The sequence below is a fragment of the Leopardus geoffroyi genome, chromosome A2 (genome assembly GCF_018350155.1).
Source record: "Leopardus geoffroyi isolate Oge1 chromosome A2, O.geoffroyi_Oge1_pat1.0, whole genome shotgun sequence".
In the NCBI taxonomy this organism is placed as follows: Eukaryota; Metazoa; Chordata; class Mammalia; order Carnivora; family Felidae; genus Leopardus; species Leopardus geoffroyi.
In genome coordinates, this window is record NC_059331.1 from 77,481,269 (window position 1) to 77,553,357 (window position 72,089).

General features: G+C 41.5%; 1 protein-coding gene and 1 long non-coding RNA gene across 5 annotated transcripts; one reads left to right on the forward strand and one right to left on the reverse strand.

The window, feature by feature from the left end:
- Positions 1-3,436: 3,436 nt before the first annotated feature.
- On the reverse strand, positions 3,437-56,293 carry SLC26A4 (solute carrier family 26 member 4). 4 transcript variants are annotated; one of them, XM_045494449.1, is made up of 21 exons: positions 55,242-56,293; positions 54,312-54,478; positions 52,191-52,330; positions 43,967-44,077; positions 42,184-42,368; positions 40,994-41,158; positions 32,362-32,514; positions 31,628-31,710; positions 27,024-27,171; positions 25,968-26,081; positions 22,071-22,148; positions 21,834-21,929; positions 20,338-20,444; positions 17,758-17,827; positions 15,893-15,985; positions 14,910-15,005; positions 14,068-14,298; positions 10,127-10,181; positions 8,893-9,038; positions 6,353-6,436; positions 3,437-4,135 (listed from the first exon to the last, which is right to left on the reverse strand). In XM_045494449.1, exons 2-21 carry the CDS (start codon positions 54,473-54,475, stop codon positions 4,112-4,114), a joined length of 2,343 nt encoding a protein of 780 aa, XP_045350405.1. In that variant the 5' UTR covers positions 54,476-54,478; positions 55,242-56,293; the 3' UTR covers positions 3,437-4,111. The 4 variants fall into 4 exon arrangements, with proteins under 4 accessions (XP_045350405.1, XP_045350404.1, XP_045350403.1 ...); XM_045494448.1 differs by lacking the exon at positions 55,242-56,293 and adding an exon at positions 54,941-55,195; XM_045494447.1 differs by lacking the exon at positions 55,242-56,293 and adding an exon at positions 54,593-55,195.
- LOC123606294 lies at positions 22,842-24,286 on the forward strand. The gene is made up of 2 exons (XR_006716218.1): positions 22,842-24,023; positions 24,121-24,286. It is a non-coding gene; the product is annotated as an uncharacterized LOC123606294 (long non-coding RNA).
- Positions 56,294-72,089: the final 15,796 nt, after the last annotated feature.

The following is a 72,089-nucleotide window of genomic DNA, read 5'->3' on the forward strand; positions in this document are numbered from 1 at the left end:
TGTGTGCATGTTCACACACACACACACAAAAATGAACGAGAATATCTATGAGAGCCAAAAAATGATGACACACATGTCCACAAACAGTAGGTTGGATAAATAAGTGGTAGTAAATTCAGACAACAGAACACAGCAGTGAGAATGAATGAATGATTGCTATACGCAGTGACATGGATGAATCGCTCGTAATGTCGAATAGGGGGAGACACAAAAGAGAAGGGGAAAAAAAGAAATCAGCTTGTTTGATTCCTTGTTTGATTTGCTTGAAGTTCAAAAAACAAGTTGTAGAGGCCGCTTTTAGGCAAACAGGTTTGAGCAGTGATAGAATGCAGAGAGGGCCACAGCGACTACCTGGCTGAACAGATAGGACAATCGGGTGACCCACCCGGAAATACCCTTAATTCCTAACTGACCAGTGGGCTACTTACAACCAGGCACAGGTACCAAAAAAGGGAAAGTTCAATAAGTCAGCATACTTTGTCATCTTCCCCCTTTCAAAACACCCCCCACCCACTGCCTCCTTGCAGACAGCCTCCCCACTGCTGTCCTGCCCACCACTCCCTTGTGGTGTATTCCATAAACTTCTATTTCCTTTGGGCTGCCTTGGGTGAATCCTTTCAGTGCTCAGGCCGCAGGCTCCTACCTGATTGTCACCTGACATTTGCGGGCCCCCCATCCAATCGGACAGACACCACACAAGTGTTAGCAGTTAGCCCTTACTTAGGGCAGTTACTGGGAAGGGGCATGAGAGGGTTTCTGGGCTGCTGGTTATGGACCTAGATGGTGATTATACCGGTGTCCTTGCTTTGTGAAAATTCCAAGGGGTACATTATACTTTGTATACTTTGTATACTTTTGATACATATGTTGTAGAAAGTATACTTTGTATACTTTGTATACTTTTGATACATATGTTGTAGAAACGTGAAAAGTTTGCTTAACCTAATCAACATTGCACAAAATAAGATTCACTTGGGTAAGAATTACAAGAATTAACTGAGGTTATTTATAACATTGTTTATTGCATTGGTAAGTCTTTACTAAAAGACACTGCACATAAACAAACAGAACTGGAGCTATAAAGAATACATCAAAATGAGGGGTGATAAAAGTAGTGGCAAACTTAAAAGGTAGCATTTTTATAAGATGTAATCGTTTTGTTCAGAAAGGACACATCAGAGTAGTTTCAAAGGCAACTTTACATTTAATAAAAAATATGTGCAAATATTTCCAAATGTACACAATTTGATTTTTTAATTTGTTATAGACATTCACATACAACACTGGAATCTTATCCTATAGGTTAAAAAAAAAACATAACAAAAGACAACCTTAATTTCAAGTAAAATTGTCATTGACAACACAGATTTAAAAGTATGGTTACTATTCACAACATGCACAGAAAAGACAGCATCCTTGGAGTGTCCTTGGGAAACAAGTCAGCTAGACTGTGGTCTTACGAGTGGGACCCAAGATTTTACAAAACTCTAGCCTTATTGTAAAATTTAAGTTTGGTATGTTCTTCAACTAATGAGCAAAAGGGCAGTGCATATTTCCTCAATCGAACAGAGACATTCATCCATTTTTTGCAAAACTGTTATATTCAATCTTATACGATTTGTCGCTTTTATAGGCAGGTATTGATGTGGAAATGAGATAATATTATAACCCTGTTTAGGCTATTCCCAAAAGAGACATCGTTCTAAATCAGCGGAGGACAGTACAACCCATGAGCGTGAAAGAATATTCAACATCCCAATCCATTGCAACTCACTTGAATTCTAATATGCAGAAGCAGAATGTGTGGGAGTTAGGGGAGATGATGGGGCCACCTTTAGGTAACCAGTGTGGTGTGATCACTGAAAATAATTCTTCCAAAGTAGATAACTTGTTTCTGATTGTATTTAAGAAGATAAACGGGGAGAAGACATACTGCCTTTGAATAGCCAAACACATTTGAGAATTTCACACGTTTTGTGCCAGAGGTACAATGTAACTCTCAACCAGGCAAAACAGCGTCTCAGTTGGGGACCTGAGTATTTCTTTTCCCCTCAAATTTAAGTACAACTTCATTCATTCCAGTGTGAAATGTATGGTAATAGTCCTTGGGACTAAAGCCTATGTATTATATATAATACTAGAAAATTGTTGGCACTCAGAAAAGATTAAAAATAAAAGACGCAAAATGTTCTGGTTTAAAATACGGATTTTTACGAACCTATGTATTTTCTGGATGTCTGGGTGGCTCAGTCAGTTAAGTGTCTGACTCTTGGTTTCGGCTCAGGTCATGATCTCAGGGTTTCGTGAGTTCGAGCCCCACATCGGGCTTTGTGCTGACAGAGCAAAGCCTGCTTGGGATTCTCTCTCTCCCTCTCTCTTTGCCCCTCCCTCACTCGCTCTCACACACTCTCTCTCCCTCTCTCTCAAAAATAAATATATAAACTTTTTTAAAAACTATATATTTTCTATGTATATAGTCCAAACAAGTTTTTTTCTTTTGATATTGAGCTCATTTAGAATGCTCCATCTTTAAAAACTCATTTAAAATTTTTTTTTATATTTATTTATTTTTGAGAGACAGAGTGAGACAAAGTGAGACTGAGGGAGGGGTGGAGAGAGAGGGAGACACAGGATTGGAAACAGGCTCCAGGCTCTGAGCTGTCAGCACAGAGCCTGACGTGGGGCTCGAACCCACAGACTGTGAGATCATGACCTGAGCTGAAGTTGGAACGCTCAACTGACTGAGCGACCCAGGCACCCCTTTAAAAACTCATTTTAAACATAGATTTATAATCAGGCTGTTCACTTTTTATTTATTTATTTTTGTTTGTGTTTGGAAAAGTGGTCAGAATTCTGTTAAAGATCACTTGCTGTACATCTTGCTAAAATTTTAGAGAAAAATATCAACTCAGCCTTATAAATGTATCAAAATTAGGGTTTTTTTTGTTCAAAATAACACAATTTTTGCATTAGATTTTAAGTAGAACATACCTCTATAGACCTGTACACAGTGATCATTTCTATAAACTCAGGTAAATTAAAGCTGCATGTTTAAGCTAGAGATAATCTGTCATTCATTGTATTTGATCTTAACTGTGATCCATGATTATTATCATTTCAAATACGATTTCTACAAGCCACAATAATCTCATTGCTTCACTCCTCTGAATCAGTGTTTCTAAAATAGATCAGCCTGTTTCTGAAACTTTTATTATTATTTTTTTTAATGTTTATTTATTCTTGAGACAGAGACAGAGCGTGAGCGGGGTAGGGGCAGAGAGAGAGGGAGACACAGAATCCAAAGCAGGCTCCAGGCTCCGGGCTGTCAGCACAGAGCCCGACACGGGGCTCGAACCCACAAACCGTGAGATCATGACCTGAGCCGAAGTCAGATGCTTAGCTGACTGAGCCACCAGGCACCCCTAAAATAGATCAGCCTGTTTCTGAACCTTTTAGGTGACCCTTTTTTTTTTTTTTTTTTTAATCTGGTCACATATAATAACACTGATTATTGAGTACTAAATTTGCGTTTTAAAAACTTTGTTGATGTATTCACTAAAAGTGGTTTTTGAAGACCTTTATTGACGAATGCATTAATGATTAAACTTCTTCATTTATTCAGTGCCACCATACACTGTGATCGATGCAGCTCATGGGAATCGAGGTCAGTCAGAAATTGATTTTTTCTTACGATACTCCTTCCCGACTCACCTGCCCACAGAGACTGTTGGGGCACACTTACCCCGACTAAACAGGGGTACACCAGTCCCCCACTAGAGCACTGTTAGCAAATCTGATATGAAGGAACAGCAGCATAACATCAGCAGGTCCTGGACATTGCTAAATCACCTGGATAATCTTCACCGTTTTGCGCATTGTAGAGGTAAGCTATTTACTTTATAAATCAAGCCTTAAAAATAAATCTTAGTCGTTCTCTTTCATTGGCTAAGAAGTTAAAAAAAAAAAAAGATTAAAAAAAAATCGAATGGAAAGAGAATGAGTGTCTCAAGTCCAAAGAAATAGTCCATGCAGAAAATGTTTGCATAGAATTACATTGGTGGGTAAATTCTGCCTTGCAGTCCCGGCTTACAGCAACCTCCTGAGCCCACTTTCAGGAAGCAAGGCTACGCATAGCCTGTGGAAACAAAGGGGAAATGAAACGTTCATACGAATGAATTCTCCTTTGGTCTACATTATCTCTGTGTTTTACAAACAGGATTTCATAGTTTGGGTTACTCACGTCTACTCATCCTAGGTGTGCATGGGGTAAAAACTTAATTTTGTACCTCATTACTCTCCACTTGGATTTGTTTAGAAACTGTAAGTACAGTTTATTGAGCACTTACTATGTACAAGAGACTAGTATTCCTTTGCATGCATCCTTTAATTTGTACAACTCTGTTGTACTGTTTCTATTTCACATGAAGGAACTAAAATGAAGACACGGCAAGTAATTTTCCCTGGGCTACACAGCTGGTGAGTAGCAGATTTGGGACTAGCACACAAATCTGTCTCGTTCTAAAGCTAATACTTTTTAAACCACTCCACTGCACTCCTTTGCTAGCTACAGGTACCCTACTGAATGATCCTCTAATCCATTACCTGAATAAAGATGCCGTTAGTTTATAGGGCAATCCAAAAAAACTTCTGTAATGTGGCAACTTCCTAACTTCCAATTTTGATGAGTGTTTACTCCACTAAGTCAACCTTATAACCATAATCACAAACTGCTAAAGCCGGAAGTACTTCTAAGCTCAAGAATGACATCCCCAGGCACCTGGGTGGCTCAGTCAGTTAAGCATCTGACTTGATTTCAGCCAAGGTCTTGATCTCAGGGTCATGAGTTCAAGCCCCATGTTGGGCTAAGAATGACATTCTTAGACTCGCTAAGCTGATGGACGAAGGAGGTAGGACCTCTGATTTTCACCCTAGCAATGTATTTTCTCCACAAAAATCTCCGCCTGTCCTCCACACTACCTGATTTTACCATAGGGGTTCGAATGTTGAGAACAACATGTTTATCAAGATCTGGAATAAGGCAGAGAAGGCAAGCTGATCATATTTGCATATGACGCCAGTAGGATGGAGAGATCGTATGCAGGTGAGGAGTTCAGAATTCGAAACTGTATCCACAAACTAGAACCAACAAGATGTAGTCTGGCAAAAATATGTGTAACCCTGCTTTAGGGTCAAAACTCAATTATATAAATATAAATGGGGAGCCTAGCTGGGCCATAGTTTGTGTAAAATGCCCAAGTTTGTTGTTGGCCCCTTGCTCGATAGTAGCCAAGATTTTGATGTGGCTGCAATGAAAATAAACACATTTTAAAGTCACAGTAATAGACATATCTTGACAAGATCAAGGTAGATTGTGGTTGCATAATCTCCATGCTGACCTGACTCCATCTGGGATCTTATGTCCCCTTTTTGACTAGAGAAGCATTGACAAATTTTGTGTCTGAGGAATAAAGGGAACTGGAGGAATCTAGCCTGAAGTAGAGTCTGATGGAACATGAGAGCTACCGTCAAATATGTTAAGGGCTGTTCAGTGGGAGGGTTTGTGTTGCTACAGAAGGCAGATCTCAGTCCACTGGGTAGTTACTAAAGAAAGGCTGCATCTAGTTTTGTAAGCAAAACTAACACTTGGAGACATCCAACCATGTAACAAACTCCCTTGAAAAGCTACCAGTTGCCAATATCTGGAAATGTGCACACAAAAGCTAAGTCAACATCCTTGGGGATGGACTAGGAGAGATCTCTGCACAGGGCTAGTATGTGGATGTCTTGATATTCCAAGACATCTTTCAACCTTAAAGTTTCTATGCTCTTCCTTTGTGGGCCCCATCTTACTTAATGGTGGAACCATAGAGTTCAGTCAGATACTATGCTTCGGTCAAGGTTCTTAGGAAGAGTCTGATGTCCCAAGAGCATGAGAAATACATGGCATCAGTCTTGAATGGAGTGTCCTGTTTACCATTATCGGTCAGACAAAGAAAGGGTCCTGTGCCTCACATACTTCTCTTGAAGCTTATGAAACTCCCTGGCCTTAGGTAGGAAAGGAAGAGGATGTATGGGAAGGCTTAGGTAGAAAATCAGGACCAGTGTGCTGGCTGCTTCTAGTCACTGATCATGCCTACATACCTGGGGCAAAGGGTCCCTAAGTACTTAATGCCCCCAAGGGATAATTCTTGTTTTCCACCATTTTCCCCTTTCTATGAAGCCATCCTTCTGGTATTTTTTCTTAATTATTTCCCCTGAATTGTTTTAATCAGACATAGTCACTATTTGTGTTATTCTGTTGATTCAAGATTTAATCCAAATTATTTTCTTTGAAAGAAACTAATGACCATACCTCATCCTGGACATCAAGTTCTTCTTCAATCAGCTCTGCTTCCATTAATTCAAGAGGATCTTTACAGTCTTGGATGAGCGTAATCTTGACCAAGAGAACAGAGAATATTTATTGGAACGATAATGACATCAGCCCACCCGCCCACCTGATACCCCACAGAAAATTATCTGAGGCTTTGCTGGTGTTTCTCATCTATGATCTACATACTGCAAAATCCTTCACAGCTTTCTTGTTCTTCTGCATTTCCCACCTTAGAATTTTTCCCCATACTATTTTTTCACATTCAAGTGTGAACTGGCACCCTTCTCCACTGTCTCACCTCCTTTTCAGCTCTCTTCTCCAAACTCTGAAGTGTGTACCTCTTAAGAGTCACCTTGTCTGCCTAAATGACTCAGAACTCAGTTGTGTTTTTCTTTCAATGGCTCAGCTGAGAGCACTTAGTACACCCTCGAGTATACAGCGAATGCCCAGCGGAGGGCTTGTGACTGATGACAATGAACAGTCCCCCGCTGAACTGGATGGAGATTTTACTGGAGGTGGAAGACCAGAGTGTATGGACCCAGTTGGTTTTGGGGGAAAGTTCTGCTTTTTAGCAGTAACGTGCAATTTAACCTTCCACACAGAGGAAACCAATAGCAATTTGGGCTTTGTTTTATGTGTGAAGAAGGATATTTCTAAAGCAACTCCAAATGCATACCCAGACAAGAGTGATGTTTCAAAGTGCTTTTCAGCTACTTTCCACCTCAGACATAAATAACCCAATTCTCTTTGCTCGTGCAGAAATGCATCAGGGACTTGTTGTCCCCTGTTGCGGATGGTCATGACATAATGGAAAAGTTAGAGGCTGGGTGTAACCACAAGTTGAGGCTATCCTGGGATAATCCCTGTGATGGTTAAGTAAAGGGACAGGGAGAGGGTCATATCACTGCATCCGCAATCTCCATAATATGCAAGTTACACTTCCTGAAGGAAAGGAAAGTACCACAGGCAAGAGTTATCATCATTTGCTAGACATCTACCACATATGGGACTTTGTGCTAGACACTGAAGTCACATAGAAGTAGAAGGTTCCAGGTATAATGGGTCACCAGTAGCGCTCATCCTCCTATCCAGTGACCTGGTAGGTGTATGATAGAAGCACTCATTTATATGCAGTCTAACATTTGTTCAGGGTCAAAAAACCCATCTCAGCCACTCTCAATGCCTCCCTGATGGCAGACAAGATGGAGTCTAGCCCTGGGAGGGGCATGCTTGGTTAGTGGTTTCTGTGATACTCCTGGCCTGAGAGCTTGAATCAGAAGTAGGGTATAAACAAATAACAAAATAACCATTTTCAGGCTGAGAAAGAATTTGACACCTCAGGTCTAGATACTTTTAAGTGAGGTGCTTTTTTTGCTTTGTTTTGTTTGTTTGTTTTTTAGATGTTTTGGATGATCCTGCTTTGGTTTTGTTACCTGTGAGTTAGAGGATTTTAAGTTAGAAAGTAGAGGAAAGTTTATGACTTTTCTAAGATGAGCATCTTTCACGTAGCTTGCTTTCATTTTCTTCTTTTTTTTTGTTTTTTTTGAGATTTGTGATTTTACTACCTTTTTTTTTTTTTTTTTTTTTGTATGTAAGATCCATACCTTGGTATTTAGTGCTAATATCCACCCCCCACCCCCCAGCATTAAGAGGCCTCTCCACTAACAAGAGCTACAAAGAATAATGCACTGTTGTTTTCTAAGCTAGTTTTACTTCAAACATTAACTTCCAATATACAATAAAAACTTGCTCATCTGAATTTTAGAAAAGAAGGAAGCAATTAAAAATATAGTACATTGTGTCACTGGAATAATTACTATTGTTGTTATTTTATAAGTGTTTGTTTTAATTTTTCAAATTCACTGTCAGAGGGTCCATGAGAGAAGACGTTCTTGGGCCAGGCCCAGTGACTCAGCCCAGTGACCCAGCCCGGAATGCTTGGCTGTCCGGGGTATGTGTCAGGATAGTTGACAAAATAAGGAAGCTCATGGGAAACCAGGGTCTATTCTATTTTCTGGGAAATTATTAACTCTGGGCTGACTCATGACTTTTCTTTTTTTCTTTTTCAAAGATCACTTATGACCTAAAGGATTCTATTTAAAGACATTTATCACTGAGGTTTTCCAGATGGCTGAAAATTTAAATTATATATACAATTGTGCATTTGTATACCCATATCACAGAAAATTCAAGATTCGCCATCTATATTCTAAAAAGGCATTATTACGGTGAATGCCTACTTTTATTAGTAAGCTCACACGTTGTAAAATAAGAATGCACCAGGTACTACCAGGTGCTTTCCTATAAACTATTTTATTTAGTCATCCTATTAACCCCGTGAGGTAAATGTTTTTACTCCCATTTTACTGATGAAAAAACTGAGGCCCTGAGAAATCAGGCAGATGGCCCCAAATCCTACTAGACTGTGATGCAAGTGTAGATTTGTGAAAATCTTTTGCTCTTTACAGAAATCATGGTAGTTTAGGAAAGATACTTATGTAGAAAGCTTAAATGTTTACCGTTTCTAAAATGGAATCTTGAACCTCTTGGGATTTAACCTGGTTCTGTAGATGGAGGACAGCATCATGGACCGTCAAAAAGAATATGTCCTTTCTAATGTTATCGTTAAAGAAACCACATTTCTCCAGTTTTTCTATCACATGATCTTCAAAAGAAAGAGATGATGTTCAGTCTCTAGCAAAACACATGTTCGTAACATCAACCAATACTAAATTTTGTCAGCCCCTCCTTTTCATTTTGTTCCCCTCATTTTCAAAATGTGACCCTGCTCTAAATGACTGAGTTTCTTTTCCAGAAGCACAGGGAATGGTTATGCCATAACTGGTTGTGGTAGACAGCCTCGGCTCACAAGCACGTGGTTTTGCTAGGGTACCCGTCCTGCCATGATGAGCCTGGCTGTTAATGACTCACAGCTGTGCCTTTCTCTGAAGAACTTTCCTTGGTCACTGGTTTACACCCCAACCTTGGGTGGCCTACAGCCTTTTACTGACTGATATGAGGGTAAAAAGGCTGGCCTCCTTACCTCAAGGAGGGGTAAACTTCTGATGATTTTCCTGCTTTGTGTTCCTTTCAAACTCAGGCTAAGGTAGACTTCTAAAACAATGTCTTTGTCCAGCCTCTTCCCCTGCCCTATGCTGCCTCCAGCAGTCCTGCATGAATTTCTCATGTATACTCTCAATAAGTCACTTGCCCAAGAATCTTTATCTCAGGGCCTATTTCTAGAGAACTCAGTCTGAGCACTAGCATTTTCCTATACACATACACTCGTACATAGAGAGACACAGACTCAGACCCTAGAGGAGCCTCTGCTTCTAAAGAACCTAAGTCATCCCCATGGTAAATTTTCTCCATTGGCCCTATACTGTTATCAGGACATACATTTCCACGGATTACCAGCTCTACTGCACAGATTGGAAGTAATATTTTTCCAGGTTTCAAAAAGGCCCTCCGAGTGATTGCATAATGGGTAGAGTTTTTGTTTGTGGCACTGAAAAATTTTGGAAATTGATAGCTGTAATGGCTGTGCGACATTGTGACTGTACTTAGTGCCACTGACTTAATTGTCCACATGAGCATGACCAAAATGGCAAATTTTATGCTATACATCTTTTACCACAATAAAAAATAGTTTGAAAAAAAGGCTCTTTGGACATCATGGACCCACACTCCCAAGGTAGAAGAAAGGGCTCAGCAGAAAGTCTTATAGGTAGATATGTTTGTGCATGCATTTACCTTGAAGCGATGCAAAGTACACTTTTACATCAATTCTTTGAAATTCTTTGACAATCTAAAAATTTAAAAAAGAATTTGTAACAGTGAGTGACTTCATCTGCCCATAATTCAGTAGCATTCAATTACTCACTCAGGAGAAACTTGAACACTTCCATGGTTAATCAGGACTTTAAGGAAAGTTGATTACTGGAGGAAAGTTCATTATTGGAAAACCACAGAAGTTTTCAACCTACAGTGATGGTATGATTAGGGATGAAAAGACCATCTCAAGAGGTGGTAAATCCAGTGCACAACAGCACAGGGCTCAACAGCACAGAGGCAATTAAAGAATGTTTGCGGAAGAAAGGAAAGAGGGGCATACAGGAGGCTTCCTAACATAGTCCCTGCTGATTAGAGACAAGAGCATACATTTGTATCTTGCAATGGAAGATACAGGCATATGGATATGTGGCCACCGGATTCTAAATGTAAAACTGACCTAAAAAGGTCTCTGTATTTTGACCGTATCAATGTGAATATCCTGATTGTGATTTCTGTTCTATGGCATTGCAAGATGTTCCCAGGGGGAGAAACTGGATAAGGGTTTCATAGGATCTCTCTGCATTATTTCTTAAAACTCCATGTGAATCCACAATTATCTCAAAATAAAAAATTTAATTAAAAAACTCAAGATACAGCCAAAGGCAATATTGAGAAATAAGAACAAAGCTGGAGGTATCATAATCCAGGATTTTGAGATATGCTACGAATCTGTAGTAATCAAAACAGTATGGTACAGGCACAAAAATAGGCATATAGATGAATGGAACAAGATAGAGAGCCCAGAAATAACCCCACACTTAAATGGTCATTTTTTTAAATGTTTGTTTGTTTTTGAGAGAGAGAGAGAGAGAGAGCAAGTGGGGGAGGGGCAGAGAGAAGAGGGAGACACAGAATCTGAAACAGGCTCCAGGCTCTGAGCTGTCAGCACAGAGCCCGACACGGGGCTCGAACCCACAGACCGCGAGATCATGACCTGAGCTGAAGTCGGACGCTTAACCAACTCAACCACCCAGGTTACCCACACACTTATGTGGTCAGTTAACCTATGGCAAAAGAGGCAAGAATATACAATGGGGAAGACAGTCTCTTCAACAAATGTTGTTGGGAAAACTGGACAGCTACATGCAAAAGAATGAAACTGGACTCCTACCTTACACCATACACACAGAAAAACTCAAAACCCAGCAACCTACTCAATGGGAGAAGATATTCATAAATAATACACCCAGTAAAGGGTTAATATCCAAAATAGAGAAAGAACTTATACAACTCAATACCCAAAACCCCAAATAATCTGATTAAAAATGGGCAGAGGACCGGAATAGATGTTTTTCCAAAGAAGACCTACAAATGGCCAACAGACACATGAAAAGATGCTCAACATCACTCATCATGGGAAATGCAAATCAAAACCACAATGAGATTTCACCTTCCACCTGTCAGAATGGTTAATATCAAAAAGACAAAAATTAACAAGCATTGGAAAAACTGTGGAGGAAAAGGAACCCTTGTGTACTGTTGACGGTGATATAAATTGGTGCAGGCAGCTACTGTGAAAAACAGTATAGAGGTTCCTAAAAAAATGAAAAATAGAAATAACAAATGATCTGATAATTCCACTACTGGGTATTTACCCAAAGAAAATGAAAACACTAGTTCAAAAAGATATACGCACCCCTCTGTTTATTGAACATTATTTACAATAGCCAAGATATGGAAGCAACCCAAGGGTCCATCAGTAGATGAATGGGTAAAGAAGTGGTGTATACACACACACACACACACACACACACAAGAATATTACTCAGCCATAAAAAAAAATGAGATCTTGCCATTTGCAACAACATAGATGGACAAAGAGACACGTGAAAAGATGCTCAACATCACTCATAATGCTAAGTGAAATAAGTCAGAGAAAGACAAATACCATACGATTTCACTCATACATGGAATTTAAGAAACAAAGCAAATGAGCCAACAAACAAAAAAACCCCAGAGTCTTAAATACAGAGAACAAACTGGTGGGTTGCCAGAGGGGAGAAGGGTGAATAAAGAAAATTAAGAGTACCCTTATTGTGGTGAGCACTGAATAATGTATAGAATTTGTTGAATCATTATATTATTCATCTGAAACTAATGTTATACTGTATGTTAATTATATTTCAGTAAAAATGTAAAAATTAAAAACAAAAAATCAAGACATGAGAACTATGGGCAATAATAAAAGAGAACTTCACATTTTAAGGGAAAAAAAATCAAGACCTCTGTTTGGAGATATAAATAAATAGGCGTGGGTGTGGGAAATATCCTGGCATTAGATAAGTTAGTACTCTCCCCAAAAGTAATTCATTAAACCCTTTGCCCAATACAATCTACAATGGATCTGAACCAAAGACGAGAGTAAAGTGCACAGTAAAGAATAAGATTTATGTTTTCATTTATGTTCTCGAATGAGCATTATAATAGCCAGGTTTTCTAAAAGAACTGGAATAGAACCTGTCAGTGTGTGTGTGTGTGTGTGTGTGTGTGTGTGTGTGTGTGTGTGTTTAGAGAGAGCACAAGCAAGGAAGAGGGACAGTGGGGACAGAAAGAGAATCCCAAGTAGGCTCCACACTCAACATGGAGCCCAATGTGGAGCTTGATCCCACGACCCTGGGAATCACAACCTGAGCCAAAATCAAGACTCAGATGCTCAACTGAGCCACCAGGCGCCCTGCAACTGTCAGCATATTCTTGAACTCTTCTGTCAAGTATAATCACTTTTTCTGCCTAACCTGCCTACTACCCACCCCGTGGAATCATTTCCTGCCCTTGCAGAGGCAGCCAGGAAGCCCCAACTAGGCTAAACCTCAGTTAGGGTTTCATTTCCAAAGTTTTTAAATAGACTTTAAACATTTTTAAATTTTAATTCCAGTGTAGTTAACATATCAGTTCCAGGTGTACAAAATAGGGATTCAGCAGTTCCATATATGCCTCAGTGCTCATCAAGAGAAGTGTACTCTTAATCCCCTTCACCTATTGGGGTCATTTCCATGTTATTACATCTGATTGTCAGTACCTTGACCCTGCTTTTCTCTCCGACCCTCTTACTACAACCTGCAGCTTCACCTAAACTTGACATTTGGAGTCAAGTTGACCCTAATTAGTCTGTTTTGGAGCACTTCACATGGTTGTCTTTATTTTATTTTATTTTTTTAATGTTTGTTTATTTTTGAGAGAGAGAGAGAGACAGAGTGTGAGCGGGGGAAGGGCAGAGAGAGAGGGAGACATGGAATCAGAGGCAGGCTCTAGGCTCTGAGCTGTCAGCACAGAGGCCGACGCGGGGCTCAAACTCATGAACTGTGAGATCATGACCTGAGCTGAAGTTGGTCCCATGACCCAGGAGCCCCCATTTTTTCTTCTTTTAAATATTCCATTTTCTATACTCAAAAAAATAAAACCTAATAAATATTAATATTTGCTGAGATACTTCTAAACATTCTTTACTTATATATACACAGTATATATATATATATATATATATATATATATATATATTATATATTAGCTTTTTTATTAGCTACATATATAATATGTCCATATATATAAACCTATTTAATCTTCATAACAACCCCATGAAGTAGGTACCATCATTACCCCCATATTGCAGATTAAGAAACTGAGGTACGGACAGATTAAGCAACTTGTCCATGGACACACTGTGAGTAAGTGGGAGAGCCGGGGTTCAACCACATGTCTGGCCTCGCAGTCTATGCTTTAAAATACTACACTCTGTTGCAAAAGCATTCCTCTAGAAAAATTACAGATCCGACAATCACCCTTTTGCAAGACCAGGTACCCCGTATCATGGTACTATGGCCAAAGCTCCAAATCTGTCATTCAAAGCACCAAAACCTTACCATTCGCAATGATCTCACTCCAACAACATCCAAGAAAGACACAGCTCCACAATCAAGCACGAGGCTGTGGATTGGCACTTTGGGAACATTCACTTTGACCGGAAGCTCAGAGTTCCAATCCACTTGAATCTCTATTTCCTTGGTTGGGATATCAAGGTCTTCTGGGTCTTCAACATCTTCATCAGGCTCAAAAGCATCATTTGATGAACCCGCATCCCTTATAATGCCATTCTAAACAAAGAAAACACTGCCAACTTAGTTGCCAATGACCAGGGACACCTTGCAATAATGCATCTCAAATTACTTAAAAGTCCTATACACTTTTCCTTGACGAGCAAAACATCAAAGGGATGAACTCTTAAGGAATGAGATTTACCTCAGTCCAAACTGTGATGTTCCCTAAGAAGAAAAATGGAAGAGCAGAGGAGCCAGGAAACTCTTGATTTCTGGAAGATTGTGGAACTTGGCCAAGAGATACATAGGCAGGAGAGTCTGAATAAAAGGTAATAGATCTAAAAGTTTACGAACTTAGCTGCCTTCTGTTGTGAGCATTTTTCTGGCATTGAATTAGCATTTATTTTGTTCCCTTCGGTAAAAATAAGGTTTATTTCCCGATGGGAAAAAGTATCACACTCTGTGTTTCCAGAGAGTTCTGCTGATTTTTTAATTTTCTCCCATTCCCTCTTGCCTACAAGAATAACTGTCGTCCAACATACATTGTCAACTGCCTGAACACATCTGGGTACCAAAGTGAATAAATCTAATTCTCAACTGTCTAACTGCTTTCATTTTCACATGAGAAGGAAAGGGATTTAACAAGAAAAAGAAAGATGTCGCCTCACCTTTGTTGCCCTTAATTGTCCTTTTTTGATGAGTTTCTGTATTGTCCTCAGTGCTTTCAGTCTCTTATTATACACTCTAATGGCATCAAATCCAACCTTTGGAAAGAAATGTCAAGTTACTTAAAACATCTGGTTCCTAATGCTCATTAACGGTAATTGTTATCTGGAAAGGCGATTTCCCAAGTGGTATTATTCCTTGAGACATCCTGCCAGAAAAGAAATTCTGAGGTCTGGTGGGGGTCTCCAGTATCACCCCTACCCCACCTAGCCAGAGACTCAGGGAAGACAGTCTCATATTAAAGGCTCTAAAAGAGCAAAATACAAACAAACAAACAAACAAACAAACAAAGGAAAAAAAAAAACCACACAGAATAACCTCTTTAGCTTTAAGTCTGTGTTAACAAATTTCCTTGACATCACAGAGCCCTTTTGCTATTGCAAAATCTATGACCATTCCCTTGAACCAGTTTGCTCTGGAACTCACTTAAGAAAAACACTGATGTAGGGGCAAACCTCAGCTTCAAAGCTTGGCATGCCATTCTAGGCCAGAATTTCCGGCTTACATATTCCACTTATACTTTCTACCCTTTACTCCAATTGGGCAAACACCCTCCCTGCCCAAATACACGTACTTACCTCTGACTCTCAGCTCACATAGTTTCCAAACACCTGACATAATTTTTCTTATGTGATTAGCCCAACCCACATGGATTTCTCCCGTCTCTGAACTCTTCACATTTACTGTCTAAACTACTGTTTTGGTCTTCCATAGTTATTGCTACCTGGATTTTAACGTATGGTATTTCTGGGTTCTTTCCTATTGCCAAACAGATTGTAAGTTACTTGGATGTTATAATTCTTAAAGCCCCATACAAAGGGAATAGGGTGTAGGGTCTTGTCCAGTTTGAGGCAATAAATACCCGTAGAATGAATGAAGTCTCAAAGGAGGTTAGAAACCAAATTTCTAGGGATAAAATACTCACTGTGGACTTGATACATTTTTTAAAACCATCAACGTTGCCGTAAAAAATAGGACTGGAAAATCTAAGAATCTTCACTCCTTCAGGTTCTTCAATCTGGCATTAAGAAAACAAAATGTGTGAAGTTAAATAATTTCAGCCTTCAAATATTTAATTAAATTTCTGGCTTTTCGGCTAGGAGCCAAGTTACAATTACTCAGAGGGGCTGGACGACAGCACTCGCTTCTCCCTGAACAGGGGCTGTCTCCACTTAGGAGGCAATAGGTTATTCAAACTACTGAAACTTTACAGTCCCATAGAAGATCAAGTTGGGAAGGGCCTTCGTAAGCAATTATTCAACACTCTGATTTTCAGATGGAGAAACTGAGGCTGAGAATGAGGACGTGATTTCCCTCAGGTTCATACCACGGAACCCCAATTTGTTCTTTGGCTAACATTCTTAAAAAAAAAAAAAAAAAAAAAAAGGAGTGTTGGGGGCACCAAGGTGGCTCAGTGGGTTAAGCATCTGACTCTTGATTTCAGCTTAGGTCATGATCTCACTGTTTGTGAGTTCGAGCCCTGCATCAGGCTCTGTGCCAGGGAGCCTGCTTGGGACTCTCTCTCTCTCTCTCTCTCTCTCTCTCTTTCCCTCTCTTTTTGCCCCTCCCCCTCTCGCTCACTCTCTCAAAATAAATATATAAACTTAGAAAAAAAGAAGGAACAAGAAAAAAGGTAGTAAACTGAGGGGATGTGCAAGAATGGAGGCCAACAATGTCGGTTGCTTGTTCTCACCCTGACACATGGTGGCCAGACCAAAAGTAGAGCTTGCGAAACCCTAGACTTTCCTAGTCTTTAGGAATCATAGCAATTTCAGTCCGAGCCCCTGAGGTGAGAAAACAGGTGTTGGGAGGCTGAGTGATGTGGACAGAGTCTCCCCAAAGTGGAGCCTGGAACTGCAAACCCCCAAACTCAGCCCATGATTCCCTGAGCCAAAAGATTCTCTACCATCATTGTTTAGCTCTTGGCAGTGCCGAGAAAGATGTGGAAATAAATTAAGTAGCAGCTAATGGAATTCCAGATTCTGTGTCCAACATTTTTTTACGCTAAATTGGTTTTTTTCTTGATTTTCTTTCTCTGCTTTTTCATCGCCGTTTCCCCTGGTGACCGCTAAGCTACTTCAAGGAACACAAACCTATAAGTGGGATGTGTCTTTTCTTTATGTTTTCACTTCCAATATTATATGTCATTTCTTCCAATTCCAAGATTGGAGCAAAATGTCTAATCAGAGAGCTTAAAAGTCTTGTGTTAGCATTAAATGAAGATAATCTTACAGGGATTTCAGATGATTTCATGGGGGGTAAGGATTACATAGCAGAGAAATAGAATTTTGATGCAACTTCTGGAAGTAATCAAACTGCTTATTTTTTAAAATTCCTTTTACAATGGTTTTACATTAAAAGGACATTCAGGGGTGCCTGGGTGGCTCAGTCAGTTAAGCGTCCAACTTCAGCTCAGGCCATGATCTCATGGGTTCGTGAGTTTGAGTCCCACATCGGGCTTTCTGCTGTCAGCACAAAGCTGGCTTCAGATCCTCTGTCCCCCTGTCCCCATCCCCCGCCCCTTCCCATGCTCTCTCTCAAAAATAAATAAACATTAAAAAGCAAACAAACATTCAAACTAGCATGGACACAATTCATACAAACCATGGATATCAGAGAGCACATTAGGTCAAAGTTTTCATGACACCCCCAGTGAACTTCTAAACTTTCCTGGAAGAAGCCTCCCCCTTTAGCTATCTTGTACCTAACACACTGAAAGAGAAATACGCTACCCCCTGAAAATCCAGGCTAGCAACCCAAGGGCAGCAACTGTCTCACAAAGGCACTTACATTTTTGTAATTCTTGGTACTTTTGTAAATGTCTGTGCTAGGAATGCTTCCAAGGCTGTTCCATGAGGGACTAAAAGAAGAAAAATTAGATCAGGATTTTGTGGAACAGGCATACTTTGGAATAAAAAATGACAAGACATCACAGATACGAAAGAGCCCATCATTCTCGGCTCTTTATTGCATTGTGTGTCCTTGTTACAGATCACATCTTCCTGCAGCTAATTCTGAAATGAACAGCTGGTGTTTGCGTGGGCCCTTGGAGAAGGAGGATTTTCCTGAGGGCTGAGAGAAGTCATGAACATCCCACTCCCCTATGTACAACACTTTAGAGGCCAAGCAAAGAGCTTTCACACATGTTAAGTTTTATCTAGGAGCCGCCAAACTTCTGGAAGGTCAGCAGTACTGTCCTCATTTTTATGGTTGAGTAAGCTGAGGTTCAGATAAGGCCAAAAAGGCCCCGGAGGTAAGGTTAGGTTAGGTTATCTTTAACCCAGGGGTCCTCAGTGCCTGGCACAGTGCCTGGAACTTACTTGGGAGTTAGAACAACTGTCTGATGAAATATGGCGAGTCTGCGGTGATCAGATAAGTCTCAATTTCTAGAAATGGGAGCCTGGGAGAGCCAGCAGTACATCCTTCCCATCAACCAGACTGTTCACTTCCTGTTCCTGGTACCATCAAAAACTTCCGTGATTCTTCAGGTGTGACTAGGGACAGGTGCTAAACATAATTCCTGAAGAAAGAGTGTCTGTTTGTGTGCCCTCTGGATCAGCCATATAATTACTGGAAATGAAATACTGCGGAGGATACAATTTTTGGTTGGCGAAAAGCCTAGTTACGAAATCAGTGGCCAAAACGTACCACTGCTTTCTCCTCAGCTTACTGGGCTGTGCCAAATTTTCACAGTGTTCATAAGCTATAGAGCCTCTCTCTACAAACCTTTCTCTCCCAACCACACCCACGCAAGGCAAAGCACACACTGTGGCATACAGACCATGAGAAGAAACATCTTCCAAGGACAGGTTCTGAGTTACTTTCCAGCAGCAAATTGGGTACTTTGGGAGCTCGTGAACTCTCCTGGGCCCTTGGGGAACCAGTTAAGAGTGCTGAGGTGGTGAACATAAGCTTTGGGGAAGACTCCAACGTGCCAGAGTAGGGAAGAAGTAAGAGAAGGAGAATTGGCTAGTGGAACAACAAGGGTGGGCTTATGCTAAGCTGAAGGTGTCTCAGCTGATGTTTTTCCAGATTCTTTTAACCTTCATGGTCCAAGCACAGGCAGAGAAGAGGCCAGAACTCTGGGAAGATCACAGAAGTTTTGAGGAGGAAACCAGGCTCTGTTTGCCTCTCTGTTCAGACAATTTCATAAACACAGGAGAGCACATACCAAAAGCCTCTTAAGAGTCAAAACAAAGGGTGCCTGGGTGGCTCAGTCGGTTAAGTGTCCAACTTCGGCTCAGGTCATGATCTCATGGCTCGAGAGTTTGAGCCCCACATCGGACCCTATGCTGACAGCTCAGAGCCTGGAGCCTGCTTTGGGTTCTCTGTCTCCCTCTTTCTCTCTTTGCCCCTCCCCAACTTGTGCGTTCTCTCTCTCTCTCTCTCTCTCTCTCAAAAATAAACATTAAAAAAAAAAAGAGTCAAAACAAAACCAACAAAAAACCATACACCTTCCGGCTCTCTCACAGATTGTTTTCCATGACATCAAGCCATGTCTTTGCTCTTTTCACTCGGTATATGACCTAATTACGTCTATTTCATATAATCATGTGGTTTCTTGGGTACGTTTTCTTTGGCAGATCTGAATGAATTCGGGCTACAGTCAATGCTTTTAAAATCTCCTGTTCTGAGTTATTAGCTTCAGGAGAAAATGAGCTGTAATACACTTAGTGGCTATCTTGTCCCAGGCCGGCATGTGCCCCACAGACTGCATCTCATTTGCAGAAGGAACCACAGAGCCACGTCAGTCCTTACTGAGTCACGCATCTTTTATTCTTACTGTGACCGGAAGGAGAGGGCAGCAGTAGAGCATGTGACTAAATGCACAGATTTTGGGGTGAGATACATCCGGGTTCAAGCCCTGACTCTGCAACTTACTAGCTGTGTGATCTTGGGGAAGGTTCTTAACCTTTCGGAGCTTTGATATTCTTTTCTGTAGAATGAGAATTAAAAAACCTATTCATGGGATTGTCCCAAAGACTAAATATGATAATGTGTGCCAAGCACTATAGGCTTAATTCATAGAAGCCCTCAATACATAGTAACTATTACGAAAGGGAGTGGTTTCCCTATATTTTATTAAAATGGTATAAGAAATCTCAGGGTGTAGGGAGCCAGGGTGGCTCAGTCAGTTAAGCATCCGACTCTTGGTTTCTGCTCAGGTCATGATCTCACAGTTCGTGACTTTGAGCCCCACATCAGGCTCCGTGCTGTCGGATCGGAGCCTGGGAGCCTCTCTCTCCCTCTCTCTCTGGCCCTCCCCCGCTTGTACTCTTTCTCAAATAAATAAACTTAAAAAAAAAAAAAAAGAGAAATCTCAGGGCATGTTGTCTTCTTTTTGGGAAATCTGGGTCTCACATTACTCACAATTGAACTCTCAGGACCACAGTCAGTAATCCAAACATGAGCCCAGCTAGTAAACCGAGGTCCAGCCCCAGAATGATGGACGCTATGCACGTAAACACCCAGATAACCTAGGACAAAACAGAAACGGAAAGAACCTCGTTAATCTGTCAGGGACCATCAGGTGAGACACTACCTGTAAAAACAAGATCAATTGTCCATGAACAAATTCCGCTTTTTAAAAATATTCTCACTTCATTTCATGTTTCAATGGAAGTAGAAACTGATGTTTCCAACAAAGACCAATTGTCCCATTTCAATGTTTTATTTTTAATTTAAGTTTTGAATAGGGAATGTATTAACGTGGTTCAAAATGGAAGTAATATTAAAAAGGCGTACAGTAGAAAACCTTGCTTCCGACCCTCTCCCCTCTTCACCCGTCCAACACCCTCACTTGTGTTCACATTTCCATCTGTCTGTGTGCATGTACATGTGCACACTTTTCACCAGTAGCTTTGCAAGTACAAGCAAATATGACTGCATAGCATTATTTTATGTTCCCACATTTCTTAAAGATTTTATTTATTTTTTTAATTTTTAGAAAATGTTTATTTATTTATTTTGAGAGAGAGAGAGAGAGAGAGCACAAACAGGGTAGGGGCAGAGAGAGAGGGAGAGAACCCCAAGCAGGCTCAGTGCTGTCAAGGCAGAGCCCAGCGTGGGGCTGTATCCCACAAACCATTGAGATCATGACCTGAGCCGAAATCAAGAGTCGGAGGCTCAGGGTGCCTGGGTGGCTCAGTTGGTTAAGCATCCATCTTCAGCTCAGGTCATGATCTCACGGTCTGGGAGTTCAAGTTCTGTGTCAGGCTCTGTGCTAACAGCTCAGAGCCTGGAGCCTGTCAGATTCTGTGTCTCCTTCTCCCTCCCTCTGTTTCTCTCTCTCTGCCCCAACCCCATTTGGGCTCTCTCTCTCTCTAAAAAATAAATAAACATTAAAAAAAAGAGTTGGAGGTTCAACCGACTGAGCCACCCAGGCACCCAGTTAGTTTCTGGCTTTTATGGTTCCTCAGAACAGTTCTGAAGGTTACTTTGGTCAGAGTTAAACTCAATAAGGGTTTTGTATTTTGGTTTTTCTTTGTTTGAGTTTCGTTTGTCCTTCTATATTACAGAGGGGTTTATTTTTATTTTTTTAATTTATTTTTATTTTTTCATTTTTATTATTTTTTTTTTAGAAAGCTCATTTCTTTTTATTATTTTTTGTAATGTGTTTATTTGGTCTGGTGTTTAATGTGTTTATGTGGGATTCTTCCTAGATGGAAATACATCTTCCCAGGGATACAGGACCTTCCCAAAGCTTGATTCACCTGGCAGGCTTTGGCTTATCCATCCGATTCTAATTTCCGCTCTGGGAGTCCCAAGGCGCAGGTGAGATTGAGGAGAGAAGGGGACATAGTGATGCGGCAGGAAGCACATAAGAAACAAACATTTCAGACAAAAATGGGCAGCCAGTGACTTACGGCATCGATCTTATTCTGTCTCCACAGACGAGGAATGTCACACACCTGCATAAACATCCCTTTCAGGTTGGCGATTACAACAGCTGCCAAGACCGACTGTCAAGAGGGACAGGGAAGGCTGTGTTATTCAGGGGAATGGTCTTCCATGTGAGGATCTGTAAATCTCCTGTTACTTCTCTGGTGACAGAGCAGTGAAGAGAAATTATGCAATCGGGCTGTTGGGAAGCAGGGTTATACCTTCTGCAAGGGTTCCAGCAGCTTCCCCAGGGCAACAATGGCGACCATCACAATCCCAGCCGAGATGATGCCGGCAATCTGAAAGACACACACCTCCCATGAACGGGGTCCATCCCTCTCCCTCGTGTCTTCCAGCTTGCTGGATGTGTGCAGGAGAGCCTGGCCGTGGGTGCACCTCCCTGCCTCCCCCCTTCTGCTCAGTACCGTTGAGACAGATGAGAATTATTTCTTACAACTCTACACAACTGAAGGAAAAACGGGAAACGTATATATGGTAGCTATGGCAGGGAAATTAAAGAAAACGTGAAGCCTGAGCTTGCTAAGGGAAAGCCGGCTGGGCCTGGATGTATTACAGACCTATAGCCTTGGTGTCAGGTGGGGAGGCCACACTTGTAATTATTTGCCTTAGCGGGAAATATGGACCTCTCCCCTGCCGCAACAACAGATCATGAATGTTCTTGGACAATAAATTCCCAAGGCACACATCTAATTCCTCCACATTACTGAAGCAGTAGTCATAATAGCAGTTATTCTGATAACACATCGTACGGACGGCACCGATTTGCACAGAAGTCTCAGAGAAAATAAGTGTACCGGCCCTTCTGCAAATTCAAAATGCTACAGGAGCATAATGAGGAGTGGGACCATACCCCCTGCCTCCTCCAACAGTCCCGGGACTGGGCGCAGGCTCAAGAGTTTTGCCCCCCAGCAGCCCGAGTGATGACGGGACAACAGCAGGGGTTAAAGGACCTTCAGAAACGTTACCTTCGCTGGCAAAACAAAGCTCTCCTAAGATCCGTAAATAGTTAGGAGAGAGGCTGAGGGGGTGGGGCTATTCTCTGGTTTGGTTAGCTGACCAATGAACTCTCTGCTGAGACAGCTGGCACCTGGCCGAGGTGAAGACCAGAAGCTCTGAAACAAAGGAGAAAAGGAGACAGGGCACCAGAAGCAAAGCCACGAGAGAAGAAGCAACAGGGAAGATTGTACCGGGCGCAGGGGGCCGCCTGGTACTGGAGGTGTGAGCTGAAAGAGACAGATAAAGCCAACATACGTAGGAGATCTGAAAACCACAGGAAATTTCATAGCCGCCGTCTTTCCACCTGGCAGACTGATCATTCAGGTTCCCACCGTGGTTACCTCAGCCTGAGGCAACACCATGCAAATGATGGGCTGTGCACATCTGGATGCTTTGTACATTCAGAGCCCTCTGTTAGGCTCTTTGCTGCCCGTTAGCACCACGGCTCCAGGATGCCCATGCCTTGGTGGTTTTCCCTCACCTCTCTAAGCGTAGCAGCTGATGTCCTCCCTTCTTCCCTCCCTTCCTTCCTTTCTTCCATACAATCGCTTAGCCAACATTGTTGTCTATCATGAGCCACTTGCACCTTACCGTGGATGTAGGGCTCTGTGAATTGCTAAAGGAAAGGGAGATCTGGGGACAGAGATGACAGCCCATGTCGAGGGGAATGCCCACCCACTCGCCAAATATATGCAACACTAAGCCGCCAATTATGGGGACCGGGACGAATTTTGGTAGCTATATTAAAATCTGCGAGGGGTCCATTACATGCACTCACTCTATCAGGCTGGTTTGTGGGAGGTGCTGTACATTTTATATCTATGAGCACATTCAGTCGCTAGAAAATTAATTATTCTGTTACAAGTGAGAAGGTAATCGGAGCTGAGGGAAGTTTGCAATCAGAATTACTTTTTAGTGAGTCAGTAGGAGTCCGATGGGGGTGAAAGAAACAACAGGTTGCAATGTTCAGCTCTTCTACAATCTGAGGATGTGCTGCAGACAGTTAACGGTCACTAACCCTCATTATTCCATTCGTTCATTCAGGAAGTATTCGCCGGGGTGTTTCTTCTGCGTCAGGGCACAGTATATGCATCACAGGTACCAAGATGCTTTTCCTATCGTGAGGAGTTAATGACGGGAACACTAAGCGTTTACAGGTATGTGCCAGCACCTTACAAACGTGGCATGTGTTTGTTTTTTAAATCCTCACAACATCCCTATGAGGGGGATATGATTAATCCTCCCATTTTATAGATGCTGAAAACTGAGGTCCCAGCATCAGAGAAAACATGAGAAGCCACACAACGAGGGAAGAGCTGCCAGTGTGTGTGTTTGTGAGTCCCTGGATTGTAGTCCAGGCTATTAGACTTTTAACCCTGAACTTAGTATACATTTCAGTAATTAAAGAGCAAGTCACGTCTGTGCTTGCTTCGTTCTTCACTACTGAAATCCTGGCATCCTTCATTTCTAAATATAATACCTGCCAGTGTGTGACGGCAGGTGTCAGCTTACCAGAACACCATTACCCCCAGACCTCTGCCAAGGCATCACTTTACACGGGCATTCTTCCTGGGGTGGCTGGCCCGTGCCTCCTCGGAGGCTGGAGGGCAACAGCAGGAGAGTGGACCTCACCACTTGGGGACCTGCCCGCACCCGCATGCTGCCACGGGAGTCTGTCAATGCCCCGGCTCAGGTGAAAGCCGCAGGGACCCGCGTGCTGACAGCCGCCTGAACACGGGGGCAGCTCTGGAGTCCCCTCCGGCCTCTTCCCTGGGGACCTCAGAGCACGGCTCTGCCTCTTGGCAAGGGCTGCGCTGTCTTACCTGCTCCCTCAGAGCGAGAAGTGTTCGCATCCCCAAGCCCCCGAAAAAGGATATTCAATTATTAAAAGCAAAATTTTAGGGGCACCCGGGTGGCTAAGTCGGTTGAGCGTCCGACTTCGACTCAGGTTGACCTCACAGCTCATGAGTTCGAGCCCCACCTCCAGCTCACTACTGTCAGCACAGAGCCCACTTCAGATCCTCTCTTTGCCCTCCCCCACTTACACTCTCTCAAATATAAATAAACATTTTTTTTTTAAAGCAAAATTCTGAAAATTAAAATTAAATTTTGTTCCGCTGGAGCCAAGAAACTGGTAGAGGCTCATTCTTCCAAATCCGGCACAGAGATCCATTATAAATGGAAAGGGAGCATCATGTGTGCCTGGGGGGGACAAAGCTCCCCCTGGGCCACCGCAGGGAGTCACTAGTTTTCTCAGCCCATCTCTTTTATAAAACCCTGTCTGAAGACCGTTAAGGGTACTGCCTTTGGATTTGTTGTTCTCCTTTATAGCCTCATTACACTTTTTACTCTTAAATAATAGCTGTGTGTGGGGAGGGGAAAGCCCTCCAGGCATGGCAGAAACACCACCCCTGAGCCTGTCCCATGCCCCCATCCACCTATTTGGGCCTCTCTGACCCCATTTCCTGCTAGAAAAGAGAGCCTTTGAGAACGGCTCCTGAGCTTTCTGGCCTGTGGAAGGCAGGGTTATTCAGGGATTTGGGGTCACTTTGTGAAGGCGACAACTTAAACCCACGTTCTGAACTTCAGGAACACAGGTTGTACTCCAGAAGAAATGCCGAAATGTTATGACAACAATACTCTTGGCCAACAAACTTGTTCTGTGGGCCCAAAGGCCTCTGGAGGAAGTTCCTGATCCTTGTAAAGGAAATGTAGACAGACACTTTTGATTTTCCTGAAAATATAATACCTCCTAAGCCATGACGTGCTTTCACTAGGCCTTCTTTATCCCCAGATAACAAATAGATAAAAATCAGTATTTTTCATTACTGATTCCTTGTCAGTTGTTTTTGTCCCTGGACAAGCAGGTAAGTATAGCTCTCTGCCAGCTGAGCAGTGACACAAAGAGATTAATTTGAGAATTTGTGCTTTAGGGAACCATAAATGTGAAGAAGATTTGGGCGGGGAGCCGGATCAAGGAGGCACAAACCTATGTATCCAAGGTAATCCCCTTGCTGACTTCTCCTGCCAGCCTTCCTGAGAGCCACTTCCCCGGCTCATCCCTTGCAGGAGACACAAGCCACCACGCCGCTGTTCCATACCTGTGTCTTTCCCCCTGTGCTCTCCTGGACAGCGGTGCGGGACAAGGCGGTGGTGGCCACAAAACAAGAGAAGAATCCCGAGAAGATGTTGCTGATCCCAAAGGCAATGAATTCCTAAGGCAGAGACCGGGTGGCAGTGATGCGAACACATACAATCTTTGCAAGACCCTCGCCAACCGTGTAAGGAAGAATAATAAGAAAGCAAACTCCCCAGACCACCCTGTCTGGTAGCCCCAATTTAATCTTTCCCATTAAAAGTGCTTGGAGGTCTTGAAAGGCATTCAGGACTTGGGGCTCCACAGAGTCTAAGAGAGGCCTCACGGCTCTCAATCATTTTTAAGATTGCTAAGGAATAGTCACTGGTTAAAATGCTGACTTCCCTTCCTGGCGAGTGGTGTATCTGTAGCTCTCGCAGAAAACATTGTTCTGTTCGCACATAAAGCGTTTCTTCTGTGGTTGGATGTTTGCTGGGAAGCATATTATGACTAGGATGGCCATGATTCTGCCTGACCACTAATCATTGAGCTGCTGTGACTGCTATGCTGTGTTTTCAAAAACAAACCACACTGACAGATTTGTGAGCAATCTAAAACCGGCTCATTTTGCAACGAACGTAGCATATGCCTACAAAAAAGGTTTGTGTGTATTAATTGCAATGAGCCACCTCAATTTAAGGTGGTCACAACTCCCATCGATGGGGTTTGTTGCATTGTTTTGCCATACTATAGGTGCCATTAAATAAAATATACCAGGGGAGCCCGGACTGCATGAAGAAATCTTAGGCTGACCCAACACGTTAGCTTTGAATGTTATTTATGACCTGACTAAATTAACTCTTAAAGTTCGGGTTACTTCAACTTCTTAAAAAGGAAAGAGATACAACATGCCTGTTTCCAATTAATTTCGAATTCGCATGCTTAAGAGGGAAACCCTAGCTTGATAAGGGCTAGCGAGAGGGACCAATCCCTTCCTTAGCAGACAACAGAATCTACCCTGTTTATGCTTTTTTCTTGTCTTCAGCCCTACAAAAGTGATTCAGCACACGGGGGACCATACCTGGTTCCCGTCGATGGTGTAATCATACTTGATGGCATATACTTTTCCTACAGACACTGCAATAGCATAGGCCACCACGGCGATGGAAAACGATGCAGCCAACATCTCGGAAAACAAGCTCACAGGTGGAAGTACAGGAGGCAAAAACCTAGAGAGTTTTTAAACGAAAACTGCAGTGAGCATTTGACCATAATTCTCTGTTCCTACCTCGCCAGATGCTATATCCACCCAACCCCCGAGTCAGACGCGAAAGGGCTGGATCCTAAGGGCAAAAAGCAGGAGACAAGTAAGTGGTGGCATTGCTTTTACAATTTTTAGTTAGAAGCTGGTGCTGTCTCACTGGCTGACTTCTCTGCCCCTCTTTGAGAGCTTACAAACGCTGCCTTATCCAGACTTCTGACATGAATAAGCCTGTCGTTATGGATCCTATAATATCACACAATCCCATGCCATGCCATTTCACACATTAGTGTTTCCCCTTACGCACTTTTATCTTAAAGGTCTTTGAATTTAAAAGATAGTCTGGCCATAAAATAAGATTTTCTGCATACGAAGAGATGTCAGGTCTATTAAAGAGACAAACAATATAAGATGCTGAAAGAAAGACCTACATAGAAAATCCATATCTTGGGATGCCTGGGTGTCTCAGTCAGTTAAGTGTCCCACTCTTGATTTTGGCTCAGGGAATGATCCCAGGGTTATGGGATTGAGCCCCACATAGATAGGGCTCTGCACTGAGCATGAAGCCTGTTTAAGATTCTCTCCCTCCCTCCGTCCCTCTCTTTTTCTCTCTCTCTCTCTCCCTCTACCCTTCCCCCCTGCTCTCTTAAAAAAAAAAAAAATTAAAGGGGCACTTGGGTAGCTCAGTCAGTTGAGGATCCAACTTTGGCTCAGGTCATGATCTCACAGTTCATGGGTTCAAGCCCTACACCAGGCTCTGTGGTGACAGCTCAGAGCCTGGAGCTTGTTTCAGATTCTGTCTCCCTCTTTCTCTTTGCCCTTCCCTGTTCATGCTGTCTCTCTCTCTCAAAAATAAACATTAAAAAATTTTTTAATTTAAAAAATTAAAAAGAAAAAAAAGATTTTCCATATCTTAAGAGCTATGATATTTAAAATCTTCTTGAGTCCAGAAAAGATTAAATTTATGTAGTTATCAGAATGATCCATCATCACAATGACTAAGACTTCTCAATGACTGTGGGGTTGAATGACTACTGTTTGACAAACTAGAGCTATTCTACAAACCATGTAAAGAAATAAGCTTAGGGGCGCCTGGCTGGCTCAATCCATAGAGCATGTGACTCTTAATCTTAGGATCATGAGTTCAAGCCCCATGTTGGGTGTAAAAGGCTATTTGAAAAGAAGGAAGGTAGGAAGGCAGGAAGGCAGGAAGGCAGGAAGGCGGAAAAGAAGGAAGGAAAGAAAAAACAAAGAAAGAAAGCTATAAGTTTATAATGCTACAGTTGTCCCCAAATCTGAATATTGAGAGAATGACTTTCATGTACCTGTATCTTGATGACTATCCATAGAGTATATATCCAGAAGTCCCTAAGCCAAAAACCTTCAAAACAAACAAACAAACAAACAAAACCCACTAAAACAATCTCCCTCACCTAGCTCACTTATGTCTGAGTTTCCTTTAAAAACATTTTTTTAATGTTTATTTATTTTTGAGAGAGAGACACACAGAGTGTGAGCAGGGGAGGAGCAGAGAGAGCGAGACACAGAATCCGAAGCAGGCACCAGGATCTGAGTGGTCAGCACAGAGCCCAATGCGGAGCTCAAACTCACGAGCTGTGAGATCATGACCTGAGCCGAAGTTGGACACTTAGCTGACTGAGCCACCCAGGTGCCCCCAGAGTTTCCTTTAATAGGGAACTACATTTCCCCCCCTCTAATTAGAGGGAAGTGCTAAAACAGAAATAAGATTGTTATAGAAAACCATAGAAATTTAGAGCTGCTAATATCCTAATATTATCCAAATTAATATCCTAATCCAATATCCTAGAAATTTTTGAATCTACTTCTCTCCTTTTGTTGGTAAGGGAACTGAGGCTCAGAAAAGTGAAATGACTTGCTCAAGGTCATTTAGAAGGGTCCAGGTAATGTTGATTTCCTTTGTACCAAGATCTGTCTGGTTCTCTGCCTCTGTAGGCCTTGTTTCTCCCTACAGGCGAGGTTACTTCCAGACTCCTTTCCTCCCACATCCCATCCTGACCACAGGTAGGCTTGGGAATGGATATTATATGTAGAAATATGGGATGTTCGAAACCCTGATCCAGCCCTTGAGTGACCCGGCATCACACCTCCACTTATCTAGACATAAGCTTGGACCTTACTTTTTAAAACCAGGCTTCTGACTCGTTCCTGAGACCCAACCAACCCTCCTTCAGGTAATTAGGTCTGTTGGGATAACTTTCCAGTCCTGCAAAGAGTTCCGTTTTGATTGCAACCTGATGCCCACTGCCTGCCTGGCTGCCTACTTCTCCAATTCCAGATCCTTCTACCAGGGCCTTGATTCCCCAAGGTCACAATGTTCAGGGACTTGAAATCAAAGAACCCGAATGCTGGCTCCATCACTCTGTAAGTAACTCTCTGACTTTGGGCATATTATTTAAACTTACAAAGTCCCAGTTTCTTTAGCTATCAAATGGGAACTATATACTCTTCTCATAAGGTTATTGGAAGGAGTAAAGGAAGTATGGTATGTGTAAGTAATTAGTACCTACGCACATAGTGAGTACTCAGTAAATGTGGGGAGACCCTAAATCTGCCATTCACCTGCCATGCTTTTGTAGTGCCTTGCAGGATCTTAGCAGTGGCAATTTTCTGCCCCAAGTCACTCACTTGGGGCCCTGGCTGGACATCTTCTACTGACTTCTTGAGTAGTCTTTCCCCTAGCTCCTGCCCCCTTCAGTGGCCCTGTTGGGCTGCAGCAAACTACACCAGGTGGTCTGTGAGAGGAGTCAACATGACTCAACCCAAGGGCCAAGGGGGCTAGAGAGATCCACTTCAGGAGGACAGCGGTGAGGAAAGCCCTGGACAGGGCCAGAAAGGAGGACTGAGGGCAGCAAAAATGAGTTCCTCAAACCTATTCATGGAACATGCATTTATGGCACAGGGCATTTGCTGTGGACCGCCTCTAAGTGTTACATCTTAGGAAGCCTGACAAAAAGGATCCATAAAATATATGTCTTATGTAGTTGTTTTATAACCACTCAAATCATGAAAATACTGTAAGACCGCAAATAACCACATTACATCTTTTATCACAAAATGTCTTCCAGCATCAGGATTCATTACCAAAACATTGGTCATAAGAATCACTTGATGAAACACCTTTGGAAAGTAATTTAAAAAAAAAAAAAAATGGGTGGTGGGGAGCATCTGGGTGGCTCAGTCGATTAAGCGTCCAACTCTTTTTTTTTTTTTAATTTTTTTAACGTTTTTATTTATTTTTGAGACAGAGACAGAGCATGAATGGGGGAGGGTCAGAGAGAGAGGGAGACACAGAATCTGAAACAGGCTCCAGGCTCTGAGCTGTCAGCACAGAGCCCGACGCGGGGCTCGAACTCACGGACCGTGAGATCATGACCCAAGCCGAAGTTGGACGCTTAACCGACTGAGCCACTCAGGAGCCCCAAGTGTCCAACTCTTGATTTCGGCTCAGGTCCTGATCTCGAGATTTGTGAGTTCCAGCCCCACGGATCCTCTGTCCCCCCCTTCTCTGCCCCTCCCCCACTCGTTCTCATTCTCTCTCTCTCTCTCGCTCACTCTTTCTCTCTCTCAAAATAAATAATAAGAAAGGGAAACTAGTACTTGTTGCCTATCTAACAGTAAGACTGGTCATAATTGCTAGAAGTTAGTGTTTCCAATCTAATAAACCTTTGGGCCTCCTTTTTAATGCCATATGATAAAATTACAGCAAAGTGTACTGGGCCATTCAGTGCATCTTCTGAGAGATCTTGTTGGCATAGCAGAATAAGTTTGAGTTAAGAATTCAGCAGTGGTCATTGTCCTTTTTTTATAGGAGCCCCTGCCCCCTGCCCTCTGTCACCCATCTAGACGGTGACAGAAGTGGACAAAGGAACTCTGCTCTTTACTCTTCTAACTCACCGAACTACCAAACATATATAAACCTTCCCTTGAAGATAATGAGTTTTATTCATGGGAACAAGTGACATAATTATTATTTAAGATTGATTAAACTAAATGCAAGAGAAGTTAAGCCAGATGTCCCTTATTCCTTAAACAGATTGTTCTCAGTGTAATAAATGTTACTAACCATGATTCTATTTATATCATATTGCAATTCTACATACGAGCTTAAATCAGGAGTCTGGTGGTAACTGTACATGTCCTGCCATATTTTAAGAAAATGAAGAAAAAGACAGAGGGTATGGGAGCTGCTTTGAAACAAATGGCTTAAACTTTATCGACACACACACTGACAGTTTGCACAACTGGGTGTTTCTTTAAGATCACACACAAAGAAGACTATTGAGGGAGCACCAATGAAATGAGGCTTATAATAAAAGGTTTCCTTTAAATAGAAAATTCTGACTTAATATATTAGTATTGCCTAAGAGGAAGTCCGCACTCACCCCCGTGGGATGGATTTAACAATGCCAGCATTGTAATTTTTTTCCAGGTTGGCTCCATATGAAATGGCTGTAGCAATTATTGTCTGAAAATAAAACAAAAGAGGTTAAAAAAAAACCCTCCATGTTTTAACAACTCCTTTTTTATTTTTATTTTTTGTCTCCTCATTGGGAAGTCTTCCCTGTTGGCTTCTTTCTTTCTTTCCTTCTTTCCTTATTTCTTTCTTTCTTTCTTTCTTTCTTTTATCCAAGTATAATTAACATATGGTGTTATACTAGTTTCAGGTGTACAATATCATGGTTCAACTTTTCTATACTTTACATCGTGCTCGTCAAGATAAGAGTGCTCTTATTTTCCCCTGTATCGATTTTACCCATCCCCCCCCCCTTCTGCCAACCACCAGTTTGTTCTCTGTATTTAAGATTCCAGGGGGTTTTTTTTGTTTGTATTTTTCTTTGTTTGTTCATTTGTTTTGTTTCTTAAATTCCACATAGTATTTGTCTTTCTCTGACTGACTTATTTCACTTAGCTTATACTCTCTAGCTCCATCCATGTTGTTGCAAATGGCAGGATCTCATTCTTTTTTATGGCTCAGTAATATTCCATTGTCATATATACATATATTACTCGATATGTAGATATATAGATATACATACTACAATATCATATATATATTACGACTTCTTTCTTGTCAAACCAATTAATGCTGAATTTTCTAATTACATGTTTTACTTACCACAATTACTTCTATAGGAATAGGGACTGGAATTTTGTGCTTAAATCGATCATTTACTTCCTTAACTGCCATACAGATGATAATGGTGAGTAATCCAGCAATAAAATCAGCAAGATTGGTGTGGCCAATATTTTGAAACATCTCAATCAGAGTCTGTAAAAAGAAAATAATTTTATATTCTTCCCATGTGAAAAATCATATCATCATCGAAAGCACTTAAGAATTTCACATAGGGGCGCCTGGGTGGCGCAGTCGGTTAAGCGTCCGACTTCAGCCAGGTCACGATCTCACGGTCCGTGAGTTCAAGCCCCGCGTCGGGCTCTGGGCTGATGGCTCAGAGCCTGGAGCCTGTTTCCGATTCTGTGTCTCCCTCTCTCTCTGCCCCTCCCCCGTTCATGCTCTGTCTCTCTCTGTCCCAAAAATAAATTAAAACGTTGAAAAAAAAATTAAAAAAAAAAAAAAAAGAATTTCACATAAAATCATAAAAATGTGTTGGCTAACACAGAGACCATTAAAAACAGCCAGTATTTGATATATATGTACCAAGTTATTAGTGATGGTTAATTGGAGTGGTAAAACCATGGGTGATGTCTACCTTTTAATTTTTATCTGCATTTTTTACAATGAGATGTTTTAAAAGAAAAAAATCATTATATGTTGAATTTTATTTGCATAAAAGTTTTAATGTTTATTCACTTATTTAGAGAGAGAGAGAGAGAGAGAGAGAGAGAATCCCAAACAGGCTCCATGCAGGGCTCGAACTTACAAACTGTGAGATCATGACCTGAGCCAAAATCCAGAGTCAGACGCTTAACCAACTGAGCCACCCAGGTACCCCACTTGCAGAAAAGTTTTTAAAGTTTATATCTTAAAGTGGTTTTACAGGGGCTATTAAGTGACCTAATTTCACAATGTTGATGTGGTATTATTGAGATTAAAAACTGATAAACCCAAAAGTCCCAATTAGCCAGTATTTTAGCTAAAACTCTTCCCAAACCTGAATTATATGGGTGGTAATAAAAATACCTGAATACTTCATATGTAGATACATAGGGATTGATCCATTCTTCATGGCAGAGAAAAGCTACTGAATTGATATATAGTTCAAATATAATTTTTTTGGAAATTAATTTGGTACTTAGTTGAAACTTGAACTGAGATGACTTTAAAAACACAACTCGTTCCAAGTGCACAGATAAGCCACCTCAAGAAAAAGCTAGTTAACTCCAAGAAAAAGCTAGTTTTGTTTTGTAAATAGGAGGTTTCTGGGAATCAAGGAAGATTAGCAAGGGAGAATCCCAGGGAAGAACACTAATACCTTTGTTCCGGCAGCTTGAGTTTTATAGAAGGCATGACTTAGGAAGGTATTCTTTAATTCTTTGAGACAAATAATCTCTAAGTGAAGGTTACTTTTTTCAAATGGTCCTTTTATAGGTATATTTTATATGAAAATAAAGGAATGGAGCATCTGATCACTTATAACGTATTTGTTACTTAATTTTATAGGTAAGCTATATTTAAAATAATTATAATGACAATCCAGTAACAATTATGTATAATAAACATTAAGTGATCTAACAGTCATTTTGCTAGCAACTCCAACTCTCTGGAGAACATTCAAGAGTAAGGAAATGAGGAGAGACGCTTTCATGCCGGCAAAATACGTCCACCAAGTCCTTGAACGAGAGTTCAAGCAGGAAGCCCCTTGGACTTTCACTCAGAGTATTTTTGCTCTTGCTTTAAACCCAATACCAACAAATTTACGTTGCCTTCCAGAGTCAGTGAAAATTGCTAGAGGCAGATACACTGATAGCAAATGATGAAGCCAGTGATAGCCTGGTGAAAAAGAGAAAATGGAGGAGTACCACAAGCAGACACAATAACTCAGGAATTTAGGGCATCTGTCCTAGGAGCTAACAGTCCTACATGCCTCAGAGTCATGATGGTATTGCGTCTGGCCCTTCACATCATCAGCTTTCTTTCTTTCTCCTTCTTTTTTTATTCTCAAGTTAGCTAACATACAGTGTAGTCTTGGCTTCAGGAGTAGAACCCAGTGATTCATCACTGACGTATAACACCCAGTGCTCATCCCAACAAGTGCCCTCCTTAATGCCCATCACCCATTCAGCCCATCCCCTCCACCTATCTCCCCTCCAGCAACCCTCTGTTTGTTCTCTGTATTTACAAGTCTCCTATGGTTTTCCTCTTTCTCTGTTTATATCTTATTTTTCCTTCCCTTCCCCTATGATCACCTGTTAAGTTTCTCAAATTCCACATCATCAATTTTCTGATGACAAGCCTCATTAATTCATAAGCTAGATACAATATTTCACTTAACTGTCTACACAATAAAGGTTTACTTTCAACTCAAGAGGGGAAAATTCAAACTTAAAAACAATCAGATAACTACCCCAGTCATAGAAACATTTTCACCTTACAAAAATTATCACTCTTGGATTCCCATTTAATCTATGAGAGTCACTTAGATCTTTGAATAAAAAGCACTTCTAGCGTATTAAAAATGTAATATGAGTCACAAAAAACAAAATCAGTTTATATTATACAATTGCGTTAAACAAGCATATAAACATATGAGTTGCATATATATGAGTTATTTCTTCCAAAAAATTCTTCAATAAAAAGTTTAGTCTACATGGAAATAAAATTCACCCAAATAAACTGAAGTAGTCAGATTGTATTCAAAGACAATAGAAACGAGACTCTAAGAAAGTACTAAAAATTAATTCTAATTTAGATTACTATGGATATACTTATAAATTTGTTTAAAAGGTGGATACACATATAAATCCCTCTTTCAACCTAATATTCTGAATAGTTCAAATCATAATAATAATCATTTCCATGATGGAAAATATTATACTATTTTCCTACCATGCTCAGAGAATTTTAGGACCATTTCACTTAGATAATTTCTTCCTTCTTGGCCTAGCATTACCTTGGGGTATGAAGCCAGAGGAAAAAAAATATATACCTGATATTACATATGAAGAAGTTTGTCAGTTAACTTTTGGTGACAAATTTATTTTTAATTCATCTTTATAAATATAACAAACCCGTCATAATCACCCCCTTGTAGTCAGGTATTTCCTCCTACCAGAAACAACTTTTGCTCATATGTAGATCAACCCTTAGAGCTTCAAGTGTTCTTTCCTTATTATAATGGCTTGATTTTTATAAAATGGAAAAGATTCAGAATAGTGAATCTGCTCAAGCTTAATGGTGGCTTTCAACACCCTCATCATCTGGGCAGAACTTTTCAGTGTGGTCTTTCTCCTCATTAGAGGAATAAAGGAGGAGGTAGGTATCACTTTAGTAAGCAAGCAGAAACTCTTCCTTTGTCTATTGAGACAAGCCATTCAAAGTGAATGGTAGGAAAACATACTGTTTTTTTTTTTATATAGAGTTGTTCAAAGTTTATTTATTTTGAGAGAGAGAGAGAGAGAGAGAGAGAGAGAGAGAGAGAATGTATGCAAGCAGGGGAGGGGCAGAAAGAGAGGGAGAAAGAGAATCCTAAGCAGGCTTTGTGCAGGCTCCGTGCTGTTAGTGCAGAGCCTGAGGCAGGGCTCCATCCCATGAACTGTGAGATCCTGACCTAAGCTGAAATCAAGATTCAGCTGCTCAACTGACTGAGCCACCCAGGAGCCCCAATATACTCATTCTTAAATGTGCTATGTGATTTGCTTACACAATTGAGTAGCTACATAGTGGGATGAGAAGTATTATTAATTCTGAATTCCACCAGCATCCTTTCATTCCCCCTTCTGCATCCTATATTCAGTGTCTCTGGCATTTGCTAGTTAAAGTTTTAGTTTTTCATACTGTCCCAATATTTCCTCCTCCAATTCTTTGAATTAATCACCTTATTTCTTAGGAGGAGTTGGGGAAGGGAAACAATCCAAAGTACAACCTTATAACAAAAGGGATGTTAAGTTACTACATGCCAAGGAAATTATCTTACAACAATCTTCCAAATTTTCCTGGACGGAATCCATGACTACTCTGCATTTGTTGAAGGGTTCTTTCACAAATGATTGCTGCCAGTAATGTCATAAGTGAAATTGTCTGTTCAGGTACTGAGTGGTTCATTCAACTCTTATGCAACCCTTTCCAAATCTGCTGATCCTTGCTTTTCAGAAGAGCAAGCTTAGAGACATGATCACACAGGGAAGATTGAGATATATTCATCCAACTTGACTGGCCTGGAGGAATTCTCTCAAAATTCTATGATATACTCTAACCTGAGACTTCAAGAATAATGTTCAACAGAACATAAGTCACATAATAATCATGTCTGGTTTAAAAACAATTTTTGACCTTATTCTAGTATGTCTTGGTACTTTTGTCCATGTCTCAAAGTGGGGTCATTTGCAACAAGCTTCATCTTAAACGTAGTCCTAGGAAAGACACAAAGAAATGGAAAGACATACCATGTTTGTGGGTCGGAAGAACGAATCCTGTTAAAATGTCTTTACTACCCAAAGCCATATATATACATTTAATGCAATCCCTAACAAAATACCAACACTATTTTTCACAGAACTGGAACAAAACAATCCTAAAATTTGTATGGAACCACAAAAGACGCTGAATAGCCAAGGCAATCTTGAAAAAGAAAGAAAAAACTATAGGTATCACAATACTGGGACTTTATACTACAAAACTATAGTAATCAAAACAACATGGTACTGGGGCACCTGGGTGGCTCAGTGAAGCGTCTGACTTTTGATCTCAGCTCAGGTCTTGATCTCAGGGTCGTGTGTTCAAGTACCAGCATGGTACTGGAATAAAAACAGACACATAGAGCAGTGGAACAGAATACAAAACCCAGAAATAAACCCACAATTAAACGATCAATTAATCTTTGTCTAAGTAGAAAGGAATCTACAATGAGAAAAAACAGTCTCTTCAACAAATGGTGTTTGGAAAACTGGACAGCAATGTGCAAAAAATGAAACTGGGCCTCTTTCTTATACCATATACAAAAATAAATTCAAAATGGATGAAAGACCTAAATGGGAGACTTGAAACCATAAAAGTACTAGAAGAGAACCCAGGCAGTAATTTCTGACATCAGCCATATCCACATTTTTCTTTCTTTTTTTTTTTTAAACGTTTATTTATTTTTGAGACAGAAAGAGACAGAGCATGAACGGGGGAGGGGCAGAGAGAGAGGGAGACACAGAATTGGAAGCAGGCTCCAGGCTCTGAGCTGTCAGCCCAGAGCCCGACGAGGGGCTCGAACTCACAGACTGCAAGATCGTGACCTGAGCTGAAGTCGGACGCTTAACCGACTGAGCCACCCAGGCGCCCCAATAGCCACATTTTTCTAAATGTCTCCTGAGGTAAGGGAAGTAAAAGCAAAAATAAACTATTGCGACTACAAAAAAAAAAAAAAAAAAGTTTCTGCACAGCAAATGAAACTATCAACAGAAATGAAAGACAACCTACTAAATGAGAAGATATTTGCAAATGACATATCCAATAAAGCATTAGTACCCAAAATATATAAATTTAAAATATGGGCAGAATTTAAAAATTTAATTTAAAAATGGGCAGAAGACATGAACAGACAGACATTTCTCCAAAGAAGATACATAAGATGCTCAATATCACTCATCATCAGGGAAATGCAAATCAAAACCACAGTGAGATATCACTTCACACCTGTTAGAATGACTAAGATCAAAGAAGAAACAACAAATGTTGGCAAGGATGTGGAGAAAAAGGAACTCTCATGCACTGTTGGTTGTAATGCAAACTGGTGCAGCCACTGTGGAAAACAATATGGAGTTTCCCCTGAAAGTTAGAAATAGTATTACCCTATGATACAGTAATCACACTACTGGGTATTTACCCAAAAACCCCCACAAAAACACTAATTCAAAGGGATACATGCACCCCTGTGTTTATAGTCGCATTATTTACAATAGCCAAATTATGGAAGCAGCCCAAGTGTCCATGGACCGATGAATGGATGAAGAGAAGAAGAGATGGTATATATACATACAATGGAATGTTACTCAGCCAAAAAAAAGAATGAAATCTTGCCATTTGCAATGACATGAATGGAGCTAGAGAGAATAATGCTGAGCAAAATACTTTAGAGAAAGACAAATACCATGATTTCCCTCATATGTGGAATTTAAGAAACAAAACAGATGAGCAAAGGTCAAAAAAGAGACAAACCAAGAAACACATTCTTAACTGTACAGAACAAACTTACGGTTACAAGAGGGGATGCGGGTGGGGGGATGGGTAAAATAGGAGCTGGGGATTAAGGAGTGCACTTGTCATGATGAGCATGGGGCGATGTATAGAATTATTGAATCACTACATTGTACACCTGAAACTAATATAACACTGTGTGTTAACTACACTGGAATTAAAATAAAAACTTAAAAAATAAAACGTAAAACATAGTCCTAGGAGACAGGAAGAACTATTTCATTCTCCTGTTGGCGAGGTCCCCCAGAGGCCAGGGAACCAGGTTAACCGTCGACCTGAGCCTCCTGTGATCTGTGTGGAGGCAGCCCAAGCAATGTTCACGAAGAGGTGAGTACACTCAGTAAGGGGTCTCTTGGTGGATTCAGGGGTCAGTGGATTCGTATAGGGAGAAACTAGTTCCTAGCACATAGGAGGTGGTCAATAAATATTTATTGAATAGATGAACTGTATGAATGACAATGAAGGAATAAATGAATGAACAGCAGGCAGGAAATGTGGGAACGCAAGGAAAAGCAAGATGTGCCAGGGACTGCAAATGCGAGGGAGTCTGTCAGGGAAAGGGACTCAGAAGCTTTCAAAATGAACCAAGGACCTGGTTGCAAAAAAAAGCAACAATGACAAAAATAATCCTGTGTGACAAAAAACAGCGTGTGTTAACAGTCTGGGTCCTTGAGAAGCGAACACTAAGCTCCAGGAGGTCTAATCACCATAAAAATAATGATAACAGTAATAGCAACAACAATAATGGCAATAATAATAATAATAATTTGCTGAACTCTTCCTAAGAGCCAGGTATTGTGCTAAGTGCTTTACACAGATTTTCCTTTATTCCTCACAATGCTAAGAGGCAGCTACTATTATTATTCCCATTTTACAACTGAGGACACTGAGGTGTATAGGATGTTAAATTTAACATGCCCCAAATCACATGGGTAGTAAGTAGGCAGTGGAACCAAGATTCCAGCTCAAGTCTACTGAAGTTCAAAGTCCCTGATTTTTTTTTAAATTTGTTTAATGTTTATTTATTTTTGAAAGAGAGAGAGAGAGAGAGAGAGTGAGCATGGGAGGGGTAGAGAGAGAGGGAGACACGGAATCTGAAGCAGGCTCTGGGCTCTGAGCTGTCAGCACAGAGCCCAACGCGGGGCTTGAGCTCAAGAGCTGTGAGATCATGACCTGAGCCGAAGTCAGCCGCCCAACCGACCGAGCCACCCAGGCACCCCCAATAGTCCCTGATTAATCACTGGGTTATACTATCTCCTCTACCTACTCCCACTGCTTAGCACAGTATCCGGCTTATAATAGGCACTCGGCAGTATTGGTTGAATGTATAGAGAACGTGGGATTATGACACTGTTGTGAAATTGAGCAAATTCCTGACCACATCACTAATTTTTTGCATATGAACACATGGCCTTACATTGTTTTAGAAGCTAATATGTGGGTCAGTAAAGGACTGAAACCCCATTCTCAAGGCTAGCACATTTATTTGGCATAGTATCATCCTCCCCAAGCTAGAATGACATCATGTTACTATCATTATCATTTTTCAAGCATCAATAGCATGCTTTATATAGAACACAGATTTAGATCCAAGAACTTTTTCAAATCTAATTAGTGTGATCTACATCCTTCTTTTGCATCTCTTTTGCATGTTGATCACCTCCGATTCTGATGTTCCTTTTCATGTATAATTGCTGAGACATTTACATTATGCATTTTATGGACTCTCACAGTTAAAAAGGGCTTTAGAGCTACAGCTCCAGTCATTTCATTTTACAAATAAAAAAAGAAGCCTTGAAATGTGAAATAATAATTTCAACCTAACTACTTTTTTTGAGTACTTGTTAATGCGTCAGCCTCTGGGCCAAGTGCTTCTCTTACACCCTTATTTAACTTAATTATGAATACAGATATTGTTACTAATTCTATTGGCAGAGAAGGAAACTGAGGTATGGTGATTTGCTCATATAACTAATATATACAAGAGTCAGGATATTAATCCAGGATCCAGCTCTAAACCTGAGCTTTCAGCCACTATCCCCCATGATGTGTCTATGGCCACTCAACTTATCAGAGGCCACTTGGAAACTGGAACTCAAGTCTGTGGCATCCCACACCAGACTTCACTATACCACTTTGTTTTCCTTCATATTTTTAAGTGCAGTGACACTTGTGGAACCATTTTGACCAGTTGAGAACGATGCTTTGTAAAATCTGCCGTCTTCAATGTTACTCCTGATTCTATTGCTTTCTTTCAGAGAAGAATGTTTTCAATGGCTTCCCAAAGTATGGCATGGAAGAACATATGCTCTCCAGACTCAGGGTACAGAGGAAAAGAACAGATTTTTCTCCGTGAGCCATCTCCGGAGTAAAAAGCCACACTTACATAGATAATGGAGAGAACGCCATTATAGTTTTTGGTCGAAACGTTGAGAACGATCTTCAGCTGTGAGACGAGCACTTGGAAGGCAGCAGCTGTTGTGAATCCGCCAACCAAAGGATCTGCCAAGTACCTCACTATGAATCCGATCTGCAAAGCTCCAAATATCAACTAGTATGAGAAGGAAAGAAGTTAAAGTTTGCCTGGAAGAAGGACCAATTCTCTTGAACTATTAACAAATTAAACCCAACACCATTTGGGGTGTCTGGGTGGCTCAGTTGGTTGAGCATCCGACGTCCACTTAGGTCATGATCTCATGGTCGTGAGTTCAAGCCCCACGTTAGGCTCTGAGCTAACATCTCAGAGCCTGGAGCCTGCTTCCAATTCTGTGTGTCTCTCTCTGCCCCTCCCCACTCATGCTCTGTTTCTCTCACACAAATAAATAAACATTAAAAAAAAATAAAAATAAACTTAACACCAGTTAAAACTCTGGTAACCTGCTGATAACACACAAATACTTGTAGGAAGCAAATCTTGATTTCCCAATGCCCCTCCTCTACCCTAAAATTTGAAAACTGTGGTAACATGAACCTTGAAATGTTTCTGGATATGTAATGTGTAAAAGCAAAAATCATGGGACTTATTCCTCTGACTTTCAGATCCCATGGCTCTGCTCACTGGGACACTTTTTGCTCCTTTGTGCATTCTGTATACTTCCCTTCCCTCATTCTCATTACAATCACACATGGGGCACCTGGGTGGTTCAGGCAGTTGAGCTTCTGACTTGGGCTCAGGTCATGATCTCGTGGTTCGTGAGCTTGAGCACCGTGTTGGGCTCTGTGCTGACAGCTCAGAACCCGCTTTGGATTCTCTGTCCCCCTCTCTTTGCCTCTCTCTCTCTCTCTCAAAAATAAATATTAAAAAAAATTTTTTAATTAAAAAAAATAGAATCACACATGTTCTTCTGATTTTTTTTCTGTCTCTAACTTTGATAATACCTGAGCCCTAATCAGGGGGTCTTGCTGACTATTTCAGCATCTGACCTAAAACAGTAGAAGTTAAAAAATAACTTGGGGGGGGGGTCCAATAAATCGCTCTGTTGTGCTTTTAAATGAATCTTTAAGTCCACATGCTTTACACTCAGTTATTTCAAATAAAAATCATGCCAATTTACATTTTACTTGTCATCCCATTACCTGTATGATGCCAACCAGAAGAGTAAGGGTGCTTGCAATCAATACTCTTGTTGCGTCTCTAGCCTCAGAGTCTATCACGGTGGCATTGAATGCAGTGCCATTACTGCTGGATATGCGAAAGTGTTCGTCGGGGGCCATGCTCAGTACAACAGATCCCACCATTAAACTGACCACAGGGAAAGGCCCTGGGGAAGAAAGGCTCTATCAGTTAGTAATTATTCATCATACATGTTTAGGTTCAACAACATGTCTACATAGGATTAGAAAAATGTGTGAAATTATTAGCTGTGGTTGGGAAAATATTGCTTCTTCACAAAAGAAGCCCCAAAACACACGCTTCAAGGCATTCGTGACCCAGAAATGAGCAAGAGAGACATGTAGATAGGCAATTGTAAAATAGCATTCCGGATGCTTTGTGAATACTCGGGGGGTTGTCTAACCACTTTGTGCGGTCTTCGTGTGAACTGGGGTAGGGGTGGGGGAGTTTCCTGGCAGAGATGGCCAACAAGCTGGATCCTTATTTGTTTCATCTTATTCCATATAAGCTCATTCCCTAGAGCATCCGGTGTCCTGATCCCTGCGGAGCTGAGTACCTTGATCCATTATCACAGGGTCCCAATTACGGTAAAGAAACAGCAAAGAGAGTACATTGTTTCTCTTTTTCTCTTTTCAAAACAAATTATTTTTTCATATCAAGTGCCAGTCTAGAAGATTCTATGTTTTAAAAGTATTCCTTTTCTCTCATTCACTCCTGATGTTTTTATCCATGATGATGATCCTATCCTTTCATCATGGAAGGCTTTAACAGTTGGGAGGGCTTAGTACCAAAATCCAGTAACCTGGAGTGTCTAAATGGATAGAAAACCAAAGAGAAAAAAACCAGCTTCTACGTTCCTCACACTGTCAAGCATTTGATACTGATAGATTCTCCCAGGTGAGGAAGTGTTCTCAATCAATAACCTCTTCCTGATCTCCTTCCATAGACAAGGCAATATGCTAGACACTGGGGACAATACAACTAAGGACAAGGATATGGGTTGGAGATACAGTAGATGGTTGTATATGTTTCAAGAGGACTGTCCAGGTAGACATGTCTAGCCAGCAGATGGATGTAGGCGCAAAATTATCTCAAGTATAAATGTCAAAGTCACAAAATAGCATTAAGACATTCATTTACTAGAACATTCTAGCAAAAGAGAATTCAAATTTTAGGAACAGCAGAAAATAAGCCTATTTTGAGCCATACCAAGAAGGAAAGCCAAGCTTAGTTTCTAAATAGTTTTGGCACAACTTTGCTGGTCTTCCAGTATTAGTGACTTAAAATGAGTATAGTTTTTAATGAAATGATGAATATGGATTTGATGAACATTATTTAGTAAATGATAAGTTAGTCTAGTAAAACAGGAGGTTTGAAGACCTCTTGAAGATATTTTTTCCTTGTCATTTTCTATTTTGGAAGAGAACACTTTCTAAATATGGAGTCAAATTTTTACATTAAGAAAATGAAAATATGCTAGAATTTGAAGGTAGGCTGCCATTTTGACCAATCTCTCAATTTTCTCCTCTTTATAAAAAAAAAGTTAAGTATAAACTTAATACTGAAGAGATGGTACTTTGAAAGCTAAGAACCACTGCGTCATTGAATAGGAAACGCAGGCAAAGCACTGAAGGCCTATTTTCCCGGAAAACATTATTAACAAAGATATGGAAGCATAATACACATACTAGAGCCGAAACACGTTAAACGTGAATAAATATAATTGTAGTATATGCTTATAATTACCAACTGAGATGTGTCTTGATGTTCCAAAGATAAAATATGTTAGGATAGGGAAAAAAGCAGAGTAGAGACCATATCCGACAGGAACGGCAGCCAGGAGAGCATACGCCATGCCTGAAAGTACATCCAAAATGATTAAATTCACCAACAAAAGTTATGGTATTATTTCTACTGTGCAAAGAAAGACCTTTTCAAAGATAGCCCCACTTTGCAGCTTGCCCAGAGTGGTCTCCTTATGTTGCCTACAGTCTGAGGCTATGCAAGGATGCAGAACACGGTCTAAATCAGCTGAAATAATGATGGTGTCCACACATCGCCTGTGTAAATAAATTGAATTGACAGGTAATCCAAATTACCCAGTGATCAGACGAGTGGAAAAAAGAAGTCAAAGCAGTTGGTTAAAATTGTTATCAATTCAGTCAGGGAAATACAAATCAAAACCACACTGAGATACCACCTCACGCCAGTCAGGGTGGCTACAATGAACAAATCGGGAAACAACAGATGTTGGTGAGGATGCGGAGAAAGGGGAACCCTTTAGCACTGTTGGTCCCCTTTTGCGCAGCTGGTGGGAATGCAAACCGGTGCAGGCCCTCTGGAAAACAGCATGGAGGTTCCTCAAAATATGAAAAATAGAACTACCCAACGGTCCAGCAATTGCACTACTAGGTGTTTATCCAAAAGACACAAAAGTGCTGATTCAAAGGGGCACATGCACCCCAATGTTTATATCAGCACTATCAACAAGAGCCAACTTATAGAAAGAGCCCAAAGGTCCCTTGACTGATGAATGGATAAAGAAGATGTGGTGTATATATATATATAGAGAGAGAGAGAAGATATATATATTTATATATATATATATATATAGAGAGAGAGAGAGAGAGAGAGTATTACTTGGCAATCAAAAAGAATGAAATCTTACCATTTGCAACAGCATGGAGGGAACTAGAATGTATTAGGCTAAGCGAAATAAGTCAGTCAGAGAAAGACAAATATCATATGATTTTACTCATATGTGTAATTTAAGACACAAAACAGATGAACATTGGGGGAGGGAAGGAAAAATAAGATAAAAACAGAGAGGGAAACAAGCCATAAGAGACTCTTTAATTTAGAGAACAAACAGAGGGTTGCCGGAGGGTTGTTGGGTGGGGGGAAGGGCTAAATGGGTGATGGGCCTTAATGAGGGCATTTGTTGGGATGAGCCCTGGGTATTGTATGTAAGTGATGAATCACTGAATTCTACTCCTGAGACATTATTACACTATATGTTAACTAACTTGGATTTAACTAAAATAAAAAAATTTTGTAATTTCATCAATTCGGTCCAAAGGCTCAGAGCAGTTTTGCACATAGATATTTTGTGTGAATGCAGTGTTTCTCTGTGTTCAGAGGGACATAAGCATTGTTGCACTGCCCTTTCCACCTTTCTTGTTAACAGAAGTTAGGTCCAAACAAAGAAAAATATGGCAATTATACACAGCAGCAGGCAAGAAAACTCTGCGAGGTTTCCTCCGCTAAGCTGTCTGTCCCAAGAAGCCTCTGGGCCCATGTATTGCGGTATGGAGAAATCTCAACTTTTCTGTGTACATGGGAATTGGAAGACCATGATGATGAGTTCTTTTCCTTGGTTAAGTACTTCTTAGGTAGTCAGCACATCTTACTTAAATTACTTTCTCACATTTCACTCACTTACAGTGAGAGAAAATCAAGCCCTTTGATCACTGGGCCCTTAACAAAGGATTACATTTAGAGCAGTTAAAACAACAAAAGGCGAAAACAACCTAAATATCCTGGCTCACAACTGCCCCACGTTAGCTACTGAATGAATGTCTCAAAATGGAAAAGTTAATTAAATTATACTTTGCATACTGTAGTTGTATCACATGAAATTGATGTGATATGTAGAAATACATTTCCTAACATGGAGATATGTAAAGAACAAAGAAAAAGCAGGATTCAAAATCGTGGTAAGCATGCCTGCTCCCCCTTTTATAAAAGTAAACATGCATGTTGCATGCACAAAAAAATTCTCAAAAGATTTTAAATAATATACTAAGTCATTTCGATATTCAAAGACTATATAATATAATAAATACCCATGTATTCACCATCTGGCTTAAGAAATAAATTGCCAGTGGGGCACCTGGCTGGCTCAGCTGGTACAGGGAATGACTCTTGATCTCAGGGTTGCGGGTTTGAGCCCCACCTTGGGTGCAGAGATTACTTAAAATCTTGAGAGAAAGAAAGAAAGAAAGAAAGAAAGAAAGAAAGAAAGAAAGAAAGAAAGAAAGAAAGAAAGAAAGAAAGAGAAAAGAAGGAAGGAAGGAAGGAAGGAAGGAAGGAAGGAAGGAAGGAAGGAAGGAAGGAAGGAAGGAAGGAAGAAATCGCCAGTAAAGTTACAACTCTATATACTTTTCCTCCATCACATCCTCCTTCCTCCCTCTATCCCTTGAAGGCAACCACTATCCAGAATGTAGTGCTTATCATTCTGGCATTTCTTTATTCTTTTACATAGATATGCATTTGTGTGTCTAGTAGGACATTTACTACAATATTAATGGGTTTTCTACATGGTAGGATCAAAGGAGACTTATAGTTTGTGGAAGAGGTATTTTTTTCATGTTTTTTATATGTATTTTCTAGTTTCCTACAATAAACATTCACGCATTCATTCAACAACTATTGATTATGTACCTACCATGTGCCAGCACTATTCTAGGTCTGGGAGTGGACAAAAGAAAGTCTCTGCCCTTACAGAATTTGCATTCTAGAATAATCTGTATGCAATCATTTTAATACATGAATTACAGCAAGAAATGGCAATAATCACTCATCCCAAGAAAATGGAGTAGAATGGTGGCTCCACAAAGGGAAGAAGGAGCAGGAGATAAAAACAACCTACTTTCTAAGACTTTTTCCAAGTCTTTCTCAAGCTTCACTTCCCTACACTGGGCTCTGCAGTGTTTACAGGCCTGACAAAATAGGGACTTTTTCTGTTTTCATACAGTGTCCTACTTAGGGACAACCGCTACCCAAATATATTGTAATCAGCTTTATTACAAAGGAATTTGGTGCAACAATTTTGAAATCACACCATTTGTAAAGAAATTGAAGCCATCGGTTTAAGCTGTGGAATCTCTGTGCTGGCGGCCCTCATGTGCAGGATGGTGGCCTATGCCGACAATGGTGGTACTAACAAATGTTTGCAAGCATCTAGAAGGCAAAGTAGAAACTGGAGAGCAATCTCCCCATAGTTGGGAATGAAGATAGCCCTAAAATGCCTGCATTGATCTTTTGCTGGCTGGTGAGAATTTTTTTTATAACAAAAGTCAAAAAGATCCCATTATCCTTCTCAACAAGCGGTTTCTCAGTAAGTTGAGCCTGACCTCTCTGATGAGTTACTCTCCCACTCCTCGGCCATCCAGCCAGTGATGTGTCATGGACCGAGCCACCACTAGACACAATGGCACCCCCTCTGAAATCTGTTTTAAGTTCTCTCTCCCAAAAAACATCCTAGGCTTTCAGCTCACCTACTCCAGAATCATTGTTGCAACATTTCTGTGTCCTCATCTGTGTCCTCATGAGGCTTCAAAATCCACTCTCTCCCTCTCTTTGGTGCCCTCCTGTCTTCTCTTGCCTCCTGTCCATGTAATTTTGCAAACACTCCAAACTCCCTTGCTTCTCTCTCTCACCTTCCCTTTTCTTGTCTCATAAAACCCCAGTCTGGTTGAATCCAAACATCCACCTTTTGGGTGACATTTGAGCATTTGAGTGGCTAGAGAAGCTGGACCAGAGACCAGATAATTTGCACTTGGGCTGACCCATCTCAAGGGAGATATGTGAACAGGAGCCCCACGTGGGGACTCCGGACTGCCTGGTGGCCCAACTCCACATCCTTGTTCTGAGCAAGACTCAAACCTCCCAAAGTTTCCTCAAAACTGCTGCTCTCCCCCTTCTGCACACAGACATGGTTCAGACATGAATCTCAGACTCCACCCAAAACACAGAATCCACAAAGAGATGCTCTGAATTTGCTTTTCACCATAATTTCAAACCCCTCTATACTTGCCCCATTTTTTCTTTCTTCCTTTAAAAATGGAGGAGATCTCCCCCTTGTCTTTAAGGAGCAACCCTCCTACTTCTGTCCTTGAGCCCCATTCACATTCACCCCTTCTCACCACTTTTAGTTTCTCCTCCACCTGTTGGGCCATCAATGCCTTTCTCTACAAGGATATTCCCACTAGTTCCCAAATATGTTCTAGTATCTCTTCTAGGAAAAGAAAATGAAATCTTCCCTCATTCTACCTCCATCTCTTTACCTCTCTAGAGTTACAGCTATTTTTCTACTCTGGGTCACAGCAAACCTTCTTAAAAGCATTGCCTTTGTCCCACCTTTAAGCTCTCCCCTGAAGAGTATTTGACACTATTGCCCCTCTGTCCTTTTTTTTTTTTTTTTTAACGTTTATTCATTTTTGAGAGACAGAGAAAGACAGAGCACAAGTGGGGGAAGGGCAGAGAGAGAGGGAGACACAGAATCCGAAGCAGGCTCCAGGCTCCGGGCTGTCAGCACAGAGCCCGATGTGGGGCTCGAACCCACGAATCATGAGATCATGACCTAAGCCGAAGTCGGACGCTCAACTGACTGAGCCACCCAGGTGCCCCTGCCCCTCTGTCCTTTTAAAAACAACCTCCCCTCTTGGCTTCTGACCCCACATCTCTCCAATTCTTTCTCTCCAACCTCCAGAGCCTCCTTATGTTTCCTTGTGGCCCCACCCCCCTTATCTTTCTGACCTCTGGATGGTCCAGCCATCTTCTCTTCCATCTGCCCCTTCTCCCTGGGTTGTCTCAGGCATTCCTACTCTTTTATATTTTTTTAAAGTTGATTTATCTATTTATTTTGAGAGAGAGAGAGAGAGAGAGGCAGAGAGAGAATCCCAAGCAGGCTCCCCACCCCCGCAGCAGTCAGCACAGAGTCTGAACCCCACAAACCGTGAGACCATGACCCAAGCTGAAATCAAGAAATTAAGGGATGGAGGTTAAACCCACTGAGCCACCCAGGTGCCCCGCCTCTATTTTAAAGATCACCCCTCAGCGATGCTTTCCTGATTTTTCTGTCTAGCTCAGACGTCTCCTCTGCTCTTCACACTTGAAGTAGCTCCAACTCAATATTTAGCATTTCCACTTAGAGATCTCACCTACATCTCAAACTTAGCATGTCCAAAAGGACACTCTTCACTTTCCATCCCAAACTGCTCCTCAGCCAGCCTTTGCCATTGTAATAAGTGACATAACCATCTACCCAGTTGCTCAAGCCAACAACCTTGGAGCCACCTGTGATTTCCATCACACTAAATCCATCAGTAGACATCAGCGACTGCTGCTCCAAAATATATTTCAAATCTGTGTGGATCTCTCCATCTCCTGCCGATCTGGTTCCAGCTGACACACCTGTCCTCCAGGCTGGAAGGGGTGAGGCAAGCCAGGTGCCTGAGGCACAATACTTAAGGAAGCCTTCCGAGAGTCAGTGCCTCACTGTCTCATCCTAATCCCAGCCCTGCCCAACCTTATCTCATTCAGTTCACCAGCCGCCACCCCTCACGGCACCCACCCACACTAGAATTCTTGAAAATACTGAACTCCTTTTGGCCTTGGGCCTTTGTTTGGTAAACTCCCCCTTCTGCTCTTGTCATGGCAGTCTCTTCATCCTCTGGGTCTCTGACTGAATTTCACCTAATCAGTAAGGACTACCTTGACCATTCTATCTAAAATAAACACTCCAGCAGCGCCTGGGTGGCTGAGTTGGTAGAGTGTCCAACTCTTGATTTCAGCTCAGGTCAGAATCTCAGGGTCATGGGATCGGGCCCCGCGTCTGAGTGGGGAGCATGCTTAAGATTCTCTCTCTCCCTCTGTCCCTCTTCTCCACTTGTTCTCTCTCTCTCTCAAAATAAAGAAATAAACACTCCCTCTTCAAAGTAATCCATATTACAGAGTATTTAGTCCAACACAATGGATTAAATCTATCACAATCTGTAATTACTTTTCTTTTTATCTTTTTATTTATTTAATTAATCCCTCTGTCTACATTCAAAAGGAACTCCATGAAGTCAGTATCTGTGCCTGTCAATAAACCATTTAATCCTCATGGCTGAACACCTGGCATCCAGAATTGGTTTTTAAATGTCATTAAGTGAAGGATGAATGAATGCATGAATGAACCAGGTTAGCCTCCCAAAAATCTCACCTTACAATGATAATTTTATAAAAATAAAAAAGATTTAATGGATTTCTCACCTATGGAAAAGGAGTTAATAATAGTTTTTGTGAGGATTAAATAAGATAATTGGCCAAAGCCAGCCTAGTGTCTGATACTTGATAGACAAAATTAAAAGTAGGGTTAATTCTTGCAAGATACTTATCTATGAAAATTTGGGAGATATGGAAGTTGAAATATCATTTTTTTGTATATAAAGATGATTCATTATCAGGAATGCAATTCAGTCCTCCTTCACCAAATGTTGCCATCTATTTTGTGCCAGCCTCCGTGCCAGGCACCAGCTACACAAACATTAACTTGATGGTCCCTGTCCCCCAGGAGTCACACAGAATTGCTCCGTCACAGCTGTTAAGAGTCCACAGTGCACATGCTCAAGTGGCATCACCTAACTATGTACTGCCCAGCCCTACCTCCTCTCCCATCCTCCTTTGTGATTGAAAACATGGTTGGTCAGGACGGGGCTCCACACGAGGGACACAGAACATCCTCCTTTGTGGAAATCTACCTGTCCTGCTCTGAGTAATCTTGAGAGCTTTATGGACAAAGGTTGGTTCATGACATTGCTCAACGACCATTACTAACTTCTGAAATAGTCCATTTTCAAGCCATCTTTCTACACACATCCCTATCCCATTCTACTTCCCATTATTTGGCAATCTCAGACTTAACCTTCCCAGAAGTTCTACTCTGACAGCTCAACCTCTAGGAAGCCATTCCCAATCCCCTAAGGCTGGGTTGTGAGCCTCTGTGCATGGTCACTTCTTAGGCCTTGTTGCCCTTGTCACAGCTCTTGTTGAATGGTTATTATCCACTTTCCTATTGGACCATGAGCTCCTTGAAAGCAGGTGGTACACCTCATTCATGTCAGCATACCTAGGACCTGGAGCATATGAGGTGCCCCATAAAATTATAATAAATAAATGATACTTCTGTTTCCATGGTCCAGGACTTTTTAGAGTTGGGGGGGATAGCAGAAGCAAGGCAACAGGGATGGGGGCCGAGAAGAATGCCCATACTGCTATTCACCAACTATGCAACAGATTTCCAAGATGTTCATGGAAATATAGTATGAAGCCAGTTTAAAAACAAAACAAAACACCTCTGTTGAGACATTTTGCCAGAGATTAAAATAAGGTGATGGATTAAAAAAAGGAAGGAGGACAGAAAGAATGTTTATATATAACACTCCACGCTAAAACACTTCCTTCACTTTCCCTTAAGCCATTAAAAAATTTTTTTTAATGTTTTACTTATTTTTGAGGGAAAGAGAGACAGAGCACAAGTGGGGGAGGGCCAGAGAGAGAGGGAGATACAGAATCCGATGCAGACTCCAGGCTCTGAGCTGTTAGCACAGAGCCTGACGCAGGGGTCGAACCCACAAACCGTGAGGTGCTGAGCTGAAGCCGGACGCTTAACTGACTGAGCCACCCAGGTGCCCCCCCCCCCCCCCGCCTTTAAGCCACTTTCAAATTGCAGGTCAAGGCCCATGTGTGGGATGCAAAATAATTTAATGGACTGCAATCATCATTTAAAAAATATAAGCAGAATAGAACAGGACAGAATAAAAACTATCAGAGCACATCACTTGTGGTGGGAGTAAATAACTATTTCACGAAACTTGAGATATGTGTGTGTGCAGATCACGATGTAATGTATATTTCTTACTGTGAGTTGTGGTCAATAGAGATTGGGAAGCTACTGCTTAGATGCTAGGACTCTAGTTGAAGCCATGCGGCTAGAGAAGCAGCAGGGTTTCCCAGGAAGAGAACTCTAAGGAAGAGGAGAAAAGAGGCGAATCTATCCACTAAGGGGCTCTAGAGGAAAGACGAAGATCTCGAAGGGTAAGCAAACATTGGGTACAGACCCCTGGGAGTCAGGAGGGAGTTACGAACTGCTGCTGGAGACTGTAACTCTCGATCACGTGGGAGCCAATTCACCAACACTTACCTTGCAGGGTGCCCACCAGGCCAGTACTAACCCCCGAGATGATGTCACTAAGCAGCCATTCCTTGATTCGGTACTTGGGGAGCCAGTCCAGGATGGGCAAGAGAGTCTTCAACACAGCCAGGCCTCTCTTTCTCGAACAACTGTCAAAGGGCAAGAAAATGGAGTTTCTAGTCCCATCTCTGCCATTACCAACGGCAAAGCACAACGTTTGAGCTGGACCCCGCTGATCTTTACAACCATTTAGAAAAAGAGTAAGACTTGCATGGAAAATACTAAGCCTCAAGCGCTAACCACGCTTTTGCCAAGAACTCTATCTACTCTTTTAAATGCACTGTGCTAGAAAACACAGGATTAAGTGTCCCCTCCCCTCTCCCACCTTTGTAATCCTCTGAGAAAATATCCCTACACAAGGGCCCATTTTCTAGACCAGCCACAGATCGATCAATGTGGAGTCTCTAAGTGGAGATTAATTTTCAGACTTCTAACCCAGGCGCCTTCTACTACTTGTTTGTCTTTAAAGAAAAACAAACATGCTCTGTTTATTTTGGCGATGCAAGCTCGGAGCCAGTGTATACAAAAATCTTAACATGATAAATGTATATATTTTGCTGTACCTCGCTACTTAGTATTTTTTTTTAATTCAGCATGCCATAGACAAAAGAAAACAAATATTAAGAGTGTATGGACACTTAACAGGAACCCATGGGGGAGGGGAAGGAAAAAAAAAGAGAGAGAGAGATTAGAGTGGGAGAGAGCCAAAGCATAAGAGACTCTTAAAAACTGAAAACAAACTGAGAGCTGATGGGGGGTGGCAGGGAGGGGAGGGTGGGTGATGGGCATTGAGGAGGGCACCTGCTGGGATGAGCACTGGGCGTTGTATGGAAACCTTTTGACAATAAATTTCATATATCAAAAAAAAAAAAAAAGAGTGTATGGACATTATTAGACTCTTCATTCAACTAAATTATTTCAATTATATTTATGAGACAATTGGAAATCTTGATGTTCTCCATATTAAGCAATCATTTTTTAGGTGTGATAAGGGAATTGTGGTTATTTTTTCTAAAGAGTCTTTAGAGATATATACTGAAATATATACAGACAAAAAGATACACTCTGTGGGATCAGCCTCAAAAAAAAATGGGAGTGGAGGCAAGTGGGTGGAAATAGAGCTTGGTTGTTGAAGCTGGGTGGTGGGTAAAAAAAGGAAGGGGGGGCTTCATTATACTACTTTGTCTACTTTTATATGTGCTTATGTTCTGTAATAAAAGAATTTTTTAAAATTTTTTTAACATTTATTTTTGAGAGACAGAGACAGAGCAGGAGCGGGGGAGGGGCAGAGAGAGAGGGAGACACAGAATCTGAAGCAGGCTGCAGGCTCTGAGCAAGCTGTCAGCACAGAGCCTGATGTGGGGCTCGAACCCACAAACTGTAAGCTCATGACCTGAGCCGAAGTCGGATGCTCGACGGACTGAGACACCCAGGCACCCCTGTAATAAAAGATTTTTAAAAAGAAAGAGAATCTGGCAGCAGCTGACAGTTCTAGTTTTTGTTGGTGATATCTAATTATGGATGGCCTGTTTGGGTTTAGAAAGTGATGGAGGTCTCCCTGGGGGTCCCACTGCCTGACAGGAAAGAACTTGGAGCACGCTGTGCTCTCCTGGGTTCCTTCCGTGTCTCCGAGTGGCATCCTGCCTAGAGGAGCTTGGGGCTTTCAAGGACTCCTGGTCAGGTGATGGCTTTACCCATCATCTCTTTTTAATCGAGCCCCTTTCTTCACTGTTCTCAGCCTGGCCTTCACAAGAAGACCATAGGAACCCTGTGTACCCCCAAGCGCACTTCAGGTGTCTCCAAGAGAGGAGGGAGAGAGAGAGAGAGAGAGAGAGAGAGAGAGAGAGAGAGAGAAAGAGAGAGAGAGAGAGAGATGGAGCTCTCGGAACACACTCTCCCCAGAGAGGAGTTTCCGGGACTAGGGTCCATTCGGGCCGAGAATGATGGAGCCACCCTGCGACCAGGAAGGATAGCAATGCGGACGGTAGAAGCCGGGGCAACCCGGCAGGGCTGCGCGACATCCCACGCCCGGTCCGCGCGCCCACACGCCCGGCCCGCCGCGGCCGCTACCTGCAGCCCTTGGCCAGACTCTCCCGCAGCGTCTTGCGCTCCTGCAGGCGCCGCTCGTACTGCTGCTGGAAGGCGAGCTCGCTGTAGACCGGCCGCGACACCACGTAGCTGCAGCTGTACTCGGGGAGCGGTGGCGGCTCCAATCTGCTGCCGGGCGCTTCCATGACCTGCGAGGCGGAGGGCGAAGAGGAGGGACGAGATGGAGCGGGGAAGGAGGGAGAGGAGGCGAAGAGGAAGGGACTGGAAAAGGCGACCGCCCGTTAGCTGTCACCCGGCCCCACCTGTTGCAGCCGATCCCGGAGCGCCCGGTCCGCGCTCTGCTGTCCTGGGCGCTCCGGGCCGCCACCCCCGGGCGCTCACCACCCGCCTGCAGGGGGGCACGTGAGGACCTTCGGGTACCGTCGCTTGCACCTGCCGCCCGGGGCTCGCAGACTCTGAAGGAAGTGAGGCCGGCCTTGGGGTGTTCCGGAGCCCGACCCAGTCCCCACCCGCGGGCAGCCAGGGCGCTGTCCGCGTCCTGAAATCTCCCCAAACCCTGGCTGGATCCGAAGCGTGTGCGGGGCTGGAAGGGGACTCTGAGCGCTCCTCTCTGGTCGCACCCGACCCAGGGCACGTCCCCAGGCGCGCACCTGGAGAGAAGCACTGGCCCCCGGGCCGGGCGTGGAAACCCTAGGCCACGTTCCCCGGTTCCCGAGGCTGCGTGCACTGCAGGCAAATTCCAGCAGCGGGTCGCCGTTCTCCCGGGGGCAGAACTTTAGGGAGGTGGGGCAGACCTCTTGCCTGTTTTCCTAGCTCCCTTCTCGCTCTCAGCTTCTCAGAAAGAAGGCTGTACTGCCCCCTGCCCGCCCGCTCCGTGCCCCCACGCTAGTCCCTTCCGCAGCTAGCGCTGCCTCCCGGGAGTGGAGCCAGAGCCGAGTCAGGCCAGCTCACCTGTTTCGGCTGGTGCCCCGCCCGCAATGCCCCCGGGATGGCCGCTCCGGTGCCTTTACAGCGCTCACAGAAGGCAGGGAGACGTTTTTTATTTATGGAGCAACAGAGACACCTTAGTCGAAAAGAGGAACACAAAGGCAGCGGTCTTTCCCCACCTATCTATCCTACCGGGAAAGAAATGCTACTCCTCCTGCCCTGTTCTTTCCCTTTCCCCGAAGTGGGAGGCCAAGAATCTTACTGGTTGTCACCAGGATCCTCACTCACCTCCCAATTACTAACGCGGGCTGCGAGGTCAGGGGCGGGATAGGGAAACTTGTTACAGGAGAGCAGAGCCCTGCGTGGAAAACAGGACTGCTGGGAGCCTTGACCTTGGCTCCTACGTTGTGTGAATCAAGAAGCACCACAGTCTGGCACACAGCTCTCCTACTGCCCTGGGGTGGAGAGGAGGAAAGGAGCAGTGGCCAGTTTTGTATTTAATAAATGCTCTGTATTTCTAGAAAGTGTTTCTTCAGAAGTAGTGAGTGGCTGATGGTTGTAGAGGGGTCACAACTTAATCATACATTTTAGATACATTGTGTACACTCTTTTCTCTCTGTGTGTGCCCGTGTGTGTTACATTTCACAATCAAAATCAGGTGTCCAGGTGGCTCACTTTCTTACCCTGTCAACTGTTCGGTTCTATCTTTCTTCTCAGTCATCTGGGCAATCAGGGAAGGAATCAGCTAGACTAGACAGGAATGGAGACTAGAAAGAAGTGAGGGGAATAGGATCTACCCTACCTCAGCAGGCTTCTGTCTTCTGCTGGAATGAATCTTGCTAAAACTGACTAATGCAGGTGTAGATGAAAGATGGGAGAGTTTAGCAAACAGGTGGATTCTCGCCCTATCATCAGTATTCTGGAGTAAATGCAGAAGAGACTCCAAAACTATGGACCTTCTGGACACCAGCCTGCAGTTACCTACCTAGCTGGAAAATACAGACCATGACAGTTCTTTAAGCTCCAGGAAACAGAACTCCTCTTGGGAGAACCCTAGTGTAAATTCCCTGTAATTGTATCCTACGAGGTCTGAGCATGTGCATTTTTCCTAATAAATGAATGAGTCAACAGCTTTCAACAGATTTCAGAAACTTACTTGACCCTTAAATAAGGTTAAAGGACACCTGGCTGGCTCAGTCAGAAGAACATGCAACTCTGAATCTCAGGGTCCTGAGTCCAAGTCCCACCCTGGGTGTAGAGATCACCAAAAATAAATAAGATTTATTTAAGATTACTTAATTACTTAAGATTACTTAAATTACTTAAAATAAAATAAAATAAAATAAAATAAAAGTAAGAACCATTGCAGAAGGGAACCAAAAATAAAAATCCAGGTCGTGAACTTGAGAATTCTATCCATTCGCAAGGGAGGTTTTGCTTAGTTGATCCTTAACAACAGAGGTTTGAACTGCACAGGACCACCTACCTATAAGTGGATTTTTTCCTCGTAAGTACAGTACCATACTGTAAATGTGTTATCTCTTCTTTATGATTTTCCTAATAACATTTTCTTTTCTCTACCTTACTTTATTGTAAGAATGCAGTGTATACTACATAAATCACACAAAATATGTGTCCATAGACATTCATGTTGCCCGTAGGTAAGGCTTCCAATCAAGAGTAGGCTGTTAGCAGTTAAGTTTCTGAGAAATCAAAAGTTACTGGAGGATTTTTGATTCCACGCGGCTGGAAACCCTTAACACTCATGTTGTTCAAGGATCAACTGTATATAACAGTGGTTCTTAACTAAGGGCTATTTTACCCCTCAGGGAACATTTGGCAATGTCTGGAGACATTTTTGTTGTCACGCCTGGGGGTATGCTACTGAGATCTAGTGGATGGAGGCCAGGGATGCTATTAAACATCCTTTGATAGGGTTTGCTGTCCCTCTTAGGTTCTGTATGATATTAAAAATATACACCTATTAATAACTTGCCACACATACTAAACATGTACTAAAAATCTCTCTCCATATATATGTATATACGTGTGTGTATATACAGAGAGAGAGAGTGCGCAGGCATTTTCTGTAAGTAACATATTATTGGATGTGTAACTCAACTACACTGACACAGAGGCAAGTATTTATCTTCAAGTAGATTCTGACTGTTTCCATTCTATACACCCTCACACATAGCTTTAAGCACCAGGTAAAACACTGTCTTCTGCATGAACATTCCTTGATGCTTTCAGTCAGAATTAATCCAGTCCCTTTTCTGAATTCTCTTGGCCCCTTATCTGATTTTCTCTTAAGATGCCTTTCACTATCTACCTTAGTATAGTATCATAATTCTGTTTTCATACAAGTCTTATCTCCCTCACTAGACCAAAACTTTTTTTTTTTCAGGCCAAAACTCCTTGAAGGCAAGCACTATGCCTCCCTCAACCATTATTACCTTTTATAATGTTTTCTAAACAGATATACTTAGAACCCAAACACATTTCTTTTATTTATTTATTTTTTAATGTTTATTTATTTTGAGGGAGAGAGAGTGTGTGAGAAGGGGCAGAGAGCAAAGGAGACACAGAATCTGAAGAAGGCTCCAGGCTCTGAGCTGTCAGCACAGAGCTGGATGCAGGCTTGAACCCATGAACTGTGAGATCATGAGCTGAACCGAAGTCAGACGCTTAACCCACTGAAACACTCTGGCGTCCCTGGTCTACAACTTCTTTAAAGACTTAAGTCTATGTCACCAATATCTTCTAGGGTGCCTAGAATTTCAAAGCATCAACTCATATCATTGTTTCCACAGTAACTCACCTAGATGACTCACAATTCTTAATTGAATTAATTTGGAGATTTTACACAAATATAAATATAGCCCATATCGCATCCCAGAGTTTCTGCTCCCAGTTACTTGCTATTTTGAACACTTTTAGTCTGGGACAGTCAGCTCTGTGGACCACTTGCATCAGAGCTTAGTGGTGGTTTTGGCAGTGGTGGTAGTGATTCAAAGGAACAACAAAGTGGGGTAGAGGTTTCAGAAGGACAGAGGAGAAAATAGACTATCAAGTAACACTAGAAGACAAGGGTTTAGTAACCTTCTTTAGAGAAGAGATTTATTCTTTGAACTGCATCTTTCTATGTAAGAATTTGGTTTAATAATCACACAGGGGCGCCTGGGTGGCTCAGTAGGTTAAGCGTCTAACTCTTGATTTGGGCTCAGGTCATGATGCTAGGGTCATTAGATCAAGAGCCCCGTGTCAGGCTCTGCACTGGGTGTGGAGCCTGCTTAAGATTGTCTCTGTCCCTCTACACCACCCTCCCCCTATAAATAAATAAAAAACAAAACAAAAATTATTAAATAAAAAACAAAACAAAAATAAATTAAACATAATCATCACACCATAATAAGTGTTGCATATACCTGGATAAAGATATTACTTTCTTCTGTTAAATCCCTTTTCTAAGGAAGAAACAAATGGTGCATGGACAGAATAGCCTCTCCTTTACAGATTTCTATAAAAGTAGAGAATTGCATTTCTCATAGGTCTGAATTTGGCTGTCTTTTAAAAACAGAGAAGAGTAGGATGTGATAACAGCTTGCTCTCCCTGTCCAATTTACTTGTTACATTAAGCACCTCAAATTACTCATGTAGGCTTTACAAATCAAGTTTCACCTGGTTCACATAGAGGTGGGTGGTTCTTATTTATCAGAATTTAATCATTTCTAGAACTTCTTTCCAAAGAGATAATGTGTCACTTCAAAATAAACGTCAATGTTATTGTTACTTTCCAGCACTTATTTAGCCGTTAATGCTGATTTAAAACGCATTTCAGGGTGCCTGGGTGGCTCAGTCGGTCGAGCGGCCAACTGCGGCTCAGGTCACGATCTTGCAGTTCATGAGTTCGAACCCTGCGTTGGGCTCTGTGCTGTCAGCTCATAGCCTGGAGCCTGCTTCAGATTCCTCTCTCTGCCCCTCCCCCTGCTCACTCTCTCTCTCTCTCTCTCTCTCTCTCAAAACTAAATAAACATCAAAAAAAAATTTAATGCATTTCTTATTTATCATTTAGGCATTTGGAGTATAAGACAAACCCCATTACTGAATCTACACATGCATTCATTCAAGGATTTATTCAGCATTTATTAGTGCGGGCCATGGCCATAATGATAAAGAAGCATGGACACGGGTCTCCTATCTGTGGCATGCAGCAGATATCATATGGTCACAAAATGTATACACTATTTCACTGATTCTAAAATGCACATTTTCCACATGTTATCAGGACTCATCTTCCAACTGATGGTATGCTAGAGTTCAATTAACAGCATTTTTTGGGGGGGGGGGGGCTTTTTTTGCTTTTTTTTTTTTTTTTTTTACTCTTCTCTGGTCTAGAGGGCAGATTTGTGGTATAAATTTTTACTTCCTTCTTTGCGGACAACTTAAAAGTTCCCTAATAGAAGAACTACAAACTAATGGAAATGTGCAAACAATGCCCAAAAAATCTGTTTTCAAAAGCAACCTAGATTCCGATGTTTATCATCGTCTACCTTTGAATTGTAATGTGTGTAGCCTATTCATTATTTTTTTCCGTAGAACTGAATGGAGTCACTTCTGTTTGGAGGCAGCATTTGGAAACCACTGTTGTCTATATTTCAAACAGAAACATTGTTCACGTTTTAGGCTGGTGTTGATGATCAGTAGAAACTCTGAAAAATCAGCTCCCTTGGGAGAGTGGTCATTTTGGCTGGGAAAATCAACTCTAATCCTGAGCTTTTATTTTCCTTTTACTTGCTAACTTTCTCAAGACAATAGACGCTAAATTTCTGCCATTTTTATACACAAAAAGAACTTCAACTTTCTCTCACCTTTTCTGAACAACTGATTGGGCTTCTTTTTCAGTAACCATATAATGTCATATTCAATTGTTCTCTGTTTCCTGTATGTTACTTTTTTCCCTCTCCAGATATAAGATACGCTCTTTGAAGACAGAAAAAATATCTTATATGTCTTCTGTGGTATTAAAAAATAAGACATGCCTGTAAGTGGACAAGTTAAAAAATACATTAAATTAGCAAATAGCGATCACTTCTTATCTCATTACCTAGATAATCACTGTCAAGCTTTCTGATTATTTCCTGCTTATCTTTTTTTTCACCCTATCTGTGAGATTATAATACCAGTCTTCTTTTGTATCGCTACACAATACCTTGGCAAATCATAGCAATGTAATAGTTACTGAAGAAATACTTGTTAAGTTATTGATTGCTTGATCTTTAATGATGGAATATTGAGAAATTGTCAGGTAGGAATGAAAATAGCTTAAAAAACTGAGAATCCATCCTTTAAAAAAAATCGCTAAAAAAGCATTCTTTCTAAAACTGTGTGGCTGTGCATTCCAATTTAAAACAACTCTCAATGTTAATAAAATTCATTTGTATATAGTTCAATAATGCCTCAGTAGAGGAAGCACCACATTCTTGAATATGATTCCAAATTTGGCATGTGGTTTGGAAATTTGTCTCTCACTAGCATGAAATAATAGCATAGTTTTCTAAGCCAAAACAATTTGAGTTTCTTATTATTTAAATGTATTTAGCTTTTACTTTTTGTTTGTTTGTTTATTTATTTTTGAGAGACAAAGAGCACAAGCAGGGGAGGGGCAGAATGAGCGGGAGACACAGAATCTGAAGCAGGCTCCAGGATCCGAACTGTCAGCACAGAGCCTGACATGGGGCTTGAACCCACGAACAGTAAGACCATGACCTGAGCCAAAGACAGACGCTTAACCAACTGAGCCACCCAGGTGCTCCTAAATGTATTTAGCTTTTAAAGTTAACCTTGCACATCTGTGGTTTGTCAGTGGAGGGAGAAAAGGGAAACTTGAGGAATGTGTCAAGTAAATGGTGATGTGCACTGTTGTCATGAGTTGGATGTTTAGGTACTTCATTCATTCATTCATTCATTCATCCATCCATACACTTCTTTATTCATTCAGTGAGTATTTATTGAACCCCCTACTTGTATTAGACCCCATCTTAAGTGTTAGGGAAACAGCAGTGAGCAGGTTTGACAAAGTTCCTGCCCTCAAAGGACTTAAGACTCCCGTGGGGGACAGTGACTGTAAGCGAATCAGTAAATCAGGTAATCTTCCGTTATGATGAAATCTATGGGAGTAATAAACAGAATGATGTCACGTGGAATTCCTGGTGGGGAAAATGCAATGAACCAAGAGCAGGAGGATTGCTCTGAATGGGGTGGAGAGATCTGAATTGTGAGGAGACAGCCTTCCTGGAAAAGGGAACCACAAATGCAAAAACCCTGAGTCAGGAAAGAGCACGCTGTGCTTGAGAAACGAAAAGGAAGGCAGTGTGGCTGAAGTTGAGATAAGGCAGATCTAGAGATAGCAAACTGGGAACCCTCCGTAGGTATGGAGCAATTAAAACCAGGCGTTTAGGGAGGGGGTGGGAGGTGGACAGATAAAAAGGCCAGCACCAAACCCTTGAGAGGTCATAAAGGAGAATGAAAGGCCTCTTTTCTTCTGTAAAATGCAGATAATCCTTGAACTCAGGCGGAGGTGAGGGTTGGGGGGTAGTCTTTGGAGAACTATTTTCTGAATAAAGTTTTGTTGGTAGCTATGTTTGTACTCTTATTTCTTTGGTAGCTGTGTTTTTAAATGACATGTATAAAGGGGGAAAAGTTAATATTTAGAATTTATTCAATTGTTTCTAGTCATTGCACATACGATTAATAACTTAATTTTGCGGGGACTGGTGGTGCCTCGCGCTCAGTAAGTTTTCCTCAGTCGTTAAGGTAACTCATACAGAGCTGAGCAGAAATTGATCTGGACAATGACACCAATTGCTTTTGGTGGAAAACAACAGCCTATCATCTGAGACAGTTTATCTTTCTCTTTCTTTTTTCCTTATTTCTTTTTGGCTGGCTTATAGCTACTTTGCTTTATTAAGAAGGTGCTTTTTAAAATTATTTATCCCTCCTCTATTGAATTCTAAATTAGTGACACCACCATCCTAGAATCTATGAATTCTTCATTTAAAAGCAAATCTTAGGGGCGCCTGGGTGGCTCAGTCGGTAAGCGTCCGACTTCAGCTCAGATGATCTCACGGTTTGTGGGTTTGAGTCCCATATTGGGCTCTGTGCTGACAGCTCAGAGCCTGGAGCTGCTTCGGATTCTGTGTCTCCCTCTCCTCTCTGCCCCTCCCCCACTTACACTCTGTCTCTCTTTCAAAAATAAATAAACAAACAAACAAAAAAAGCAAATCTTAAATGTCAATGGGGAGAGAAAGCCTATCACCCCTAAAGGGACAGATTGGTGCAATGTGCAGGAGAGGAAGCTGAGGGAGGGTGAAGAGAAAGAAAGAGAGGACTGGACCAGGAAGAGAGACCAGGATGGAAAATCATGGCGACATTTCCACTGGTTGCACAAAACCAGTGTGCTCTGACTTGAAAGCTGACTTGACAAGTAACTGCTTTTGAGCGTAAGGATTACCTTGAGGTGGATATTATCATTCCCATTTCATAGATAATTACACACAGAAAGGTTAAGTAATTTGTCCAAGGTCACCCAGTTTGGCTGAACTGGAATATATAAACCTAAGCAGTTTGGCTCCAAAGCCCACCTTCTTAATTTCACCTTTTTTTTTTTTTTTCCAACGTTTATTTTATTTTTGGGACACAGAGAGACAGAGCATGAACGGGGGAGGGGCAGAGAGAGAGGGAGACACAGAATCGGAAACAGGCTCCAGGCTCTGAGCCATCAGCCCAGAGCCTGACGCGGGCTCGAACTCACGGACCGCGAGATCGTGACCTGGCTGAAGTCGGACGCTTAACCGACTGCGCCACCCAGGCGCCCCAATTTCACCTTTTAAAAAAAAATTTTTTTTTAGTGTTTATTCATTTATTTTGAGAGAGAGCACAAGAGGGCTGGTAGCGGAGGGGCCAAGAGAGAGGGAGAGAGAGAATTCCAAGCAGGCTCCGAGATGTCTACACAGAGTCCTCCGCAGGGCTCGATCCCACAAATCATGAGATCATGACCTGAGCCAAAATCAAGAGTCAGACGCTTAACCGACTGAGCCACTCAGGTGCCCCCCTAACTTCCACCTTCTTAAATTAAGCTCTCCAGGGCTTTGGCAACGTCAGCTCTCCTCATCCCTATATATAGAATTTCTAGTCCTATCTTCTTCCCATGTCCCAGGCTTCATGGTTCCTGTGCTAAGTTTCAGCTTTTAACTCTTCTCTTTTGATATAATATTTTAAAGCATGATAAACACAGACAATAAAATACTATGGGATAGTAACAAAGTGGGTCAATATACATGGACATGGAAGGAAACCCAAGATGTACTATAGATGCAAAAAAGACAAAGTTCAAAAAGTGCGTATAGCACGCTCATGGTTGTATAAAGGAATGGAATATACATTTGCATAGGATATTAATCAGAGCCTTAGCAAGAAAGAGATAAGACACTATGATAGAGTTAATAAAGAGACTATATATAAAAGTGTAGGCAGGTCAGGGAAACCAACCAGGCAGTGGTGAAACATTTCAGGGCTAGCCTGGGGACCTGTCAGCTGTCTACTGTCAGAAGACAACTGTCAGCAATCCCAGCCCGAGGGAAGAGGGGGCGGGAGCTTCGAGCACAACCCAGAGCCTGGAGAGGGCCTGCCCAATAAGAACTGGGGCCCTTGATAGAGGCATGGAAGCACTGCTAATTCCAGGCCCAACAGTGAAGGAGCAGGGGGAGTAAATATCCGGACTTCTCCCTTTCCTACCTCTCATCTTCTGCTGGTTGGATCTTCCCCACCCCTCCGTTTTTCTGTTGTCCAAAGCCTACTGGAAGAAGCCAGACAGCTAAGGAGCCAGACGGCTTGTTCGTTGCTCACAAGGTCAGTCCTCTGGGCACAGAGCAAAGTGGAGAAAGAATAGTGAGGGGTGAATTGACAATATCTCTGCATATAAGCATAGAGAATGTCTAGAGAGATTCATCAGAAACTAGGGTCTGATGGAAGCAAGAGACTTTTTAAAAATACATTTTATTTTTAGAAAAGTTTTTGATTTACAAAAAAATGGAAAGGATAGTATGGGAAGTTCTCATATTTCCCCTGGCCAGTTTTTCCTATTAGCACCCTAAATTTGTAGAGTATATCTGCTGCAATTAAAAAGCCAATATTGATACATTATTTAACTAAAGTCAATAGTTGGTTCAGATTTCCTTGGTTTTTACCAAACATTCATTTTCTGTTCCAGGATACCACATTACCTTTAGTCTTCTTATCTTCTTGGGCTCTCTTGGCTTTGACAGTTTCTCAGACTTCCTTTGTTTTTGATGACCTTGACAGTTTTGAGAACTACGGCCTAAGTATTTTGTAGGATGCTTCTGAACTGGAATTTATCTGATTTTTCTCATACTTAGACTGGTGTTACGATTTTTTGGGAGGAAAACCATGCAGGCCAGGAGCCATTTTTATCATATCACATCAAGGATAGACAGTATCAATATAACTTATCATTGTTGATACAGTGTTGACCTTGATCAGCTGGATAAGTTAGTGTTTGTTAGGTTTCTCCACTTTCAGGTGACTCTGTCTCACCCTACTCCCTTTCTATCACTGCACTCTTTGGAAAGAAGTCACTATATGTAGCCCACACTTAAGGAGTTAACCCCTCATCTCCTTGAGGGTGGAATATCTACATAGATAGATTACCTGGAATTCTTTTGTAAGAGAGATTTGTGTCACCCCCTCATTTATTCATGTATTCAGTTATTTATTTATGTCTGTATGGGATCATGACTATTTTATACTTTGTATTAGAATCTAATACTACTTTATTTTGTTGATCAAATTATTCCAGCTTTGGCCTTGAAAGCTCTTTCATTTGGCTCCTTGTGCCCCTCTGACATGTCCCCACTGATGTAGGGTGGTTTTATGTTTTTGGAGCACTTCCTTGCTTTCTGGAATTGCAAGATGCTCCAGGCTTTTTTTTTTTTTTTTTTTTTTTTTAAGATTTTATTTTTAAGTAATCTGTACACCCATCATGGGGTTCAAATTCACAACCCCAAGATCAAGAGTCACATACTTTATCGATTGAGCCAGTCAGGTGCCTGTCTAGGCTGATCTTGTATATTTCCTGTACCAGTCCTTAAATCTGCCATTTCTCTAAGGAACCTTGCCCAGTTCCTTTTATTGGGGAACACTATTAGAAACCAAGATGTAAGCAATAGGTGTGCTCGTTGCTGCTGGGATGTCATTGCTGATGGAGCAAAGAAATATATATATATGTATGATGAAGTAATATGTAACATTTTTTATATTATAAAAATATTATTTATATAAACATATCTAGAGTACTTTTATATGTAACCATCTGTATCTCTGTTTAGTTAAACATAAGTTCATACTAATGAAGAGACTTTTTATTGTACACTATTTTGAACTTTTTGAGGTTTTTAAAAATTGTATCAACATGGTAGTTTGTCAATCATTTTAGAAAGAAATAATATGCTGTTTGAAATGTCCTAGTGGTAAGATAAATTGTGTGTGTGTGTGTGTGTGTGTATACACACACACACACACACACACACATATATATATATACACACACACACACACACATATATGTTATATATATGTATACACACACACATTTATATATATGTTATATATATATATAACACACACACACACACACATATATATATATATATATATATATGTTATATATATATATAACCTTATTAGTTGTGGATTACCAGATGAATAAGTTCTATTGAAAAGGTACATATATATAAAAATTTTGTGAATCAATCTTTCAAAAATATATTAGGGAAAAACATATTAGGGGAACTGGGTGATTAAAATAATTCATGTGAGTTATTCTTTCATAAAAAATGATCTCCCTATGAATTTGTATGTTGCATGAGTACTTCGACACAGTCAAAATGGAACTAATTACCTTCTTTCAATGCCATTCTTGAATACGCTGCCCTTCCTGAATTTTCCATCTTGGTAAATGGCATCCCATCCATCTAGTTGCTCAAGGCAGGAACTTAGGAGACTTCCTTGATTCTGTCTTCTTTGTTGCCTCTGATGCCACCCTATTGTCAAGTCTACTTTTTAAACATTTTTAAAGTTTATTTATTTATTTATTTTGAGAGAGAGACAGAAAGTCATCAGGGGATGGGGAGAGAGAGAGAGAGATAGAATCCCAAGCAGGCTCTGTGCTGTCAGCACGGAGCCTAATGTGGGGCTCGAACTCATGAACTGTGAAATCATGACCTGAGTTGGAGTCAAGAGTTGGACGCTTAACTGACTGTGCCACCCAGGAGCCACTCAAGCCTACTTTTTAAATAACTCTCCAGTTCCTCCACTTCTCTCTATCTCCACTGCTATTGCCTGGGTTTAGGCCAGGATTATCCCCAGGGCAATAGCCCCCTAATGGTTCTCCCTGTTTCTCTTCTTGCTCTATTCACAAGTTATTCTTCAAACTAGCCAAAAACAGTTGTAAAAATGTAAACCTGGTCAGGTTCATCCTTAGCTTAAAATTTCTCCAAATGACTCTCCATTGCCTTCTTCTATGCACCCATGATACTGATTGAGCTCTCTCTGCCTTGGAGGCTTGTTTCTTCCTCGGCTTGGGACTCCTTCCCCTCTTCACCATCCCTAGCTTCTGTCTTGGTTTCCTTGCCCCCTTTGTGGAGGCTTCCCTAGTAGCCGAAGGCCAGGGTCAATGTTTTTCCTACCCAGGTTTTAGCATTCTTAATATGCATGCACTTACCACACTGAAGGGTGCTTGTCTCAATCTGCTATTCAGATTCCATATGATCTTTAGGATTATATGTGAATAGTACCTAACTCATAATGTTGATGTGAGAATTAAATGCAATTCCTGGCACATAGTAAGCCCTTGATAAACGTTAGCTATTATGATTGAGTTATGGAGTCTGGGGAGTAGTTTGAGTTAGGTCTTGGTATATTCTGAGCTTCATTTCAAAAAAAGGTACGTGAATGTATGTATATATGTTATTTGATGTTGCCAGGAATAGCTAATTTTATCCGTCAAAAATTTCTTCCTAGCACGCTCTTTTGAGTCATGGATTTTGGCTTTTAAGTAAGCTAAAGGTTGCTAATTGGGAGAACGGCCAGAAAAACTTCTCCTCAGCTTTTGAATCACATGTTGAACAAATCTGGCATCACAAGCATCAAGCTGCCTTCTGTTTCTAATCATTTTTCTTTCTAATTTAGTTTCTCCACCAAAAGGGATTATAATTGATTTTCACCACAGAGTCCATGGAAGATGTCACAAGATGTAAAGGCAATTATTTTCAAGTAGATGGAACCCATAATTGTGAGCGTCCCCACTGGCTCTGTCCCAAATGCTAAGTAGTAACAAGACTTTCCTGGATTGAGACGGTGTGTTGATGATCTGAGGCAACTGGCAAAAGTCTTGGCTAAGAGACTATTCTTCTTTCTTCTCACCTACCCCTCTGACATTGTTTAAAACAACAACAACAACAACAACCAAGAAAAAAACAAGAAAAAAAAAAGGCAAGTAGCAGCATCTTATTTATGAAAGCCTCTCTAAGAGCATACTGGTCAGTGGTCTGGCCCACGAAGGCTTGAATCCAGGTCCTATCTCAAAATAGACTTCCCTTAGAGAAAAGCACTCTCCTTCCTAAATTACATGTTTCCTTCCTTTCATCTCTTTGCTTCCCAATATCTCCCCTCCTTCCCTTTCTCTAACTGGCAGACAACAACCTCCCTCCTCTAGAGTTCCCATATTTGACTCTTTCCACCATTCTTACTGTTGCCTAAACCTAGGCATTTGTTTCTGCTTTGAAACTCCCATAAAAGGAGGGCAATCTGGAAATGACTTTTTGTCAACACAAAAGCCAATATATTGTAAAGTAATAAACATTTACAAAAAGAGGAAAACTGCAGCTACAGCAAAGAACAAAAATCAGGGGCAATGCGGTTCACTCCTCCTCTGTGTCTCCCCCAAATCAACACATCAAGCCTTCTCTAGGAAGCCTCACCAGCATCTACCTTGGGTTGAATGCTCCTTCTTCCTTGGAGATCTCACTATACTTTTATTCTGAGCAACATGTGACATCATCTTGTAGTCGTGCCAATTCCTTCTGTGTGTGTGTGTGTGTGTGTGTGTGTGTGTGTGTGTGTGTTGAACTCCCAGTAGAAATAAGTTTCTTGTGGGCTGAAGCTTATCTCTGAGATTCTGGGCAAGTTTCCTAACCAATTGCACAAGTATAAGGAAGTAATAATCATTTATCACATTGTTGTGATAATTAAGTACAGTGAGAGAAGTTTCTAGACCACACTAAAGTATTCAATGGTTAGTTTCTTTGTTTTTCTTCTTTGGTTTTGTGGTCTCCTCCATGGTGACCATTGCTGTCCAATGGGAAAGGATACACAGCACTGACTCAGCGCTGGATTCTGGGTTTGAGTCCCATTTGCTAGGGAATTCTGGAAACATACTTCATCTCTCCATGTGTCATTTTCCTTACTGGCAAATTGGGGATAATAATGGTATTTACTTCATAGGGTTCCTGCAATAATTAATTGAGTAGGTAAAGCAATTAGAACCTAGCACATGGTGAGTACTCAGCAAATGTTGGCTGTTATTATTAGCACAATGCTCAGTGTAGAGTAGGCACCTAAAAAATACTTAGGATGAATTGGAAAAAATTTCATAGCACAGTCCTTTTAACAAACAGATCAGCTGGGGTAACCTTTGTCGCTACCCAATGGTTGTCTACTTTTCTATTTAGTTTGCCAATTTATCTTACACCTGGGCCTTGTAAACCATTTGGGGGACCAGTTCAAATTGCATTCAGGTCATAAAAATCAAAAATCGTTTGGAAGACAAAAGCCAGAAGGAATTAGTAAGTGGAATTATAATCAAATAGGAAAGGTGTTCAACGTGGGTGAATGAGAGATTCCCACTGGTATACATCTTATTTAAAATCTTAATTAGAGTTCTGGAAAAAGCAAAGTCATATGCTAATGTAATGTTGATATAATTACGTTGGGGACAAATGGAAATGCTAATATGGGCTGAGGACCACTATAAAGAAATCTAAATAAAGGCTTTTTTTCTTCTAAAGAGCTCGTAATGTATTACAAACAATGTCACTAATCTGAATCTAAGTATTTCCATAAAAGTAGAATAGCATTGTGCATTCAGTAATATTGCTTTCTTTTAAAAAAGTGTTTTTAATTGTATCTGTATTACAATGGGAGGAATCACCTAGTTTACAGGGGGAATAAGATAAATAGAAATCCTCAGTCCTTTCTGCCAGGTTCCCTTTCCCAAAGGCGACCACTTTTCAGATCCCATAACTGATTCTTTGATGTGTATGTCCACATCTCTACATCATATGCATGCATTTCCATTTATTTTTTTCAGTTTTCTTACCAGATGGGATGAGGAGTTAGCTCTTTCCCGTGTTCCCACTACTGCCAAACCCCTGCATACTACGTTTCTCCACCTCCTGAGACGGGGTCATACTTTTGGTTTGAATCATAGTGATATTCACATTATTAGAATTCTATTTTCTATTCACAAAGGAGCTATGTGGTAAGCTTTTTATTTCCTGGGACTTCCCCCCCCCCCCCCACCCCAGCGTTCCCTTAGTTTCAGTTGTCTTGGTTTTTTGTTTGTTTCTTTATCTTGCGTTATTTGTTTGGTTTGCTATGACCACTAATGCACATCACTGTGTAACCCCAACCCTCCTCCAGCATAATGGAAGTCTTCTTTCAATATGCACATCACGTCAAGTATTTGATTAACTTCATCTTGAAAAAGCCTCTCCCACGGTCATCTGAACGGCTTCACAGTCAGAAATCTGCCTTCCCCATCATCCTGTGCGTTCCCTCTGCCTGTCCCCTGCGCACATCTTTTCTTGCCTCCTAACTTCCTCTCTGTTGGTTTATTCATCCTTTAGATGGAGCACATCCTCTATCCACCAGCTTCCTGACGAAGGGTGTGTGGGAGGGAAAATTTTTGAGAACTTGCAAGCCCGAAAATGTCTTTATTCTTTGCTCATACTTGATTTATAACATGATTGAGTTCAGGATTCTGGGTTGGAAATGATTTTCCCTCACAATTTTGAAAGCATTGCTTTACTGTCTTCCGTCTCCCAGAGTTCCTTCGGAGAAATCTGAAATCGCTTAACCTTTATGCTGTTAAATAAAAAAAATTAGACAGTAAATTCTGAAGATCTAGTTGACTTTATTGATTCATGATTTGGGCAGTATCCCATCTTAGCAAGTAGAAGGGAGATCCAAGGGGCTACAGGAAAGGAAAGGTTTTCAAAGTTAGAGAGGGAGCAGATAAAAGGAAATTAGCAAAGAATCCATTGTTTTAGGCAAGGTTGCCCTCCTAAGGGGACATGAGGGGGTCTATCAGTAAATTTCCTCATGCTGATGTGCAATTCCCATGTTAACTGGTTAAAGGTTACATTTCTGGGGTTTGAAACCGTAGTTAGGCTAGGTATTAAGTCTTAGTTTACAGACTTGGGACTTAACCTAAATGACATCATTTTGGACCTATGGTTTTCTTGTAAATGGCGTGTTGTGCTTTTTTGCTGGAAATTTGTAGAATCTTCTCTTTGAACTAAGTTCCGTGGTGTGGGTCTATTTTTGGGCACTGTGCTAGGAATTTGGTGGGCCCTCTTTCTACTTTTCCCTAAGGGCTTTTATTTACTTTCTCAAAGAAATTTTTGATAGCTTCCAATTCTGATTTCACAGGTGTACTGAAATAAGAACCCATGACTTTCCTCTGAAGACATTAAGGGTTTAGTTGTTAAATTTTTTTAAAATGTTTATTAATTTTTTGAGAGACAGACAGACAGAGTGTGAATGGGGGAGGGGCAGAGAGAGGGAGACACAGAATCTGGAGCAGGCTCCAGGCTCTGACCTGTCAGCACAGAGGCCCGATGTGGGCCTTGAACTCACAAGCTGTGAGATCATGACCTGAGCTGAAGTTGGGCACTTAACCAAGTCACCCTGGCGCCCCTGTTATTTTTTAAATGTACATTTCTTCTTCCTGCACAGTTTTTATTTTCAACATAGGTTTTTTGTTGTTTTTTTTTTTTTTTTCTGTTTTTTGGTCTCTATGTTTTCATATTAGGGGCTCAGATCTTCTTGTGCTTGATTGCCTGCCCTTACTTAAAAGTTGGGGTCTCCAGAGCACCCTGAGAGCTCTGAGTGTGTGTGACATCCTGTAGGGCGAGCTGGCTGGCTGTTTGGTGGGGAACCCCTAATGTTGTCACCCTTGTCAGCATCATTAGGTCTTTATCTTGGGCTGGATAGATTCCCATCTAGAGAAAGACTTGGTCTTCTGCCTGGAAGACATTGGCTGCTATCAATCTGGGTCGAGCAAGTTCTGCAAGTTAGCATGCATACATCGTTTACTAACTCCTCTGTTTTCTGTGTATTACAATGACATTCTGCTGGCTCCTCTTTAAAGATGAAAACTGTGTTCTGCTGGGGCGAGGGAGGGTAATCACCAAGGAGTGTGCAAGAAGAGGGGGGCATCTAGAAACCTGCCGTCCTTTGTCAGAAGGAGCTGGCCAATTTCCTGAGCCTTGATTATTCTGCAGTTTAGGTAGAATCTGTTCTCAGCTCTTCCCTCTGAGGAAACCACTCTTCATCAGTTCTGGTAAGGCAGCCTTACTTGCTCATCGGCTCTGTAGCTTTTAAAAAGTTTCTTCGTGTGCTCACTTTATCCCTGTAGGTTTATGCCTTAAAAAGCCCCCCTCTACTACAGTTTCAGTGCAGTTGAAGAGAGAGTAAAAGCATGTGTTCGATTAGCTATCTTTTTGCAATTCT

Coding starts and splice junctions, on each gene's coding strand:
- SLC26A4 (XM_045494449.1), bottom strand. CDS start 54,475: ATGGAAGCGCCCGGCAGCAGATTGGAGCCGCCACCGCTCCCCGAGTAC. Junction 31,711..32,361: donor TTCCTATAGAAGTAATTGTG/GTAAGTAAAACA, acceptor TTTTATTTTCAG/ACAATAATTGCTACAGCCAT. Junction 14,299..14,909: donor GACAATTAAGGGCAACAAAG/GTGAGGCGACAT, acceptor TTCTTTGTTTAG/AATGGCATTATAAGGGATGC.